The 65,027-nt window shown below is 38.2% G+C and overlaps 3 protein-coding genes and 1 pseudogene across 4 annotated transcripts; 2 read left to right on the forward strand and 2 right to left on the reverse strand.

Annotated features, from left to right (window-relative positions):
• Positions 1-21,734: 21,734 nt before the first annotated feature.
• Positions 21,735-22,731, forward strand: LOC120572557 (annotated as a pseudogene).
• A 7,624-nt stretch (positions 22,732-30,355) lies between these two features.
• LOC120573275 (myelin-oligodendrocyte glycoprotein-like) lies at positions 30,356-34,468 on the forward strand. Of its 2 annotated transcripts, XM_039822919.1 has the most exons (5): positions 30,356-30,404; positions 30,889-30,999; positions 31,384-31,722; positions 34,000-34,121; positions 34,316-34,468. In XM_039822919.1, the coding sequence occupies exons 2-5, from the start codon at positions 30,921-30,923 to the stop codon at positions 34,328-34,330; spliced, it is 555 nt and encodes a 184-aa protein (XP_039678853.1). In that variant the 5' UTR covers positions 30,356-30,404; positions 30,889-30,920; the 3' UTR covers positions 34,331-34,468. The 2 variants fall into 2 exon arrangements, with proteins under 2 accessions (XP_039678853.1, XP_039678852.1); XM_039822918.1 differs by lacking the exon at positions 34,316-34,468 and having other exon boundaries at positions 32,722-34,082.
• A 1,243-nt stretch (positions 34,469-35,711) lies between these two features.
• LOC120573278 (low affinity immunoglobulin gamma Fc region receptor II-like) lies at positions 35,712-38,790 on the reverse strand. Its single transcript, XM_039822925.1, has 5 exons — positions 38,527-38,790; positions 38,029-38,088; positions 37,454-37,717; positions 36,162-36,407; positions 35,712-35,851 (listed from the first exon to the last, which is right to left on the reverse strand). Exons 1-5 carry the CDS (start codon positions 38,555-38,557, stop codon positions 35,733-35,735), a joined length of 720 nt encoding a protein of 239 aa, XP_039678859.1. The 5' UTR covers positions 38,558-38,790; the 3' UTR covers positions 35,712-35,732.
• An 8,383-nt stretch (positions 38,791-47,173) lies between these two features.
• On the reverse strand, positions 47,174-57,299 carry LOC120572558. The gene is made up of 13 exons (XM_039821884.1): positions 57,253-57,299; positions 56,102-56,161; positions 55,545-55,808; positions 55,218-55,466; positions 52,127-52,288; positions 52,045-52,089; positions 51,823-51,888; positions 49,211-49,327; positions 48,427-48,504; positions 48,197-48,256; positions 47,966-48,040; positions 47,619-47,725; positions 47,174-47,265 (listed from the first exon to the last, which is right to left on the reverse strand). The coding sequence occupies exons 1-13, from the start codon at positions 57,281-57,283 to the stop codon at positions 47,239-47,241; spliced, it is 1,341 nt and encodes a 446-aa protein (XP_039677818.1). The 5' UTR covers positions 57,284-57,299; the 3' UTR covers positions 47,174-47,238.
• Positions 57,300-65,027: the final 7,728 nt, after the last annotated feature.

Consider the following 65,027-nt stretch of genomic DNA (forward strand, 5'->3'; position numbering starts at 1 on the left):
ATGTCAAAATAAATGCGCGAAAACGGTCGAAAATTCACCTCAGAGAAGACGAAAACAGTTGTTATCAGCAAGAAGACACAGGGGATTACACACTGAGAAAGCAGATGATGAAATACCTTCACGTAGTACGTCGATATGTCAACTATCGTTCAGAAAACAGGAGTTTTCGGACAGCGGAGGTAATCAGACCCTCTCTCTCTCAAAGCAGTTTACAGAAAGTCATATAGCCTACATGTCATATGTGTCACATATATACTAACTACACTGTACTGATCGCGATACAACACACTATATTACAAAACAATTACATTACACAACAGTTAAAATGGTTGTATAATATAATTACTATATAATAGGCTACTAAACAAATCTGTAATTTTGGGATCCTAAGTGGTTGTGAGTCCCTCAGATTGTGGCAGGCAGATCCATATTTAGCTGTCAGTAGAGCTGCTGTCCCCTCTCCTAGGAGAACTACCAGCTTCTCCTCTCCTAGGAGAACTACCTAAGCTTGCTTTCTGGTGGTAACTTTGCGAGAGTTTCATTTTTTTGGCTATTTTTCCAAGGTGTAATTCTCTTAGTGAAGATAGTTTTTCCCAGTGGAGGAGGAAGAGTATCTCTGTCTGCCCAGCTGGTGGTCACTGGGCGGCCTCTCTCTCTCTCACTGACCTGTCTGTCTGACCTAGTTGGTGGTCAAATAACAATTTAGTCTACTTAGTTTGCTTTCTCCAATGTTCTAAATATTGGTCTTTTGAATGATTCATAATAAGTTTGGTTCTGTTGTGTTGTTATGAACCAGTGCTGATGGGAGCCTGGTTAGTTAGCTTCTCCATCGGCTGACTGAGGGGACTGTTTTGTGGGGAAAGTAAGCTTGAGGCAGCAGCAAGTATGGCCATCTTCACCTTCAATGAAGGTGCCTCTGCCATGCTTTCTGTTAAGTATGGCCATCCCCACCTTGATGAAGGTGCCTCTGCCATGCTGTCTGTTATGGAGAAATTGTGGCTTCAGAGCACAGTTGTGATGGTCAATTCAACGAGAGAAACTGAAATGCTCAGGATCTCGAAGCTGCGGCTGTCACAACTGCCAGTGTAAAACATAGGCTCAAGAGTCTAAGCACAGCTAAACTAGCCTACATATGGTGCTGGAGTGGACAATTAGACTTTAGAAAGCTGTGACATCTACTGTTGGTCTTGTTCTGTCCATACAACTGTCTAGCGTGGGTTTTGTTGGCAACTTTGTGCATGATACGCAAATGTTAATTCAATGAGTTACTGCACTTGTAGGCCTTATATGCCTGCCATTTTATTAAATAATCAATTTTCATGAGCTTGAAATATTCTGTATTATTATTACTAAGGGCCTGGGCATTTATTCTGTTTTTGAGCAATTTTTCCAATAGAAATGTATTAAATTCCCCTATTTAAATCTTTAAATGCCGTTTTCTCAAAATGAGGTTTTTGTCATTCTCCAGTATAAACATCTCAGCCTATGTAGCACCTATGTACACCAAACTTTACAGTTATACACTTAGCAGTATTCTGAAGATATTTACAGAAGGTATTTGTTAATAAATCTTTCCTGGCCTGATTTATGTGACATTTTAAGCAAAAAATATAGCGAAAATCGATTTTTTAGAATATGGACAGTATATTTGGATTTTCTAGGTAATGAAAGCAGATATCCTGAAATCCCTCTGTAATTTTGTTTTCATCTTGTGTGTAAACAAAATGAAAAAATTATTTTGCACCTGGCTTTATCATATGTTCAGATCTATCTACCGAAAATATATGCAAAATCGCGCATATTTAATGAGATAATGCCTAATTTGCATAATTAAACACACATTTCAAAAACTTGTAATACATTTTTTTATATACTTATGTAAGTAATCAACTGAGGAAGTTTCATGGTGATATCTATTATTTTAAAATTTTACCCTATTCACCTGTAGTGTCTCGCTCTTAAGTAACGACGCAATGGGACTAACAATAGCCAATCAACGATATAGGCAGTACTAACAGCATTGTCAAGCGTTTACAGAGGTGCAAAATGCACAAAAGGGTAACGGCTCCAGACTGGCTTACATCTTACTTTGTTTTTTATCTTACTCTGCTCTTAAAACCCAGTCAAAACCAGTATGTTTGCATGGCTACGCATCGTCGTTCAATTAGACTTTAGATTCAGGCAGAAACGTTATTCGCTTAATGACTTTATAATCAGGCAGAAACGTAGTCTCTTAACTTAAGAAAAAATGAAATCCCCCTGCCATACATATACCATTGTAAATGGTTCGGTTTAATCCAACTATGATTAATTTGTTTTACTTTAGTGTTAACTTAATTTATCTATTGTTAGGTTGCAATCTATAGCAAAGCAGGTAAGAATTTCACCATTTGTACTGTGTATGATTGTGTATGCCAGGAAAAAGTAGATTTAAGATGAAACATGGCACGGCGGCCATGTTGTAGATAGAGAGACGTGGCACACGGGCCATGATCGAAAGATAGATTGATCAAAAACAAAGCGAAAGGTAGGCACGGCAGCCAACCAAAATCACAACTTTGTCTAAAATGAAATGAAAATGGCACTTACCATTCGTAGATCTTTCTGAAAAGGAAAAGATATTACACAGCTACTGATCCAAGCCTATTACATAGATATTCGGGCTCGGCGGCCATGATAGAGATATAATTCATCATTAATTCCCCTGCCATACATCAGTGTCATACTGATGTCAGCTATTCTACATAGACTATTGTGTACAGTTTATATTGACACCAATGTTGAACTCAATGGTTATATACCATTTATATTTTTTGAGAAATCATAACTCACTGAAAATAAATTTTATTAATTCTTTCACTAATTATCTTGTAAACCCAATTCATCTTACTACATTTAAGTTGCAATATAGAGGAAGCCACAAAATGTCACTATATCTTGTACTATGAATGAATGTGTATGTGAAAAATCTGTATTGGCTTGAAAAAGGGCATGGCACAGCAGCCGAGTTGTACTGACAGCTAAAAGTAACCAGCAGCCAAAATAAACGTGATATAGGTAGGCACGGCGGCCAACCAGGAACAACGTAGAATAAAAAAAATGAAGTCGCATCTTACCTTTGTAGATCCTCAGACTCCGCTCTCGGGTACAAATGCAATCGATTTAAGTAACTACGCAATGGGACTAACAAATAGCCAATCAACGATATAGGCAGTACTGACAGCATTGTCGAGGGTTGCAAAGAGGTGCAAAATGCACAAACGGTATGGCTCCAGACTGGCTTACATCTTACTTTGTTTTTTATCTTACTCCGCTCTTAAAACCCTGTCAAAACCAGTATGTTTGCATGGCTACGCCATCGTTCAATTAGACTTTAGATTCAGGCAGAAACGTTATTCGCTTAATGACTTTATAATCAGGCAGAAATGTAGTCTCTTAATAACTTAAGAAAAATGAAATCCCCTTGCCATACATATACCATTGTAAATGGTTCGGTTTAATCCAACTATGATTAATTTGTTTTACTTTAGTGTTTGTAAACTTAATTTATCTATTGTTAGGTTGCAATCTATAGCAAAGCAGGTAAGAATTTCACCATTTGTACTGCGTATGATTGTGTATGCCAGGAAAAAGTAGATTTAAGATGAAACATGGCACGGCGGCCATGTTGTAGCTAGAGAGACGTGACACGGGCCATGTTCGAGAATAGATTGATCAAAAACAAAGCGAAAGGTAGGCACGGCAGCCAACCAAAAACACAACTTTGTCTAAAATGAAATGAAAATGGCACTTACCATTCGTAGATCTTTCTGAAAAGGAAAAGATATTACACAGCTACTGATCCAAGCCTATTACATAGATATTCGGGGCTCGGCGGCCATGATAGAGATATAATTCATCATTAATTCCCCTGCCATACATCAGTGTCATACTGATGTCAGCTATTCTACATAGACTATTGTGTACAGTTTATATTGACACCAATGTTGAACTCAATGGTTATATACCATTTATATTTTTTGAGAAATCATAACTCACTGAAAATAAATTTTATTAATTCTTTCACTAATTATCTTGTAAACCCAATTCATCTTACTACATTTAAGTTGCAATATAGAGGAAGCCACAAAATGTCACTATATCTTGTACTATGAATGAATGTGTATGTGAAAAATCTGTATTGGCTTGAAAAAGGGCATGGCACAGCAGCCGAGTTGTACTGACAGCTAAAAGTAACCAGCAGCCAAAATAAACGTGATATAGGTAGGCACGGCGGCCAACCAGGAACAACGTAGAATAAAAAAAATGAAGTCGCATCTTACCTTTGTAGATCCTCCGACTCCGCTCTCGGGTACAAATGCAATCGATTTAAGTAACTACGCAATGGGACTAACAAATAGCCAATCAACGATATAGGCAGTACTGACAGCATTGTCGAGCGTTGCAAAGAGGTGCAAAATGCACAAACGGTATGGCTCCAGACTGGCTTACATCTTACTTTGTTTTTTATCTTACTCCGCTCTTAAAACCCTGTCAAAACCAGTATGTTTGCATGGCTACGCATCGTCGTTCAATTAGACTTTAGATTCAGGCAGAAACGTTATTCGCTTAATGACTTTATAATCAGGCAGAAACGTAGTCTCTTAATAACTTAAGAAAAAATGAAATCCCCCTGCCATACATATACCATTGTAAATGGTTCGGTTTAATCCAACTATGATTAATTTGTTTTACTTTAGTGTTAACTTAATTTATCTATGGTTAGGTTGCAATCTATAGCAAAGCAGGTAAGAATTTCACCATTTGTACTGTGTATGATTGTGTATGCCAGGAAAAAGTAGATTTAAGATGAAACATGGCACGGCGGCCATGTTGTAGATAGAGAGACGTGGCACACGGGCCATGATTGAGAGATAGATTGATCGAAAACAAAGCGAAAGGTAAGCACGGCAGCCAACCAAAAATACAACTTTGTTTTAAATGAAATGAAAATGGCACTTACCATTCGTAGATCTTTCTGAAAAGGAAAAAGGATATTACACAGCTACTGATCCAAGCCTATTAAATAGATATTCGGGGCTCGGCGGCCATGATAGAGATATAATTCATCATTAATTCCCCTGCCATACATCAGTGTCATACTGATGTCAGCTATTCTACATAGACTATTGTGTACAGTTTATATTGACACCAATGTTGAACTCAATGGTTATATACCATTTATATTTTTTGAGAAATCATAACTCACTGAAAATAAATTTGATTAATTCTTTCACTAATTATCTTGTAAACCCAATTCATCTTACTACATTTAGGTTGCAATATAGAGGAAGCCACAAAAATGTCACTATATCTTGTACTATGAATGAATGTGTATGTGAAAAATCTGTATTGGCTTGAAAAAGGGCATGGCACAGCAGCAGAGTTGTACTGACAGCTAAAAGTAACCAGCAGCCAAAATAACTGTGATATAGGTAGGCACGGCGGCCAACCAGAAACAACATAGAATAAAATAAAATGAAGTCGCATCTTACCTTTGTAGATCCTCCGACTCCGCTCTCTGGTACAAATGCAATCGATTTAAGTAACGACGCAATGGGACTAACGAATAGCCAATCAACGATATAGGCAGTACTGACAGCATTGTCAAGCGTTGCAAAGAGGTGCAAAATGCACAAACGGTACGGCTCCAGACTGGCTTACATCTTACTTTGTTTTTTATCTTACTCCGCTCCTTAAAACCCCGTCAAAACCAGTATGTTTGTATGGCTACGCATCGTCGTTCAATTAGACTTTAGATTCAGGTAGAAACGTTATTCGCTTAATGACTTTATAATCAGGCAGAAACGTAGTCTCTTAATAACTTAAGAAAAATGAAATCCCCTGCCATACATATACCATTGTAAATGGTTCGGTTTGATCCAACTATGATTAATTTGTTTTACTTTAGTGTTTGTAAACTTAATTTATCTATTGTTAGGTTGCAATCTATAGCAAAGCAGGTAAGAATTTCACCATTTGTACTGTGTATGATTGTGTATGCCAGGAAAAAGTAGATTTAAGATGAAACATGGCACGGCGGCCATGTTGTAGATAGAGAGACGTGGCACACGGGCCATGATCGAAAGATAGATTGATCAAAAACAAAGCGAAAGGTAGGCACGGCAGCCAACCAAAAACACAACTTTGTCTAAAATGAAATGAAAATGGCACTTACCATTCGTAGATCTTTCTGAAAAGGAAAAGATATTACACAGCTACTGATCCAAGCCTATTACATAGATATTCGGGGCTCGGCGGCCATGATAGAGATATAATTCATCATATTTTCGCGGCCATACATCAGTGTCATACTGATGTCAGCTATTCTACATAGACTATTGTGTACAGTTTATATTGACACCAATGTTGAACTCAATGGTTATATACCATTTATATTTTTTGAGAAATCATAATTCACTGAAAATAAATTTGATTAATTTCTTCACTAATTATCTTGTAAAACCAATTCATCTTAGTACATTTAGGTTGCAATATAGAGGAAGCCACAAAATGTCACTATATCTTGTACTATGAATGAATGTGTATGTGAAAAATCTGTATTGGCTTGAAAAGGGCATGGCACAGCAGCCGAGTTGTACTGACAGCTAAAAGTAACCCGCAGCCAAAATAACAGTGATATAGGTACGCGCCGTGGCCAACCAGAAACAACGTAGAATAAAATAAAGTCGCATCTTACCTTTGTAGATCCTCCGACCCGCTCTCGGCTACAAATGCAATCGATTTAAGTAACTACGCACGGGGACTAACAAATAGCCAATCAACGATATAGGCAGTACTAACAGCATTGTCAAGCGTTGCAAGGAGGTGCAAAATGCACAAACGGCACGGCTCCAGACTGGCTTACATCTTACTTTGTTTTTATCTTACTCCGCTCTTAAAACCCAGTCAAAACCAGTATGTTTGCATGGCGACTACGCATCGTCGTTCAATTAGACTTTAGATTCAGGCAGAAACGTTATTCGCTTAATGACTTTATAATCAGGCAGAAACGTAGTTCTATAACTTAAGAAAAATGAAATCCCCTGCCATACATATACCATTGTAAATGGTTCGGTTTAATCCAACTATGATTAATTTGTTTTACTTTAGTGTTAAATTTAATTTATCTATGGTTAGGTTGCAATCTATAGCAAAGCAGGTAAGAATTTCACCATTTGTACTGTGTATGATTGTGTATGCCAGGAAAAAGTAGATTTAAGATGAAACATGGCACGGCGGCCATGTTGTAGATAGAGAGACGTGGCACACGGGCCATGATCGAGAGATAGATTGACGAAAAACAGCGAAGAAGGTAGGGCACGGCAGCCAACCAAAAACACAACTTTGTTTTTAAATGAAATGAAAATGGCACTTACCATTCGTAGATCTTTCTGAAAAGGAAAAAGGATATTACACAGCTACTGATCCAAGCCTATTAAATAGATATTCGGGGCTCGGCGGCCATGATAGAGATATAATTCATCATTAATTCCCCTGCCATACATCAGTGTCATACTGATGTCAGCTATTCTACATAGACTATTGTGTACAGTTTATATTGACACCAATGTTGAACTCAATGGTTATATACCATTTATATTTTTTGAGAAATCATAACTCACTGAAAATAAATTTGATTAATTCTTTCACTAATTATCTTGTAAACCCAATTCATCTTACTACATTTAGGTTGCAATATATAGGAAGCGCCAAAATGTCACTATATCTTGTACTATGAATGAATGTGTATGTGAAAAATCTGTATTGGCTTGAAAAGGGCATGGCACAGCAGCCGAGTTGTACAGTTACAGCTAAAAGTAACCAGCAGCCAAAATAACGTGATATAGGTAGGCACGGGCGCCAACCAGAAACAACGTAGAATAAAAAAAATGAAGTCGCATCTTACCTTTGTAGATCCTCCGACGCTCTCCGGTACCAAATGCAATCGATTTAAGTAACTACGCAATGGGACTAACGAATAGCCAATCAACGATATAGGCAGTACTGACAGCATTGTCGAAGCGTTGCAAAGAGGTGCAAAATGCACAAACGGTATGCCTCCAGACTGGCTTACATCTTACTTTGTTTTTTATCTTACTCCGCTCTTAAAACCCCGTCAAAACCAGTATGTTTGCATGGCTACGCATCGTCGTTCAATTAGACTTTAGATTCAGGCAGAAACGTTATTCGCTTAATGACTTTATAATCAGGCAGAAACGTAGTCTCTTAATAACTTAAGAAAAAATGAAATCTTCCCTGCAAAAAAAAATTTTAAAAAATTTTTTTTTTAATAAAATATTTTTTATTTTTTTTACTTTAGTGTTTGTAAACTTAATTTATCTATTGTTAGGTTGCAATCTATAGCAAAGCAGGTAAGAATTTCACCATTTGTACTGTGTATGATTGTGTATGCCAGGAAAAAGTAGATTTAAGATGAAACATGGCACGGCGCCATGTTGTAGATAGAGAGACGTGGCACACGGGCCATGATCGAAAGATAGATTGATCAAAAAACAGCGAAAGGTTAGGCACGGCAGCCAACCAAAAACACAACTTTGTCTAAAATGAAATGAAAATGGCACTTACCATTCGTAAATCTTTCTGAAAAGGAAAAGATATTACACAGCTACTGATCCAAGCCTATTACATAGATATTCGGGCCCGGCGGCCATGATAGAGATATAATTCATCATTAATTCCCCTGCCATACATCAGTGTCATACTGATGTCAGCTATTCTACATAGACTATTGTGTACAGTTTATATTGACACCAATGTTGAACTCAATGGTTATATACCATTTATATTTTTGAGAAATCATAACTCACTGAAAATAAATTTGATTAATTCTTTCACTAATTATCTTGTAAACCCAATTCATCTTACTACATTTAGGTTGCAATATAGAGGAAGCCACAAAATGTCACTATATCTTGTACTATGAATGAATGTGTATGTAAAAATCTGTATTGGCTTGAAAAGGGCATGGCACAGCAGCCGAGTTGTACTGACAGCTAAAAGTAACCAGCAGCCAAAATAACAGTGATATAGGTAGCGCCGCGGTGCCAACCAGAAACAACGTAGAATAAAAATAAAGTCGCATCTTACCTTTGTAGATCCTCCGACTCCGCTCTCGGGTACAAAATGCAATCGATTTAAGTAACAATACGCCATGGGACTAACAAATAGCCAATCAACGATATAGGCAGTACTGACAGCATTGTCAAGCGTTGCAAGAGGTGCAAAATGCACAAACGGTCGGCTCCAGACTGGCTTACATCTTACTTTGTTTTTTATCTTACTCCGCTCTTAAAACCCCGTCAAAACCAGTATGTTTGCATGGCTACGCATCGTCGTTCAATTAGACTTTAGATTCAGGCAGAAACGTTATTCGCTTAATGACTTTATAATCAGGCAGAAACGTAGTCTCTTAATAACTTAAGAAAAAATGAAATCCCCCTGCCATACATATACCATTGTAAATGGTTCGGTTTGATCCAACTATGATTAATTTGTTTTACTTTAGTGTTTGTAAACTTAATTTATCTATTGTTAGGTTGCAATCTATAGCAAAGCAGGTAAGAATTTCACCATTTGTACTGTGTATGATTGTGTATGCCAGGAAAAAGTAGATTTAAGATGAAACATGGCACGGCGGCCATGTTGTAGATAGAGAGACGTGGCACACGGGCCATGATCGAGAGATAGATTGATCGAAAACAAAGCGAAAAGGTAGGCACGGCAGCCAACCAAAAACACAACTTTGTCTAAAATGAAATGAAAATGGCACTTACCATTCGTAGATCTTTCTGAAAAGGAAAAAGGATATTACACAGCTACTGATCCAAGCCTATTAAATAGATATGCGGGGCTCGGCGGCCATGATAGAGATATAATTCATCATTAATTCGCCTGCCATACATCAGTGTCATACTGATGTCAGCTATTCTACATAGACTATTGTGTACAGTTTATATTGACACCAATGTTGAACTCAATGGTTATATACCATTTATATTTTTTGAGAAATCATAACTCACTGAAAATAAATTTGATTAATTCTTTCACTAATTATCTTGTAAACCCAATTCATCTTACTACATTTAGGTTGCAATATAGAGGAAGCCACAAAAATGTCACTATATCTTGTACTATGAATGAATGTGTATGTGAAAAATCTGTATTGGCTTGAAAAGGGCGTGGCACAGCAGCCGAGTTGTACTGACAGCTAAAAGTAACCAGCAGCCAAAATAACTGTGATATAGGTAGGCGCGGCGCTCAACCAGAAACAACGTAGAATAAAATAAAGTCGCATCTTACCTTTGTAGATCCCCGACTCGCTCTCTGGTACAAATGCAATCGATTTAAGTAACGACGCAATGCGACTAACGAATAGCCAATCAACGATATAGCCAGTACTGACAGCATTGTCAAGCGTTGCAAAGAGGTGCAAAATGCACAAACGGTACGGCTCCAGACTGGCTTACATCTTACTTTGTTTTTTATCTTACTCCGCTCTTAAAACCCCGTCAAAACCAGTATGTTTGCATGGCTACGCATCGTCGTTCAATTAGACTTTAGATTCAGGCAGAAACGTTATTCGCTTAATGACTTTATAATCAGGCAGAAACGTAGTCTCTTAATAACTTAAGAAAAAATGAAATCCCCTGCCATACATATACCATTGTAAATGGTTCGGTTTAATCCAACTATGATTAATTTGTTTTACTTTAGTGTTTGTAAACTTAATTTATCTATTGTTAGGTTGCAATCTATAGCAAAGCAGGTAAGAATTTCACCATTTGTACCTGTATGATTGTGTATGCCAGGAAAAAGTAGATTTAAGATGAAACATGGCACGGCGCCATGTTGTAGATAGAGAGACGTGGCACACGGGCCATGATCGAGAGATAGATTGATCGAAAACAAAGCGAAAGGTAGGCACGGCAGCCAACCAAAAACACAACTTTGTTTAAAATGAAATGAAAATGGCACTTACCATTCGTAGATCTTTCTGAAAAGGAAAAGGATATTACACAGCTACTGATCCAAGCCTATTAAATAGATATTCGAGGGGCTCGTGACCGCAATAGAGATATAATTCATCATTAATTCCCCTGCCATACATCAGTGTCATACTGATGTCAGCTATTCTACATAGACTATTGTGTACAGTTTATATTGACACCAATGTTGAACTCAATGGTTATATACCATTTATATTTTTGAGAAATCATAACTCACTGAAAATAAATTTGATTAATTCTTTCACTAATTATCTTGTAAACCCAATTCATCTTACTACATTTAGGTTGCAATATAGAGGAAGCCACAAAATGTCACTATATCTTGTACTATGAATGAATGTGTATGTGAAAAATCTGTATTGGCGAAAAGAAGGGCATGGCACAGCAGCGAGTTGTACTGACAGCTAAAAGTAACCAGCAGCCAAAATAACCGTGATATAGGTAGGCGGGGCGGCAACCAGAAACAACGTAGAATAAAAAATAAAGTCGCATCTTACCTTTGTAGATCCTCCGACTCCGCTCTCGGGTACAAATGCAATCGATTTAAGTAACGCACGCAATGGGACTAACGAATAGCCAATCAACGATATAGCCAGTACTGACAGCATTGTCAAGCGTTGCAAAGAGGTGCAAAATGCACAAACGGTATGGCTCAGACTGCGTTACAGCTTACTTTGTTTTTATCTTACTCCGCTCTTAAAACCCCGTCAAAACCAGTATGTTTGCATGGCTACGCATCGTCGTTCAATTAGACTTTAGATTCAGGCAGAAACGTTATTCGCTAATGACTTTATAATCAGGCAGAAACGTAGTCTCTTAATAACTTAAGAAAAAATGAAATCCCCTGCCATACATATACCATTGTAAATGGTTCGGTTTAATCCAACTATGATTAATTTGTTTTACTTTAGTGTTAACTTAATTTATCTATGGTTAGGTTGCAATCTATAGCAAAGCAGGTAAGAATTTCACCATTTGTACTGTGTATGATTGTGTATGCCAGGAAAAAGTAGATTTAAGATGAAACATGGCCGGCCCGCCCATGTTGTAGATAGAGAAGGCGTGCACCACGGGCCATGATTGAGAGATAGATTGATCGAAACAAAAAAAAAACGAAAGGTAAGCGACGGGCCAACCAAAAAACAACTTTGTTTTAAAATGAAATGAAAATGGCACTTACCATTACGTAGATCTTTCTGAAAAGGAAAAAGATATTACACAGCTACTGATCCAAGCCTATTAAATAGATATTCGGGGCTCGGCGGCCATGATAGAGATATAATTCATCATTAATTCCCCTGCCATACATCAGTGTCATACTGATGTCAGCTATTCTACATAGACGATTGTGTACAGTTTATATTGACACCAATGTTGAACTCAATGGTTATATACCATTTATATTTTTTGAGAAATCATAACTCACTGAAAATAAATTTGATTAATTCTTTCACTAATTATCTTGTAAACCCAATTCATCTTACTACATTTAGGTTGCAATATAGAGGAAGCCACAAAAATGTCACTATATCTTGTACTATGAATGAATGTGTATGTGAAAAATCTGTATTGGCTTGAAAAAGGGCATGGCACAGCAGCAGAGTTGTACTGACAGCTAAAAGTAACCAGCAGCCAAAATAACTGTGATATAGGTAGGCACGGCGGCCAACCAGAAACAACATAGAATAAAATAAAGTCGCATCTTACCTTTGTAGATCCTCCGACTCCGCTCTCTGGTACAAATGCAATCGATTTAAGTAACGACGCAACGCGACTAACGAATAGCCAATCAACGATATAACCAGTACTGACAGCATTGTCAAGCGTTGCAAAGAGGTGCAAAATGCACAAACGGTATGGCTCCAGACTGGCTTACATCTTACTTTGTTTTTTATCTTACTCCGCTCTTAAAACCCCGTCAAAACCAGTATGTTTGCATGGCTACGCATCGTCGTTCAATTAGACTTTAGATTCAGGCAGAAACGTTATTCGCTTAATGACTTTATAATCAGGCAGAAACGTAGTCTCTTAATAACTTAAGAAAAATGAAATCCCCCTGCCATACATATACCATTGTAAATGGTTCGGTTTAATCCAACTATGATTAATTTGTTTTACTTTAGTGTTAACTTAATTTATCTATGGTTAGGTTGCAATCTATAGCAAAGCAGGTAAGAATTTCACCATTTGTACTGTGTATGATTGTGTATGCCAGGAAAAAGTAGATTTAAGATGAAACATGGCACGGCGGCCATGTTGTAGATAGAGAGACGTGGCACACGGGCCATGATTGAGAGATAGATTGATCGAAAACAAAGCGAAAGGTAAGCACGGCAGCCAACCAAAAATACAACTTTGTTTTAAATGAAATGAAAATGGCACTTACCATTCGTAGATCTTTCTGAAAAGGAAAAAGGATATTACACAGCTACTGATCCAAGCCTATTAAATAGATATTCGGGGCTCGGCGGCCATGATAGAGATATAATTCATCATTAATTCCCCTGCCATACATCAGTGTCATACTGATGTCAGCTATTCTACATAGACGATTGTGTACAGTTTATATTGACACCAATGTTGAACTCAATGGTTATATACCATTTATATTTTTTGAGAAATCATAACTCACTGAAAATAAATTTGATTCATTCTTTCACTAATTATCTTGTAAACCCAATTCATCTTACTACATTTAGGTTGCAATATAGAGGAAGCCACAAAAATGTCACTATATCTTGTACTATGAATGAATGTGTATGTGAAAAATCTGTATTGGCTTGAAAAAGGGCATGGCACAGCAGCAGAGTTGTACTGACAGCTAAAAGTAACCAGCAGCCAAAATAACTGTGATATAGGTAGGCACGGCGGCCAACCAGAAACAACATAGAATAAAATAAAGTCGCATCTTACCTTTGTAGATCCTCCGACTCCGCTCTCTGGTACAAATGCAATCGATTTAAGTAACGACGCAATGCGACTAACGAATAGCCAATCAACGATATAACCAGTACTGACAGCATTGTCAAGCGTTGCAAAGAGGTGCAAAATGCACAAACGGTACGGCTCCAGACTGGCTTACATCTTACTTTGTTTTTTATCTTACTCCGCTCTTAAAACCCCGTCAAAACCAGTATGTTTGCATGGCTACGCATCGTCGTTCAATTAGACTTTAGATTCAGGCAGAAACGTTATTCGCTTAATGACTTTATAATCAGGCAGAAACGTAGTCTCTTAATAACTTAAGAAAAAATGAAATCCCCCTGCCATACATATACCATTGTAAATGGTTCGGTTTAATCCAACTATGATTAATTTGTTTTACTTTAGTGTTTGTAAACTTAATTTATCTATTGTTAGGTTGCAATCTATAGCAAAGCAGGTAAGAATTTCACCATTTGTACTGTGTATGATTGTGTATGCCAGGAAAAAGTAGATTTAAGATGAAACATGGCACGGCGGCCATGTTGTAGATAGAGAGACGTGGCACACGGGCCATGATCGAAAGATAGATTGATCAAAAACAAAGCGAAAGGTAGGCACGGCAGCCAACCAAAAACACAACTTTGTCTAAAATGAAATGAAAATGGCACTTACCATTCGTAGATCTTTCTGAAAAGGAAAAGATATTACACAGCTACTGATCCAAGCCTATTACATAGATATTCGGGGCTCGGCGGCCATGATAGAGATATAATTCATCATTAATTCCCCTGCCATACATCAGTGTCATACTGATGTCAGCTATTCTACATAGACTATTGTGTACAGTTTATATTGACACCAATGTTGAACTCAATGGTTATATACCATTTATATTTTTTGAGAAATCATAACTCACTGAAAATAAATTTGATTAATTCTTTCACTAATTATTTTGTAAAACCAATTCATCTTAGTACATTTAGGTTGTAATATAGAGGAAGCCACAAAAATGTCACTATATCTTGTACTATGAATGAATGTGTATGTGAAAAATCTGTATTGGCTTGAAAAAGGGCATGGCACAGCAGCCGAGTTGTACTGACAGCTAAAAGTAACCCGCAGCCAAAATAACTCGTGATATAGGTAGACGGCGCCAACCAGAAACAACATAGAATAGAATAAAGTCGCATCTTACCTATGTAGATCCTCCGACTCATGCACAGTTTATATTGATTCATATTATCCATTTTAAACTCACTTGTTATGTACTTTTATTATTTTTTATGGAAATCATAACTACTTCTTGAAACTCATTTTCATTGTTATTCATAGTTTCTCTTTAATTCTTTTGTAAACCCAATTCATCTTTCTATTGTTAAGTTACATTCTGAAGGAAGTCACCCAAAAATGTCACTATATGATGTACTGTGAATGAATATGTGACAAAATTATTTTGATTTGAGCAGAACATGGCAGAGCAACCAAGTTTTACACACAGAAAGAAGTAACAAGCGGCTATAATAAGAGCGATAAAGGTAAGCACGATGGCCAACCAGAAACCCAACGTAGAATAAATCTTTTGTTGCATCACCCACATAGACGGACATCATTTTCAAACTTGACAATGATTATATAGTCGCTGTAAAGGTTACAGCTAATGCTTAATTCAACATGATCGAAATCAACGGATAGACATGTTTATTTAGAAATTATTTTGACTTTAAACAGTTGATTAGCTGAGCAATATAGATGCATAACTCATTAAATAACCATCAAGCATTTAGCCAATCCATAGTGTAAATAGAATAACTTTTTTTTTTTTACATGTATAAAGAAAATCTGGGGAATCCAGTTTGAATAGGCCTGATGCAGCTGATAAAACAAATAGTATTTTGTATTTATAATCTACAGGTGCTATGCTAAAGTTCATCTTTAGAGGAGATGCTAAAAGGGATACTTCACCGATTTAGCATTCAGCTTTGTATCAGTAGAAACCCGGTAGTATTTTTGAATGACCGCGCTTCCCTCCCTCATGTCCCCTCAGACAAGAGATCTCTGCATTGGGGGTCTAGAAAAAATCTTCCGATGACGTAAAATGACGATTTTTGCATAATCAGAGGATTGTTTGGCCAGAGGCAAAGGACTACAGCCAGTACTAGGAGCTACTTCCGCGTGTTTTCAACCCGCCCACAGGGTGTTGGACTGCAGAGTCTGGCCGAGGTATTCCAAATGAAAACGACTGTCAGCCATCTTGAAGCTTTACTAAACAGGCTCTCTGTTTTCAGCAGCAAAACAATTATGTGCATTCAAACTACCGCACGTGTGTACAACCGGGATACATTGGTACAGATTGGAGAATATGTAGGAAACGTTATTACAGACGGAATACTTGGCACACTCATAAAGAAGCGAAGCAGGTTTATTCTGAAATTTGATGTCTTTCATCCATATAAGCCAAAAACAAATTTTCTGGCTTTTCTCGGCCTAGAAGGCACCAATTTTTTTTCACATTTCTACTACACAAGTGACCCAATTTAAAGATAGTCAGCTTTCCAGCGGTGAAATATTCCTTGAAACATCAGCCTGTACAAGCATCTACTCAGTAGATCCACATCCAGCCTCAGCCATTACTAGCACAAACCCTATACAACTTCTTCACAGACCCAGGTGAAGTACAGGCAGCCTCAGCCAGTACTTGCACAACCAGAGTTGAACAGCCAACATCAGATACAAGCAGTCCAGGCCCTAAAAGGGACTCACTTAATGTTGTACGATTGTGCATGTGACAATAAAACCTGATTTAATTTGAGATTGACTGATATTGCACAGTGACCATGACAGAGACATAAGGAAATAGTTAAGTGGTCACAGTGGCCAATAAAAACGAATAAAAGAAGGCTGTCACTTTTGGTGTGTGTTAGTCAACAGGGAAATTATGCAGATAAGTTAAGATTTTAAATGAATATTTGATGACAACTTACAGGCAGGTACTGGTAGGCATGCAGCAAGCAGACTGGAACAGATGCAGGTACTGGTACATGTGGCATGACACAACATAGAATAGCAACTTGGACAAACAGAGTGAAATGAAGTGAACCGGTATATATATCCAGCTGGGCTCATTAGGGAAAATGGGAAGCAGGTGGGTGGGGAAGGCAGGCCGCTGTAGGGTTAATGACAGAAATTGGAAACAAGTGAGAAGGTGGGCGGGGAAGGTCTGTTAGAAATGGTTTGAGGAAGTGGGATGTGGCTAGAGGGAGGTACAGAGAAGCAGAATCTGAAAATGTACTAATTTGCTTACTCTGGCACACTTACATGAGAGTGAAAAATAAATAAAAATACAACTTTACAGGGTAATCTATTTCAGCACCATTCAGTGCCCCTATGTGTGTGTGTTTGTTGGTTTTGTGACAGGTGGTGAATTAAAGTATGTGAGCTTTATATGCCAAAGAAGATTTTTATCCATATTTGCAAGTTTACTCTGCAGATTTCTTTTAAATCCTTGCTAAATAACTTTGTGTGGTCCTCTATCTTATATATCAAAGAACACTATTCCCTATGCTATCATGATCACGCAAATAAAGTTACTTAGTTGGGGGAGGGAGAGGGGGGCGCATCACAGGTCAGAATCAAAACTGTGTAAAGGCCCAACCTGTTCTCATTCCGAACTCGTAAAATAAGTACGTTTGGTCAGTGTCCTTCAGCGTCTGATGCGACGAAAAAGGCACCCTTTGGCGTATTTGTGTAACGTACTGGGGAGAGCCGCAGTTGGATGAGACTTAGCGAGTGGTATGTAAGAGGAAATTGCTGGGTAAGGACGGTGGTTGGGGTGGCGGATGGGTAAAACAGGTTTGCGCCCCGCGTGTGGCATTTTGTTTCCCCGTCTCCGGCGTGTGTTTCCCGGCTTTTGAGGCGTCCTTTCCCCGTTGTTTTTCTTTTGTTTCCCCGGTCTATGGCGTTTTATTTCCCCGTCTACGGCGTGTGTTTCCCGGCTTTTGAGGCGTCCTTTCCCCGTTGTTTTTCTCCTAAACCTAACCTCCGCGATTGCGTTATTGTCGCGCTTCACCCGCAGTGTGTTTCCCGGCTTTTGAGGCGTCCTTTCCCCGTTGTTTTTCTCCTAAACCTAACCTCCGCGATTCTGTTATTGTCGCTTCCGCCGTTCGTGTTTCCCGGCTTTTGAGGCGTCCTTTCCCCGTTGTTTTTCTCCGAAAAAGGGACGGCAATAGTGGCGACCAAGCACGTTTACATGAGACGCTAAAGGAGACTTTTAACGTCAAATAAGAACGAGAAAGGCTCCTGACCGAACGTCCTTAATTTACGAGTTGGGTGTGAGAATGTGTTGAAAGGCCTTAGTACACGGGACACACACTCTACCTGGTGAGCTACCCAGGAACTTCCTTCTTTAGCGTTTGTCTTACTTGGCTGACCAACATTGGTACCTGGAACCTCCAGGGGTCTAGTGGAAGTTATGGTGGTATTGTAAAGGCCCACACACTGTGATTGTAATATGTGTTGCAACTGCAAAGTATTTCAGCAGTTTCTCTGGGAAGCAAATCAGTGTGAAGCAGTACTGAAGGAAATAAATAATATTATCTTTCTTAATGGTGATTATTCATTCAATTATCACACACTAGGGAGAGGTCAAAGGTCAGTTTTGTTCAATGCCCCATTCTTAGTATGACATCTAGATTGTAATTCCTTTTAAACAGAAAAAGATAAAACTTCTTTTAAAACATTATAGCTTAACCTATATTCCCTGTCTGCATCAAAGCAAAGGTTATGGGTCTACTGTGTGTATATCCAAAGGCAAGGTGAAATGTATGGTCATGGGTCAAATTATCTATTATATGTCTTTCTGGGACACCACAACATCACATTTGGATATTATTTTTAAGAATTTTCTACCTTACAGTGGAGAGCCTGAGAGCTCACTGCAAATTGAGGGAAAAGTTTACAAAAGTGTAAAAGTGATGCAGACATAATTGAAGTTAATAAATGCTTTTATTAGTTTTAGCACACTTGTTACACTGTAGATTTTACATTGACTGTTTTACAAAAAAAAATACAATATAGGATGCAAATCTGTCTATTGAAATACAAAACGTCATTATCACAATATAACAAATCTGATACACAAAAAACTAAAACAGATTGTACCACTGTACCACATATACTGCAAAATACTGCTTTAGTCACATGTGAGCAGAGAATACAAATTAAGTACTTGTTGCAATGTGAACAAAACAATCACACAATTGGACAGCCTGTTTTGCTGCTCTTTAAACAGTGATTTTTAATAGTAGATCAAGTTAAAAAAAGAATTATACCTCTTAAACCACAATTTTTTCTCTTGCCTTAAGTATTTTGTAAATGTAATCTCTCTATTTCTCCACCAGGTGGTCAATTGCTACTCATCCTCTAGTTTTTCCTTTTTTTCATTTTAGAGAGATTTGATTTTAAACTGAAGACACACTGGCTTGGTACTTTGGGACAGCACATGTATTTGACAGAATATGCTACTGTTCCACAGCATGTCATTTTCTTTCAGTCTCTGTATTAATGAGCTCCTTATAGTAAAATATCAAATTCATTTAAAATGTGTCACCAGTGGCAAAGTAACTGATTACCAGCAAGAATCATGCAAAAAAATCTACTTAGTTGTGGCACTAAAGAAAAGGTCTGGGAAAATTTGTTAAAAGAGAAGCTTGTGATGAAGTTGTGATAGGTGGCTGATTTACTGCAGAGGGCAGAGTGGGACTGATGACTGAGTTCAGTACAGTATGTTCAGTGCATGTATAGTAACCATTGAAAACTGTCATCAACCGCAAACATTAGAGAAGCTCAATGTATTTTTACTACAAAAGGCAGAAAGATTCAGGCCATACAGTATGATGTCCCAAAACTCACCTAGTGGTTGGAGAAAAATGTGAGTTTGTTTAGCTTAGCGGTTCCTCAAAGAGATTCCTGAACCTGCATTTAATCAAGGCTAAATAGTTCCCCAGATGATAACAGCATGGCCATGAATATTTAGCCCTCCTGTTGTCCTTGAGTCAAATTTGACCCTTTTTCAAAGTTTCTATTACAGAAATTTGGGCTTCTTTCAACCAAATTTCCCAAAAATAACTGCACGACGTTGGCTAGAGGTCTACATGTAACACAGAATTTTGTAATCATCCATACTTTATGCTTTACAAACAGGCAAACCAGAGGTGGACAGCAGGTAAGTATGTAGATATAAATGTAAATATTGTCCAAAAAATGCAGAAATTGTCAGTAAAAAGCATCAAAAGGAAAAGTCAAAAGTGACAAAAAAGTGACAATAAAGTGTCGAAATTGTCAAAATATATTTGTTGTAATATAAACAACAAATAACCAACCAGCTGTTGCCTCCATCATCAGAAATGCACAGTTAGAAAAAGTTCTGCTGTTATTCAGTCAGTCAGTCCGATTTCAGTCAGCAGCAAGAAAACATGGAGGTGACATCCCTCTGCATCAGACTGTGTGAGTACTGAGATTGTACTGTATAGTACTGTCGGATTGGAAAATAAAATAAAAAACAACGAATAATACAATTACGTGTTTAATGTTTATCATCAAGATCATTAGAAACGTTTTAATGATTATCTGTTAAGTCGCATAAATGATTATTGTCATGTTTAGGTAAATTAAAGCACTGGGTTAAGGTTAAGAAACAATCCCCATCTTGGTTTGTATATTTAATTTTACTTAAAGCACAAGCTGGTCGTTACCTTTTTTGACACCCAATCTAAAACCATAATTTTTCTCAACGACCTGTTTGAGGGTTCAGATTTGGTTATAAGGTTCAGGTTAGGAGCTAGGGGATGCATTATGTCAATGAGAGTCATCTCATGTTTTCTGTTCACCAGTTACTTCTTTGGCATTCCAGTTATAAGCTCTAAAAATCTGGTTCTCTGGGGTCAACTGTTGAGGTTGTACTTTTCTTTCTTGTTTTAAAGTGAGAGAAGCTCTGTCTGTCAGAAACCTCAAACCTGCTGTTTTCTCAGCAGCAAAGGAAAAAGGAAGAGGAAGGTCTAGCTTGCATGATATTTTAAATTCAGTCAATGTTATGACAGTCAGCAGCAAGACAACAAGGAGGTTACATCTCTCTGCATCAGACTGTGTAAGTATTGAGACTGTGTTATGTCCACAGAAATATACTGAGACAACGGCAAATATGAAGGGCTCTCTGGTCTCTGCAGTGATGACTGTTTTGTTGCTGCTGGTTGCACAAGTTGACTTCAATTATTCTCAAAACGCTGGTAAGTAGCAGTTTGATAGTCAGACAAACTCTAATATGTGATGTATATTTGGCTTCGTAACAACGTTACATCTTAAACTTTAAACTTCTATGCTGTAGTTTTCTAAATGTTTCTTATGTTACCTTATGAAATTAATACAGTTAATAAACCAAAGGATATATACATTTATTATTTCATGTTACAATTAACCATAAGTTAAAAGTTTCGTTTAAGGACTTCCAAATATTTTTTTAATACAATTAATCATGTAATGCTTGTTCATATTCAACTCTGTTAGAAAGAACTGTGTGCATGTTTAAGAAGTGTTTGTTTGTGTTATAAAAAATCTGTTTTAAAGTTGCTCTAAAATTTGCAATTAATTTGTAAATTCAGCAACATTTACAACTTTTGACAAAAAAATAAAGACCTATAATATGTAGGTCAGTTTTTTTATAACACACGTAAACTTTTTTGAAATCCAAATGATTTTGTCAGAATAAAAGACGTTTGCTTTAATAATCTCATTCTTTGTGTCTCTCTCTTAGATGCATCTTTTCCTCGGGTTGTTCCAAACAGACAGCAGCACTTTGAATATGAGTCCATAGTTGTCAGCTGTGAGGGACTGGAGGGACTGACTGAATGGAGAGTGATGAGGAAGATTAAAGGAGTTATTAAAACATGTTCTTCTACCTGGTTGACATCGACAATTATTAATGCCTTTCCAGCAATTAACAGTGGAGAATACTGGTGTGAAATGGGAGTACAGAAAAGCAACCCTCTCAACATCACAGTCACTGGTATGCAAATACATAAAACACTAAATACACAAATTCATAACATTTTAGTCTGATTAATTGATTTATTTGTTATGTATTGGCAAAGCTGACGTAATATACTCAATAATATATTAATTACTGGCCATCTTTGTGCCATGCATAGGTTTTCAAATTGTGTAATTAGCATATTTTTTCAAACACATGTTGTTTAGCTGGCTCTGTGATCCTGGAGAGTCCTGTCCTTCCTGGGATGGAGGGGGAAGCTGTGACTGAGCTGCAGACAGAAGCAGATGTCCACCAATTTCACCACACAATTCTTTAAAGATGGTCACTTCATGGAGAAGAGTTCTACAGGAATCATGGCCATCCACAGTGTTTCCAAGTCTTTCGAAGGACTCTACAAGTGCAGAATCTCTGGAGTTGGAGAATCACCAGAGAGCTGGCTGGCAGTCAGAGGTACCCTATGTCAAGTTCTATGTTTTTAGGCTTGATATAAGTATTACTTCTATCAAGTAACTGATTCCTGCTATGTGGCCTTGCTAAGAATGAGTTAAAAATGAGAATAGTTACAAAAAGCTTAAAGTCTCAAAACCTGAAAACTGTGGCCTCAGTATCTCATGTGGTTTAAACCAATTGGTTTTAAAAATTGTGTTTTGACTGATGTCTGAGGATTTCTTAAACTTTACATTTTTTAGAAAATTGGTAATCTAAGTAACTGACAAAATAATTGTATATAATATGTTTTAAGTATATAAATTTATATCAACAAGCATGTATTTCACAAGAATAGGATCATGTTTCATATGCAGCACATACTATTATCTCTCCAGCAGCTGATTCTACCCCTGAACCTTCCCCTCATCATGGCCCTCAGCTCTCGCTGCTGCTCTGCTTTGTTGTCTCTGTTTTCGTTGCTCTGCTGCCGTTCGTGGGATTACTGCGATGTTGGGAATGTCAAACAATTACCACAGGTATGAAAAATAGAATTAAAGACAAGACATAGTGTGATAAAATTTGGGTCTTCATTGTAAAATGAAGATGAATAAATACAGTCGTGTTCTGTAACTTAAATGTAGCATAAATGCCGATGGCCATCATACTGCTTCCTCATTTTATTTTGGTGTTTTTTTTTATTCAAACAAATACCACAATCCCTCCTTCCTCCAGCTGTTGAAACAGTTAAATATGTTAGAGAGTCCAAGGTCGCAAGAACCACAAACTCAAAACAAGTGTTAGCAATTAGCATAATGTGCATACATCTGCTGATTTATTATTTATAGGAATACATTTATAGAATGTATAAATGAGGTAATTTGCTTTGGAAGCAAATTAATTCATCACGGGCAAGGTTTTATTTGTTCATAAACTGTTTACCTGTATAACGTCCTGCTACTTATGTGTAGAGTGTTGTATTTTTATTGTTTCAGTGGCAACATATACTGTCGTCAGAACCCAGGAGGGAGAAAGGTAATCAACTGACACTGAGAAACACCGAATGAATGCCACATGTTAAAAAACCGCATGTAAGAAGATAAAATAAAAATATATATACAATCAAAGTGAGCAGCAGTGCTTGTACAGAAATGAGACACAGCCAGCGAATTACTAATATGACTTGTATAGTATATCAGATTCAGAAATTAGTTATGCAATAGACAGCTACATAGTCCAGTTTGTTTGAAATTGTTTTGATAGTTTGCTAATTTTCAAACTATATTAAACTGTTTCTGTTTCAGGAGCTTTAGGCTCTAGTGATAGTTAGAGCTTCGTCTTCTGACACATCTCAAAAAATGAAATAAAGTAAACCACACGAGAGACCCACAGAGAGAAACAGGTAGATGGGCCCCTCAGCTTACTGTGTAGCAGCTCTGGTCTGATCTTTAAAATATACCACCATGAAAATACTATGTGACAATGCATCTGTTTATATTAAGTCAACTTGCAGCCTTGTGTGTTGTGTGGGTAAGTAAATGGATGGACAGTATTTTATAAATAACGTGGTCAGTGATCAGAAGAAAGTTAATTTAAACCCTTATTCTCTCAGATGCATTGGATGTCTGTTCTTGGGTGTTTTCCAGGTTAGTGACAGCAGAGACACCTGACTGAAGAAGGGAGGAGTTTTGGTGTTACTCTAAACCAACAATTTCAAAATGTTGTGCATTTAAGAGTCAATGTGTCAATTTGGGAGTTTTGTACATTCATTAAAAGACTATGAGATGTTTTTGTGCTTAAAAGAAATATATTGGAAAACAGCTATAGATTTCGCATACACTGCAGGACCCTGGACATAACCTGGATTACGTCTCATCGTCATACAGCAGGGTAAGGACTGAGAGCAATTCTAAAAGTAAAAAGCTACAGGGAAAGCTAACGACTGGGCCCCAAACTCTGATTGTGGGTGACTCTGCTGTGAAAGATATAAAAAGCAGTAAAAACACCAAAATACTCTGTTTTCCCAAAGACATGGTGTCTGATTTGGCCCAAAGAATCCAGGATATCATAGCAGCACACCCAACTGTGAAGAACATTATACTGCATATAGGGTCAAATGATGTTGTAAAGCAAGAGTCTGAAGTGCTGAATCGTGACTTTATGAATCTGCTGAACGTAGTCAGCTCCCTAAACGCAAAGGTGTTTATCAGTGGCCCTATACCGCCAGTCAGAGGAGGAGCTGACTGTTGGCACTGAACAGATGGCTTTCAAATGCATGTACCAACCATTCTCTGCAGTTCATTGACAATTTTAACATTTACTGGGGCTGCAGACATCTTTTTAAAGCAGATGGACTATTCCTTAACAAGCCAGGAGTAAAGCTGTTCACCTCTAGCCTAGGGCTGGGCGATATGGACCAAAAGTCATATCCCGATATATTTTGGCTGAATATCTATATACGATATATATCCCGATATTTTTTCCGCGAAGTGAGAGCAAATGTTCAGTCAAAGCCCAAATCAAATATGACATGTCACAAGTAGTTTCATAGAAACAGTTGCAAAATCAAATAAATAATAAACCGGTTTCTTCACCTGGTTCATGATTAAATGCTCAGCTGTTCAAATAACAATAAAATGTAAACCTAAATACTGTATAATAGGAGTAACTTTTTTGAAATCAAAGCTCCATAGGCTATTTGTGATTCGTTCCAAAGGTCAATTAAGCTTTTGATATTAATATAATCTACTTTGTTCAAAATGTAATGCCTCATGCCTGTAAGCTTCTGAACTAAGAGTTTCTGCTTCAAGGTGAAGTTTAAACAGACTGAAATGTCCAGCCTCATTCCTCCACTATTTATTTCTGTATGTATTTAAGCGTTACATGTAATTTTAACGGGCACTGAGCTCCACATCCTGCAGCCGCAGACGGTCGCTGCCCCGCTGTAGCTTCTTTCCGTCCGCCTGCCGCCGGCAAACTTAGTGGAACTTTCCGCCGATATCGACATACAGTTCGACTTATTACGTGTAAGATCCTACCGGTCACAACTCTGTCTTTCGCTGGTCCGATCTGGATCAGCGGGGACCGCGCAGCAGCGAGGCGAAGCTGTGTTTTTGCCCGGGGAAGAGACGCTGCCGCGCCGCCACGGGGCTCTCCGCCTCGCGCGCCGGAGCTCAGATTGCTGGTCAAGGCGGCATATATAATCATAAAACACATTGTCACCTGTTAAATGTTATCCATGCTGTTTGTTCTTTTCATTTCCTCTATCGAACATAATTAAGCAGTACAAAAGTCCGGCATCTTTAGCGTTGATCTGAATGCTTCGGGACCCTGTTCCAAGATGGCGCGGGTTTTGACGTATGTTTAGAACCTCACGGCGACATATCTATGGGAGCAAGGATCACATTTGAACTATATTGATATATGCGATATGGTCTAATTCCATATCTCATTTAAAAATATATCGATATATTTGTTTATATCGATATATCGCCCAGCCCTACTCTAGCCTACTTTACTTTCTGCGCCACACATCTGCTCCCTTGGCCAAGGGCACGAGATAAGATGAACCAAAACAAGAGGAAGACACAACAAAGTGCGGCAGTGATCCACCACAGCCCCCACCTGAGCAAAGATTTGACCATGGGAGACCAAAGAGCGGAGATGAGGAATCCCAACCCCCCTTCTCACCCGTCCAACACTCCTCAAACCCCTTTGACAACCACGACAGCTTTGAGGACCTCTTTAAGGATACGTCGCTCTCCCCTCTTTCCCCCATCCCCAAGTTGGAGTTCACTGACCAGATGAAGCAACTGGTGAATGCTGGAACCAAGTATGCCCCCCTTCCTTCTCCCATCGTCAAACGCCAGGCACCTCTGCCCCCTCAAGGATGGCAGCTAACTCCTTCTCCCCAAACTGATAAGGATGCTTGTGTGCAAAATGCAGTAAGCATTAACTGATATGGGCCGGGTCCAGGCTGCATGCATAGTAGCACTCATGACTCTTTCCAAGACAAGCCTGGGCCCTGCGTATTAGATTCTTCCACAATTTATGTTGTGATAGGTAATAGAAAAAGAATGGCGAATAAGTACGTAACTGCAAACTTTGCAAATTTAGCATCCATTCCTCGTCAGCCACAGTCTGTCCCAAAAAATGAAAACGCACTAACACTAGCCCTACTAAACGTTAGATCTTTGACGGGAAAATCATTTTTAATCAATGATTTTATTATCAAGCACAATCTTGATTTTATGTTTTTAACTGAAACCTCGTTGGACCATAATAACAGTGCTGCTGTTCTCATTGAGTCAGCCCCCTTCTAACTTTAGTTTTATGAATGAGAATAGAGTGAATAAGAAAGGAGGTGGAGTCGCCATTTTGTTTAATGACTCATTCCACAGTACGCAAATATCTTACGGAAATCTTGCTTCTTTTGAATATGTGGCTCTTCAGCTAAGATCCTCCCCTCAAGCTCTACTTCTAAATATCTACAGGCCACCTAAATACTGTGCAAACTTCTTTGACGATTTTAATGAACTGCTGTCTATAATCTGTATTAACTTTGACCGTGTAGTTATTGCTGGTGATTTTAACATTCATGTTGACAACCCCCAGGACCGAGGGACAAAAGAACTGTGTTGTGTTTTTGAGAGCTATGGACTGACTCAGCATGTGACACAGCCCACGCACAATAAGGGGCACACTCTGGACTTGATTATCTCCAAGGGTCTGAACATTTCCAAGGTTGTGGTGACTGATGTTGCTCTCTCTGATCATTCCTGTGTTTTCTTTAACGGCACTATCTCTCTGCCCAAAAGTGTTCAAACTAAGTTAATCAGAAAACGATATATCACTGAAAACACCAGTGAATCATTCATTCAGCTTTTCTCTTCTACACCCACCCTCACTGGGGCCTCAGTCACTGAGCTGGTAGATAATTTCAACTGTAAAATTACGAATGTTATTGATGCTATTGCTCCCACTAAGATCAAAGCTGTCTCTGGTAAGAAAAAATCTCCATGGAGAAATTTTATAGGTGTGAGAATAGAAAAAAGAGTGTCGAAAAGCTGAACGCAGTTGGCGAAAATCTAATCTCCAGGTCCATTATAACACTTATAAAGAGAGACGCATTTATAATCTGGAACTAAGAAATGCAAGGCGGTCCTTTTTCTCTGACATTATCGCCAGAAACAATAATAATTCACGTGCTTTGTTTGCTACTGTTGATAGATTAACTAACCCTCCAGTACCGGTAGCATCTGAACTGTTGTCTACCAAGGCTTGCAATGACTTTGCCTCCGTCTTCACAGACAAAATTCAGAAAATTAGACAAACAGTCAGTGCCTCCATATCAAGTACAGGATATATGTTGTCACAGTGTGCACGCAAAACAAATTCCAACATGACACAATTTCATACGATCAACCTTAAAAACCTGGAGGACATTATACAACATCTGAAAACCTCCTCCTTTTGCCTTGATATTCTACCAACGGGTGTTTTCAAAAATGTTTTGAATTGTTTGGCTTCTGATCTTCAAAAGATTGTAAACACATCTCTGCTCTCAGGTCTCAGTCTTAGTATTACTTGATCTCAGTGCTGCATTTGATACAGTAGACCATGACATATTGCTTGACCAATTGGAAAACTGTGTTGGTCTTTCTGGCTCAGTACTAAAGTGGTTTGAATCCTATTTAAAGAATAGGGATTACTTTGTGTCTATAGGTAATTATACATCTGAGCATACAAATATGACATGCGGAGTTCCCCAAGGCTCTGTTCTGGGGCCTCTTCTGTTCAACATCTACATGCTTCCACTGGCTCAGATTATGGAAAACAACAAAATAAGTTACCATAGTTATGCAGATGACACACAAATTTACATAACCTTATCGCCAGGGAACTATAGCCCAATACAACAATTAAATATGTGCATTGAACAAATTAATGATTGGATGTGCCAGAACTTTCTTAAATTAAATGAAGAAAAACGCGAGGTGGTTGTTTTGGAGCAAAGAGGAGAAACGATTGAAAGTCAGAGCTCAGCTTCAAATGACAATGTTAAAAACAACAGACAAAGCCAGAAATCTTGGTGTAGTCATGGACTCAGAACTAAATTTTAACAGCCACATTAACATAATAAAAAAATCTGCCTATTATCACCTTAAAAACATATCAAGGGTTAGAGGACTTATGTCTCAGCAGGATCTGGAAAAACTTGTCCATGCTTTTATCTTCAGTAGACTTGACTACTGTAACGGTGTCTTTACAGGTCTCCCTAAAAAAATCAATCAGACAGCTGCAGCTGATTCAGAACGCTGCTGCTCAAGTCCTCACTAAAACCAGGAAAGTGGATCACATCACTCCAGTACTGAAGTTTCTACACTGGCTTCCAGTGCCTCAAAGAATTGATTTCAAAATACTTTTACTGGTTTATAAATGACTAAACAGTTTAGGGCCAAAATACATTTCTGATCTGCTACTACACTATGACCCACCCAGACCTCTCAGGTCGTCTGGGACAGGTCTACTTGTTGTCCCCAGAGTCAGAACTAAACAGGGGGAAGCAGCATTCAGTTTTTATGCTCCACATATCTGGAACAAACTCCCAGAAACCTGCAGGTCCGCTGCAACTCTCAGTTCTTTTAAATCTAAGCTAAAACCTATCTTTTTGATGTTGCTTTTCTTTAAATAATCTATTTTATTAACTTTAATTTCTTATACTGCACTGTAACTTTTATTCTTATACTGCACTATCAATTTTATTCTTGTTTTAATTTGTTTATTATTCTTGACTTTGATTGTTTTTAAATTGTTTTTAATTGTGTTCTAACTGCTCTTTAATGTTTTATGTAAAGCACTTTGAATTTCCTTGTTGCTGAAATGTGCTATATAAATAAAGCTGCCTTGCCTTGCCTTACACTGTAGATATTGCAGGTTATGTTTAGTATATTTGTGAAGAAAGTAAATGTTGTGATTGTTAATTAATGACAATGTTTGACTTGCTATGGAATTGTATCATCATCGTCGCTGCCATCATCTGAGATCTTCAGTTAACTCAAAGCATCAATGTCTATTTTAAGAGGCATCAGTCAGTTACAGCTAAACCACAATGTTCCATCTACTCTTTCTGTTTACAAGAACAGAGCTGCTGCAGCTTTTAATATGCTCACTGTGGTCACACTGCGTGACAAATGTCACTGTTATATGGACCTTAATGTTGTCAACATTCATTTTGTAAACCATCAACATCAACAATTTGCAAGTAATAATGTAACAATATTGTACAAATGCTGCATTTATGCATTATAACAATTGTGAACTTTCTGACTGTGCGAGCTTATTAGACATGCAGGTTTTTGTTGTAATGCTTGGGTTTTTCTTTTTCTTTAAGGAATAATCCCTGAAAATGTAAAACCTTATCCCAACTACTTTTAAAGTGTGAAACCCCTTAAAATGTACAACATAACATTACAGTTAAATATACCAGAATAGACAAATGAATGGGCTGATGGAAATATCAGTTTCTTATTTTATTTTGAGGTAATCTAACCTTCCCTTGCAAGGGTTTATTTATGAATTATAATAGTTTTTTGTTTTTTTTAAAGAAACAATACAATAAAATGTATCAAATAGTATTAAAGTCACCTCACAACTTTCACCTTAATTAAAAATGGTTTTGTTGTTTGCCTTAAATGCTGCAAAAGTCCCTCTTTCATGCCCCTATTGTAGGCCAAATGTGCAAGAAAATGTGTTAAAGTGCTCTCTTGAGTTCCCTGCCAGTGGAGAAAAGGGGCTGCAACCAACTTCCTCACTGCCAATGACAATGCTCATCTGAAATTCAGCACAGCATGAAAGATTGTATGGAAATATTTAGTGATACATGAACTGCGAGTTGATGGAGTCTACATCTAAGCTGAAAGACTCTTTTTGAGCTACAACAGGTATGTTGTACTAACTTATAGTACCCAGAACTCAGCTATAGTAGACATGCATCTTTCTATAACTGATCTAAACAAATATTCTTACAATATTCTGTAGGCTATTTAAAAGCTTATCACTGAACTGTAAACTGCTGTTGCTTATTACTGTTTGAGTCTACTGTTACGCATGAAAGAGACATGCAGAGAGTTGGTTATTACTCATTTAATGATGCATATATTTTTGCATTATTTTCCAAAATTAAGTTTATTTAACTAAGACAAAGTTTTCATTGTACCACAAAAGGGAATACTGTAGTTGTAAAAACTGCAGCTCTCTAAAGCTGCACATTGCATTAAAAGTTGAAAGTTAAACCTGAACATTACACATTCTTTTATCTTATTTTCTGAATGTGAAGTAAGGCTGAGTGACGTTTAATATTTCATAATTTTGTGATTCACACTGTTTTATTCCTATATGTACATTTACATTTTACAAATGATTTAGTTTTCAGAAGCCCAGGATGTCTCACCTGAAAGATGGACCATGTCTTAAATCTTCACATAGTTATTTTACTGGTGGTGTTTGTCCTCCTTCTCTCAGCACCCTGTTTTGAAGGTACAATGTACACACATTAGTAACAGCTAAATGAATGCAAAAGTACATGTAATAATTTCACTTTAAAATGTAACATGAGCTGAAACATACTGTAAGTTTACAATTCTGCGAGGAAAGATGTCACTGTTTTAGATTAACTTTGTCTGGAAAGCACAAGCTACCTGGTATTTGTATGAACACACTTAACTAACTGATGTCACATGCAAATTTTAACAGTAATCTTTAACGGCACATTATATTATTATCTACCCATCTTTTACTAAGCAGCAGTCTAACGTCCAAGGCCACTGAGCTTTTAGAGATCCTCAGAAAGGATTTTAGTCACAGAAATTGCAAAAACCACAACATATTGCTTGAGTTAAAACAGATTGGTATCTTCCTTAGGTCTGGTGCATGTAGTTGGTCCGTCTCAGCCAATATTGGCAACAGTTGGTGATGAAGTCATTTTACCGTGCCAGCTGGAACCTGCCAAAAAAGCTTCAGGCATGACCGTAGAGTGGGCAAGATCTGACCTGAACCCAAGATTTGTTTACGTGTGGCGTGACGGTGTGGAACTGGAAAGTAAAACACATCCGTCATACAAAAGAAGAACTAAAGTGTTCCCTGATGAACAGAAGATCGGAGACGTTTCCCTGAATCTCTCCAAAGTGAAACTTTCTGATGGGGGAACATATAAATGCTTCATTCCAGGACATGGTGACGCGTTAATTCAGCTTGTTGTTGGTAGGAACACGTTTTATATTTATCCATCAAATTATCAAAGTTATCTGTTTTTGTTTTAGTTCTTGCAGTACTAGTAAGATATATTTGAGTGTCTCAATGAAATGAGTCTTTATATACTGGTGGAATACTACCTTAAATAAATTGAATCTGAACCTGCTAAGTGAGGGAGACAAAAAAAGTGCTGCAACACATTAGCATGAATCAGATAACAGGAAAATTATTTCTGATGTAAAAGCATTTGCAAACGTGCAGCAGCTGTCTGTTTTATGAGTTCAATAAGCACTGGTTTGAATGTGCATCAATGACTATGTTTACATGCACATGTTTACATTACATTACCCTTATTCCAAAAAAGACAATATTCCGTGGCATATTAGATGGCTAATGAAAATTAATATTCAAATAATATTCCTTTTTACATGCAGCCGTAAAAACAAGGTTTTTCCACTGGTGGTGGACGTGCAAACACACCCTCCCTCGATTCCTTCAACCAGCTTCTTGAAAAGGTCGGCTTTGTGTCGTTTGAGCCTATTCAAAAACCTGTTGATATCCAAGTCTTTCATAATGTTTAAATGTAGCTATGTTTCACCTTTTTTTCTTTTAGCCATGCATCTGTACCGCAGCCTTGCAAAGTTATGGTTGGTTTGTGTACAACAACCATAGAAATGCACAGAGCTGGCCATAAGCTGTAAACAGGCAAGAGGCCACAAACTGTCACAAACTGTAGCAAACTGCAGTAAAAACCCTGACTGAGACGCATATTCTAAATGCACTGTATGCATGTCAAACGAAATCCTTCATGACTTGAAACTCGAATAATACCAGCATAGCCCACGTCTTAATCGGAAAATGTTAAATTCTCAAAAAGGTCTTATACGACATATCCAAACGTAATATGCTGTGATCATAGTGGTATATTTGTGAGAATATAAAGGTAGTCAATAATTCTGTATGTGTGTATGCTTGTTCCATTTACATTTTTTCCTCTCTATTTTTAAGGTGATGTTAACTCACCTTTCATAGTGAGTATTAACATATCCTCTAGTGGAGTTATTCTACAGTGTGAGTCTGAAGGCTGGTATACAGAACCTGAGGTGTTGTGGCTGGACAGTGAGGGAAACCTCCTCTCTGCTGGACCTACAGAGACAGTCAGAGGTCCTGATGATCTCTATACTGTCAGCAGCAGAGTGACTGTGGAGAAGAGACACAGCAACAGCTTCACCTGTAGAGTCCAACAGAAGAACATCAACCAGACCAGAGAAACACACATTCAGATTGCAGGTTCAAATATGAAAGGGCTGAAGCCCCCACTGCCAAATCCCTTTACAGAAAAAAAACATTTAGCTATACTTACACCTTTACGAGTTGTGGGTCTGTTAATGTAAAGTTTGTCCTTAGGTTGGTGCTAGAGGAAAGTATTAAGAGAAATTACGGTGCTCAAAGAGGGAGGCTCATTCATTACAATGTAAGTTGCTCACTGGAAGCCATTAACAAGAAAAGGTATCAGGCTTTCTCGAGAGTATTCTGATAATAATAAAGGACTTCAATTCTAACAGGCCGAAATTGGTGCAAAGCTCGGCCCTGTACCTTAGGGGACTTGTTCTTCCTAATTGGGGCATAAACATGCTCAATACATTTCATGGCAGTTTGCCTATTAGGTTATGAGATATAACAGCAGATGGTGACAAAAGAGAAAAGGTCAAAGGGTCACCAAAGTCACTGAGATTTATCCTCCTGGGGACCATGAATATCTACACCAGATTTTACAATATTTGTCAAGATTTTCTTACTTACCTTGCATGGCAGCTGGATGCTCTTGATTTCACAAGATCAAGCAAGAAACGCATATCACTCCACATCACACAAGAATCCATCTTGTCAAGTTTCAAGTAATGTGTTTGTGTCCAGCGAGGAGCTACTGGTAGATAGGACTATGGTTTACGTGTGTGAAGGCTACCACAGTTTGTTAAAAACAACAATGAAGTGATAGACAGATGATTTATCCTATCATCTGCCAGGTATTTTTTGAAAGTGCCTGCCCTTTGCAGTAACAGTTTCCAATAACTTAGATGGTTCTGTGAAACAAACCATCTCAGGTCAGGTTAGAGATATCCTGCTCTGGACGAAGGTATTGGACAGACAAACTAACAGGACTTTGTTAGCTGCTAATCACATAAATATTTTCTAATTTAATGAAATTCTCACTTTGATAGTTTGAAAGAACTGATGTGCAGTTTGACTTAAGTGACGATTGGTTCTGTGTTTTTATCATTTCAGCTGATTTCTTCACGGTGCCACCAAGTTCATCTGTTCGTTTCAACATTGGTGTTATTGCTTTGGTTATTTTCTTTTTGTGTAGACTGGCAGTTGCCTTTGCTTGGTGGAAATGGAAAACATCAGTAAGTCATTAATCCATTTATTTCACATTTGCAACCCTGCATTTTTTCATCTTTCATAGTAGTTTAGAGAAAATATGTCACAGTATTCCAAGTTTTCCAAGTTTAGTGAAAGGGCATGTAAGTACTGTTTAAGCTTTCTGAGCACACCATGAACTATAACTTTTAACTTAAATTTCTTTCCTGTGTGCACACAGAGAAAAACCCTGTAACTCAAGTCTGCAATGGCACCGTCAGGGAAAAGAGGCAATGAAGGACAAGAACAGTTTGTTAGTTACTAAAAAATGTAGAGGTCATTGTTCAAGCAAGTACTACATTGAGGTACTTGACCTTCCTGTGATTGTGACCTATCATCCCTTACAAAAAGGCCATACATTTAATTCAAACAGGTGTAGATATGCTGTGGTTATTCTGCAGAGGCTTTGTCATGGTTAAATGTAGAGACAGTCACAGGTAGTATCTTGTAGACACTCACGTTTGAATAAAAATTAGACTGTGTGGTTTCAAAACACAAAATTACTTCACATTTGAAAGCTGTCATATTTATATATTCCCAGTGCATTACATACCTGCTTATAGACCTGCTTATTCAAACGTAGTATCAAACAGCTTCATCTATAAATGAGGAACATAAAGTAGCTGTTTACTGAGTACGTAGTGCATGAAAATTTGCCGTCGGCAGTCCTCACTGTAAAAGTAACCTTATCTACAACTTTTGTCTGCTGTGGACAAAGTTAAGTGAAATGTATTGAAACATGAGAAATTATGGAATTTTGACATATAACAATACAAGGAGAGAACTTTTTTGGGCTCACAGAAATGTAGTAATACATCTCCAGTATGTTTATAACACTGTAACAAAAAATAAAGCAGTCATTAAACCTTTTTACTGAATGTCCGTTACTTTCTGACTGACTGTCTGTTACTTTCTCATGTGGTTTGTGTCTGAGACGCTCAAGTTACAAAACTGCATCTGTAGCATCTACTGAATAAAACCCAGTATATGTAAAGAGAAAACTCAAAGCACACCTTTTAAAAAAAGGTCTTATGTCTGTCCACCACTTCTGTGGTTTGTAACACGTATTGCTTGTCTGCTAGTCAGTGACCACAGCCTGCACATGCATAACTGTGAAGAACACCAATTCATTTATATTTACTTCTTTCTCTGATGCAACACATTACAAGTCATTGTTTGCTCATTTACAGTATATTGGGTACTTTAAAATCAACACACACATTACATTTCATTTTATTTAGCTATCGTTTTTATCGAAAGCGACTTCCAATCTGTCCAAAGTGCATTCAACCATTAAGGTACAAACTCTGAACAGCAATAATCACATAGAAGAAGTACATTAGCTTCAACAAGCCACATTACAAAGTGCAACATGTAAGTGCAATCTTTTATTTTTTTTCATCTTCTTAGCCAAGGTGCAGTCGGAAAAGATCTGTTTTTAACCTGCAGCGGATGATGTGTACACTTTCAGCTGTCCTGATGTCAATGGGGAGTTTGTTCCACCATTTAGGAGACAGGACAGTAAACACACACTCTCTACAAGTAAAAGTAAAACAACAGTATATTTGTGTCCCTCACTTACGCAAGTGGTTCCTTATTTATGTGGGACATGTGGTGTGACTGAGTTTCCCACCGTTCAGCAGTCCAACCAGCAGCAGCAGCAACAGAGCTACCATCACTGCGGTTAAAACAATCCTTAAAGTCTCTTTGTGAAGCGCTGCAAAGACAAAAGTTTCTTCTGTAACATGATTTCAATATTAGCAGTTTCCCCAGGACTAAGCTCAATTTCTAATAGTTGTTTGTCCTTTGCAGATAAACATAAAATATTCAGCACAACTCACAATGGTAACTGTAATGTGGCGAAACTGCTGCATTTTATAGCATGAAAGTGTAATTAAGTCAATGATCTGAATGATTCAGCTATTCTTAAATTTACAGTCTGGAGAAATGACTTCAAATCTTAAATTGACTTTATGCCAAGCATCAAAAGTAGGGGCTTTTATTTTTGAAACATGTTTGTGTCTCACCTCTGACAGCCAGCCAGCTTTCTGCTGATTCTCCAACTCCAGAGATGTTACACTTGTAAAGTCCTTCGTGAGACTTGTAGACACTGTGGATTGTTATTTTACCCACAGAGCTGCTCCCAATGAAGAGGCCATCTTTAGAGAAGACAGCTGGAAGGTTGGTGGACGACGTATTGTTCCTGCAGCGCAGAGTCACAGCGTCTCCCTCCATCACAGGGAGAGCAGGACTCTCCAGGATCACAGAACCAGCTGAACAACAAGACTTTTATAAATGTTAAGTTAACTTGACAGTTTTGCTGTATGCATAAATAAGGAAAACTAAACACATTTTGTACAAGTACATAAAGAATACCACACCAACACAATTAAAATATTTTTATTTTTAAACCAGGTAAGTGCAGTGCTTTGCATAGACATGAAGTGTCTGCGTCAACAGGAGAGGATGATCACCATTACTGAAAATATATCAACCCCTTTGGTGTGTTGTGATGTCTGTGACTGTGCCAAAATAAAAAATTAAAATTGGGCATCTTTGCCAATTTTACCGTCCATAGTCAAACCCTTATTTTACAGCAAGGCAGTTGTAGAGCTGCTATTGAATACACAAAAAGTGCAGCCCAGAGCTGTGACTGCTGTCTGTCCACACATGTCGGCAGGCAGCGCTGCCGTGATGGCATCAGTAATTGAGTTAAGACAGTTTCATAACCGGTTTAAAACATATGATAGTCACGTTAAATAGTAGTTCAATTCTATGTTTTGGTACAGTTGGTTTTAACACCTGATGCAAACCGCACGAGAATACGTATGAAAAGTGTTTCCACACTTTTGACCGCTTTTGTCGGCATTTCCCTAACTCCCGAACAAGCTCCAGAGGCGGCGTCATCCCGCTCCGTCTTTCTGCTGGGGCCCATTCACGAAACAGCGGCAGTTGAACTCCTACGCAATAATACTCTGCAGTGTAAGTGATAAAACTCTGCAATGAGGTGGTTCGTTTAAACTACTACTGTATATTCAACACCACAGTCGAGTTATTGTTCAATAGAATGTATTCCAAAATTGAAAACATTACACTTCATAACATTTAGTATTTATACGATTGTATGGTAGAAATTAGCTACAACAGGTTTCGGTACTGGGGAATTGGGGGACGATTGTTGTAGGTTGTGCCCATAAGTTGGAAAAATAGTGATGAAGACGCCCGGACACGGTTGCAACACGCTTATTGTTGCCATGTTACCATTTTTTCTGTCTCATTCAAATATGGTATGTGCCAAATTTGCTTAAAGTACACCTACCAGTGACAGTGATGTTGACAGTGTTGCTTCTCTCTCCTCCTTCAGCTTCACACCAGTATTCTCCACTGTCTGTTTCAAAGGCACTGGATATGGCGCAGGTTACCGTTGAGGTCACTGTGCTATTAGAACACGTCGGGATGTATTCCTTGATGTTCCTCACCCCTCTCCATTTAGCTGAGCCGGTAAACCCCTCACAGGTAAAAAAGAGCGACTCATATTCAAAGAACTGCAGTCTGGTTGGAATGATCGAAAGAAAAGCTGCATCTGAGACAGCAAAGAACAATGGAAAATAAATAAATGAAACTGTTTTAAATATTTATACAATAGGCTAAATTAAAGAAAAGGCACATACAAAAGGAAAAAGACCAATTGTTTTCAACTGGGAGAATCATAAAGCGGAGTTATTTTCTAGAACCAAATAATTGGTTATTGGAAGGGACTAAAATATAAAGATTTTTTTCCTCTGACTTTTCCCACCTTTAAATGTCTTTCTTATTCTTGTTAAAGGTAATAATAATTGTCATTATATTTTTTCAGAGAATGGGTAACATTTTTTGTAACTATTTGCCACTTACCGCCTTTCTTAGCATAACTGTGGTGACTATGTGCAGCCAGCAGCAACAACACATTCAACACTGGATGGACAGAGTAAGAGAACTGTTTATGCTTTGTTTTATAAAAACATTTTCTAATATTAATTATGATATAATGACTGGTATACAGAGATAAAAGTATTTTAGATGCTCTTGGATATTGATAGAGGTTATAAAATGGCTGAAAATCGGCGGAAGCCTAAAACCTTTATGTAATTTGATCAATTCATATAATCTCAAATGTCTAAAAAATTTCTTCACTAACTAGTTAATTAGTGAAACAGGACAAACAATGAAGTGAAAGTTACTTTCTACTCTAACTTAGCAAGAGGTTTCTCTAGGATGTACTATCTACACTCTACTTACTGCTACTTTAAAGTTTTATTTCGATATATCACATTCATTTGAAAAATTATTTTAATTGTGTCCCATTGCGGTTTTCTGATATATGACAAATTGACGGAAAAGTAGACTACTTACACAGTCTAATGCAGAGAGATGTGACCTCCATGATGCCTTTCTGCCGACTGTCTTAGCATCAGACGGAAATACAGATAAATACAATGTAGGTCGCGACCTCTTCCTGTGTCGTTTATTCTATTGTTCATGTAATGACAGGTTTGAGCCATCAGTGGTGGACTCAGGCTGTCCGAGGGCCGATCGTCGGTTTAAGGCAGACTACTGTATAATTCTGTGATATGCAGTTGAAGGTCACATGACCAGCTCCTCTATCACCTGCAGAGTGGTTAAAGAGCCTGCAGATAATGTAAAGGTGATAACAAAGTCAGCCAAAAGCCCGTCAAGCTAGCTGGCTTGCTTAGCTAGCTAGCTGGACACACTTGGGCTGACATGAACTTACCTTTTCTCTGTCCTCCGCTCATAGGTCGACGGTGGAATTTCAGAAATTTAGAAGATGAAATTGAAACAAAATCACAACAGTTGACATTTTTAGTGTTTGGCGCAGTGTCAAGGCTTAAGTTGTTGTTCAAGTTGAACGCAGCCTTCAAAGTTGAACCCAGAGTTGAAATATAAGCAAAATTGTGATTGAAAGTTTTTGTGTTTGTTGTTTGGAGCCAAGAAATGAAGTGACACACACATTAATCACACACACACACACACACACACACACACACCCTGGGTGACGTACCTCAGAGCATCCAAGTTCCCTTTCGATCCCATGTCTCCACGTCACTGGTCGGAGTCCTTCACCACTGGACCATCTTCAGGGCCGATCAACACCAACAACCAGAGGGAGAATGAAGTTCAGGCTGAAGCTGCAGAAACTTCACCTTCATCAACCTGCAGAGAAAAACAGTTTACAGTCTTGGATAAATATCATCTTCTCTATTTGCTAATTTTCTTCTAAACCAGGATTACAGCAACAAGTAATTCAGTACTCAATGAAAGTGTAACAAAAAAAATAAAAAACAGGAATACACAACATGAAATGTGCATCCCACTGCTACTACTGTGCTACTGCTTACATTGCCAGTGAACACATTTGTCTGTAAGGTGCCATCTTACATGAGAACAATAAAAAAAGCTAAAAGCTAAAGTAAGTTCATTGACTTAAAGCCATGCAGCTAACGTTAGCATGCATAATATGCCTAGAGTAGCAATTTAAGCTAGTTAGCTGACTCTCTAAATGACTCTCTAAACATAAAAAAACATGGCCCCACTAAATGAGAATAAACTAAACTGATATGCATATTGTGCTTTTATCAGCTGCAAACACAGCAAAAGAACAGTCTTTGATACATATTAGCTTCTATTTGCTGCTGTCTGGACTGCCTCATGCTCAGACCAGGCTAACGTTAAGCTTGAATCTCTCAGTGACGAAGACACACGGACACAGTTGCGACACGCTTATTGTTGCCATGTTATGATTTTAATTGTGTCCCATTCTGTGCGGTTTTCTAAAATATATGAAAAATTTAACTGACAGAAAAGAAGACTACTTACACAGTCTGATGCAGAGAGATGTGATCTCCATGATGCCTGTCGGACGACTGTCTGAGCGTCGGACGAAAAATACAGATGAATACAATGTAGGTGTGTGTCGTTTATTCTAGTGTTCATTGCTGCTGTCTGGACTGCCTCATGCTCAGACCGGGCTAACGTTAACCTTGAATCTCTTAGTGATGAAGACGCCCGGGACACGGGTTGCGACACGCTTATTGTTGCCATGTTACCATTTTTTCTGTCTCATTCAAATATGGTATGTGCCAAATTTGCTTAAAGTACACCTACCAGTGACAATGATGTTGACGGTGGCTTCTCTCTCCTCCTTCAGCTTCACACCAGTATTCTCCACTGTCTGTTTCAAAGGCACGGGATATGGTGCAGGTCACCGTTGAGGTCACTGTGCTATTAGAACACGTCGGGATGTATTCCTTGATGTTCCTCACCCCTCTCCATTTAGCTGAGCCGGTAAACCCCTCACAGGTAAAAGAAGAGCGACTCATATTCAAAGAACTGCAGTCTGGTTGGAATGATCGAAAGAAAAGCTGCATCTGAGACAGCAAAGAACAATAGAAATTAAAAAAACACTTTTAAATATTTATAAAATAGGCTAAATTAAAGACAAGGCACATACACAAAAAATTAAAAAGACAAACAAATCCTGTCTGAGCCGGGCGGGAAAAAATACAGATGAATACAATGTAGGTGTGTGTGTTTATTCTAGTGTTCATGAAATGACAGGTTTGAGCCATCAGTGGTGGACTCACGCTGTCCAACGGCCGATCGTCGGTTTAAGGAAGGACTGCTGTATAATTCTGTGATATATATCCCCTGCAGAGAGGTTAAACAGCCTGCAGATAATGTAAAATGATAACAAAATCAGCCAAGAGCCCGGCCAAGCTAGCTGTCTTGCTAAGCTAGCTAGCTGGACACACTTGGGGCTGACATGAACTTACCTTTTTCTCTCTGTCCCCTGCTCATAGGTCGACGGTGGAAATTCAGAAATTTAGAAGATGAAATGGACACAAAATCACAACAGTTGATATTTTTAGTGTTTACTATTTGTTAGCCTTTGTTTAACATAACTGTGGTAACCAGTGCAGCCAGCAGCAACGACACATTCAACACTGCAGCGGGGACAGAGAAAGAGTAACTGTGTTTTTGTTTGTTTTTGTAACTTTGTAATTTTAATTATGTTATAATCACTGGTATGAAGAGATAAAAGGATTTTAGATGCCCTTGGATATTGATAGAGATTATCCAATGTCTGAACGTCTGCAGAAGCCTAAAACCTTAATGTAATTTGATCAACTCATATAATCTCAAATGTTTTTTTTTTTTTTAAACAAAATAGTTAATTATTCAGATGTGAATCAGGACAACAAAAATATAAGTGGTGGACTGACGCTGTCTGAGGGCCGATCGTCAGTTTAAGGCAGACTACTGTATAATTCTGTGATATGCAGTTAAAGGTCACATGACCAGCTCCTCTATCCCCTGCAGAGTGGTTAAACAGCTTGCAGATAATGTAAAGTGATAACAAAATCAGCCAAAAGCCCGTCAAGCTAGCTGTCTTGCTAAGCTAGCTAGCTGGACACACCTGGGCTGACATGAACTTACCTTTTTCTCTGTCCCCTGCTCATAGGTCGACGGTGGAAATTCAGAAATTTAGAAGATGAAATTGACACGAAATCACAACAGTTGACATTTTTAGTGTTTGGCGCAGAGTCAGGGCTTAAGTTGTTGTTCAAGTTTAACCCAGCCTTCAAAATTGAACTCAGAGTTGAAATAGAAGCGAAATTGCGATAAAAAAAATGTTGTGTTTGTTGTTTGGAGCCAAGAAATGAAGCCACACACACATTCATCACACACACCTGAGTGACGTACCTCTGGGAATCCAAGCTGCGGTTTGATCCCACGTCTCCACGTCACTGGTCGGAGTCCTTCACCACTGCACCATCTTCAGGGCCGATCAACACAAAGAACCAGAGGGAGAATGAAGATCAGGCTGAAGCTGCAGAAACTTCACCTTCATCAACCTGCAGAGAAACACAGTTTACAGTCTTGGATAAATATCATCTTCTCTATTTGCTGCTGTCCTGACTGTTTTGTGCTCAGAACGGACTAATTTCAGTACTCAAAGTTATTCAGTACTCAAGAAAAAACTGTAACAAAAACAAAATTATTTAGGAAGACACAACATGAAATGTGCAGCCCACTACTACTACTGTACTACTGCTTATATCACCACTGAACACATTTGTCTGTAATAGAGATTCACCGATAGACCGGCCGGTGACCGGAATTGGCCGGTTTTCACATGCTCTGCAATGACCGGCGACCGAAAGGTCAGTCTGACATATGCCGATTTCATGCCGGTCAATGCTACAATTAACTGACAACATAAGTTATAACGAAGTTACAGTTCTCAAGGACGACGCACACACGGACACGACAGAACAGTCTCTTTTTCCTTTCTCTCAACTTTTCCGCCCGTGGTGTCGGGCTGCATTCGCTCACGCTATTCTCGCATGTAGGGAACCTCGTGAATTAACCTGCAACATGTCCGCTGTTTGGGGGATTCTTCAGCGTGTGTGCAGAAGATAACGAGTTTGCAATATGCAACACCTGCAAGGAAAAAGTAGGGCGTGGAGGGGGCACACACCAAAACCCAAATCAAATTTTTTTTGTTGGATATTGGATGTGAAAAGAAGGAATGGCTCTAACATTGCACTTTAGATGTGTGTGAATTTCCCACACCAGGAATAATTTATATAGTTATATTTTATAGTGATCCATTATCTGTTCAAAACATGTTCTACGTTCTGTGCAAACTGTTCTATTAAAGAAAAGATAGAAAATAAATATTTTGTGTGTGATGTAAAGTGGTTAGAAAAAATTTAAGCCGAGTCGGCTAAAATCGGTATGGGCTGGCCTAACTCAATGAAAATCGGAAATCGGACCCAGCCTAGGAAGCTGTAATCGTTGCACATCTAGTCTGTAACGTACCATCTTACATGAGAACAATAAAAAAGCTAAAGTAAGTTCATTGACTTAGGTAAAGCCATGCAGCTAGCATTAGCATGCAAAAGGTGCACAACATGCCTAGAGTAGCAATTTAAGCTAGATTTAGCTAGCTGCCTTATTTTCTTACATAAATGACTCTCTAAACATAAAAAACGTGGCCCCACTAAATGAGAATAAACTAAACTGAAATGCATATTGTGCTTTTCTCAGCTGCAAACACAGCAAAAGGACAGTCTTGGATAAATATTAGCTAACTCTGTTTGCTACTGTCTGGATGCCTCGTCCTCAGACCGGGCTAACGTTAACCTTAAATCTCTTTAGAGGAAGAATGTGCGCCAGTCGCTAACATAGCAAAGCCACTACTGCTATCTACTGACGAATGATATGCGTACGCTACTTAATGTAAGAGCAGGTGAGTTTTCTACTGTGTTTCAAGTTACATAATGCATTTTAATAATAATAACCAGAGCAGTAATGGCGGGGAGACAAAGGTACACAAACTAGCTAATACAATAGTAATTACGTTTTTATTTTTCTTAACCACTAAAATATCCAGTGTGCCACATTTTACTTTTTGTTGTGTAGTTAAAGCTTTTAGTAAAAACCAAACGGGTGTCATTTAAACTCAACATTTCACCTACTTACTTACCAATATGCTGCAGTTTCACAAGAAAAAGAAAGTTTTAAAAAACGGACTTCTGCACAGCACGTCTCATAAACTTCGCATCATTAAAAAAACTTTCTTGCACTTCAAAATAAAAGCATTTCCTGTTAACACTGCCCACAGTAATACTCAATAATTACCATTTGCAAGTTTATTATATTTCACACATTGACTCAAAATATGGTAAAAGTATGGTTTACAATTTTCTTTAAAATATGTTTAAACAAAACAATGTGAATTGGTTTATATTGAAAGCCAGTATGTATGTATGTATGTATGTATGTATGTATGTATGTATGTATGTATGTTGTATGTATGTATGTATGTATGTATTCATGTATGCATGTATGCAGTGTGTTGTGTTGAATTCTTTAAACAGCAGATATTGTTTGTTTGTCCAAGAAAAGTTTCCTTTGGAATAATAAAAAAAATCTATCTTATCTTATCTAATCTTACAACTTTCACCTTAAAAATGGATTCAAGTGTATTTTAATTGTAAAAGTAAAATAAAATGAAATAAAAATAAAACACTTTACGATACAATAACATGACAGATACTACCTACACTTCATTGTGTACCTTTTAATTCAGATGCAAATTTGAGGTACATTGTTGGAAAAATTAATGAATGGATTGATGTATATAGGGTTGTAATTGTTTATTGTATTTTTTTTTAACTGGACAGTCTCATACTGAGTCCACAACAGTTGCAGCAGTTACACTATAAAAGGACCTTTTATAGGACCTATTTCATTTAAGATGCAAATGCAGGGGTTGCTCTACATTTGCTGGGTTCACGCTTGATTTCAGGTTAACTAATGAGTAAATAAATGGATTAAAATATATAAAAGGGTTTGGAATGGGTAAGGCAAGGCAAGGTGGTTCAACTGTAAAATGGTACGATACAAAGTCTTGTCATTTTGGAGATGCTTCAAAAGCCATTTATTGTTTATAGTATCACATTCTGCAAAGAAGCATCATAAAGTCACAGGTTCCATGTAAATTATTTTGTAAAATGTACTTTAGTAATACAAAACACACCTCAGATATTAACATAACCATACATAACATTATAGGACAAAGTACAATTTTTTTTGAAGTGACAGGTGCTTTTTGTAATGCAGTCTATTGTTCCACATAGCTTAGTTTTCAAATACTTTGTTTTTCATTTCTTTACTGATCTTATTACTAAAAACTGACAATATTGTTACCAAGTTGCAGTTTGCTTTGCTTTAAGTTTTACAAATAGTGACAGATACAAAGTACAAATACAATGATATCAAAATGTTTGATCCAGCAGAGAGATTACAACACAAAGAACAAATAGTTTTCCTGACCGCAGACTCAACTAAATATATGTTGTTTTTAGAGAGAACCAACTGCACTACTAAATACAAAAAGTTAATTCAAGCAGTGTATTTGACGTCTCTAAACTTTCTTGTACATATAGCATGCTATAAGCCAGTGGTTCTCAAACTTTTTCGGTCATTCCCCACTTTGGACAAGGGGAATTTTCAAGCCCCACTTGCCCCCATCGCCCCCAACACAATGCTAATGAAATACGCAACAAGCTTAAAATGTTCCAATTTATTGAAGTAACAAGTTGTATCGAAATGCAACTAACTATCTACATCAAATAACAGCAAGTTCAAAAATAAAGAAAATAAAAGTGCAGCTGTGTCAAAATTTGTATCAAGTTCAAAAATAGAAAAGAAATAAAAGTGCCACTTTGCAATCTGTTAAAAAAAGGAACAGAAATCCATTTGGCAAGAAAGGTCTATTCTCCCTGTATTAGTGGCTGCAATGAGCCTGTTTTGCATTGCACAATTTCGGGGGTGATCGGTCTAATAAGCTATAAGGACGGTTTGCTCTCACACGCGCTGCATTTATAGTCACACACACACACACACACACACACACACACACACACACACACACACACACACAACACACACACACACACGCGGGTCACTCTCTAGTCTAGTGAAGGCGGGTATGGCTGCAGCCTGGAGCGTCCTAAGCTGTCCCGTATCATGCCTAGGCTTATTCAACGGTAAATTCAGAGGGTCAAAAATACGAAATCGAATTATTTTCCAGATTGAGTCACGGGTAAATCCATGGGGGCCAGCTTGGTTTGGAAATGTGCTGGGGACAGAGACGCATTTAGAAGTACATTTCCAGAAGTGCTGGGTACAATGAGGCATTCATTATTTTTTTTCTCTTTCGCGCAGGTCATGTTTGAAAGACGCTGTCCTGTAGCTTACTAATGAATAAAAACGTGGTTTAATGTACGTAAACAATGATCAGTGATTACCAAATTTCTCTCTCATATTGCTCCTCATAACCACTGAAAACTTTCAGAAAATCGAACCCAAAGTCCAATTATTATGGCCGTTATCTGACATCTGAGGCGTTTCTGCTTCACATTTTCAGCAGGGCAGTGGAGCGGCTGTGGGTTGACTCCCAACGGTTCTCATGGGCTTTATAACGTGGTTTAATGTACCAAAACAACGATCAATCAGCACATTTCTGGTTAGATTTTTTTGACAGTTTTCAGTGGTTATGTAGCCTGGATGCCAGCGGAACTTAGCCCGGCCCACAAAATTCGAGGTCGGAAGTTCGGTCTGGACTCGCCCGTTGAGAAGCAATTATTGCCCGAACAGGATCTGTTCGGACCAATCAGATTGTCGGACAGATGATCAACAGTAACAGAATCAATCACGCTCACCAAAGAACGCGTTTGGATTTGTTTACATCAGGTGGCTGCCGCTGGAGAACTGAGATGTGTAGATTCCTCCATCGGTCTGTTAGGCCTACAGACGATATCGACAGCGCAATTCATTTTAAAATCCTCATCGGAGGAGCCTCAACAACTGCCCGAAAGCATGGTGGCATATGGTGGAGAGAGATAGAGAGAGACTGGAGAGAGAGAGCGTTATATGGTGGAGAGACATAGAGAGAGACTGGAGAGAGAGAGCGTTATATGGTGGAGAGACATAGAGAGAGACTGAAGAGAGAGAGCGTTATATGGTGGAGAGACATAGAGAGAGACTGAAGAGAGAGAGCGTTATATGGTGGAGAGACATAGAGAGAGACTGGAGAGAGAGAGCGTTATATGGTGGAGAGACATAGAGAGAGACTGGAGAGAGAGAGCGTTATATGGTGGAGAGACATAGAGAGAGACTGGAGAGAGAGAGCGTTATATGGTGGAGAGACATAGAGAGAGACTGGAAAGAGGGAGGCCGCAGCGCTACGAACAAAGCCGTGAATCAGAGAAATAAAACGTGTTTTCGCCGATTCATCTGTAGAAACGTAACTGTAGCAAGCATGTCACTATCACTAACGTTATCCACATTTATATTTACACGCAACAAATGATATATCCAGCTTCTAAAAGTCGGAAGTTAGAACGAATGCATTGTGCAAAAAAAAAAGGAAAATTTCCTCCCCGTTTACGCCCACCTGTCACGTCTCTATTCCCCACCAGTGGGCGTCCCACACTTTGAGAACCGCTGCTATAAGCAGTGCCTCCATCTCCTTTAGCAAGGTGTTTCTTCCTCTGTGATCTGTAAGACACACATAAACCACAGAATTAAATGATGTTTACGCACAAGACAGTACATTAAAGAGTAAACTAAACCCAGGCTATAGGCTGCAGTGGCTACAGGCTATAGTGGCCAAACAGTGGAATCACAACTCCGCGTATGTTACGTGATGCCATGGCGAAGACGTCTGTAAATCAGTGGATAATTTTTTCGAGCGTCACCCCATGAAATGACTCATTTCAGATAGTTGCTTTAATTACACACTGAGCATGAAGTTACCTTCTCTGTCTTTCTTGGCCTTATGTGTTGGTAATACAAAGGTCTGGCGAATTGATTAAAAATACATATAAAGCCAGTGTTACTGTCAGTCCTACCTCCTCAGTCTCCTGGATGAAATCATATTCAGGCTCCTGATCTGTAAAAGTTGGGTCTGTTACTGCTGATGACGCTGCTGTCAATGTGAAGCTGAATACTCCTGGTTCTGGAAATATGGAAACAATTGAAATTGTCTTAGCCTTTGGTAAGATTTCTTCATCATAGTAACCAATATTTTAAAAACACTGAAATTTTTTGGTCATTGGCTCTGTCCCATTACTTGAATGTAACCCCTAAGGAAAGGTTATGGTGTGTCAGTGTTGTCCAAAACAACCCATGTAACTGTTACAATAATGACCAGACCCAAACAGAATCTGTGGATAAATAATTAAAATAAAATAGTAACCATTTTGGAGACCTGGCAATGTATCATCGCTGGTAAAAGTGGAGTGAAAAGACAGAGGCAAAGGTTCGTCCTTATCTGAAAAAAGAGACACAAAGTTAGTAAGACATATTGCATTAAACTGTAGCATGGTAAACTTTCAAATAAACACAGGTTAGTTTTGACCTAATGTCAGAATGCTACTTTGGGCCTGTGGAGGACTGCAGGCTGCAGGGGTTGAGGGGCCCCTCTTACCTTTTTCTGTCTGTGGTTTTTTTCTTCGGTTTGTGTGGAGGCTCAAATTATCAGCAGCATCTGCAGTGTCAAAACCATGACACATTTAGTCGATGTGACTTTGTGAAAAAGAGGTTCTCATACATTTCTTGTCACAACCTCAAAGTAACATCTATCAAGTTACTGTTACTAATCTTTAAATGCAGACGGATGAATAGTTGATCACTTTCCCTCAAAGTGCCTTTAATTACCTTTCTTTTTCTTCTTGTCTTTTTTGACGACGGCGTACAGGTCCTTGTTTGGATCACTCAACATTACCTCCAATAAGACTGAAACATGAAGGATGTTTATTATCATCCTTTGGGCTGTTTCAGCAGAATTATTTTGTAGAATCATTTAAGTGAGGTATGTAGGCAGACATATATACGCAGGTATTCACAGAAAAAAATAGGCATTGCATTCAACATATGAACACACATAGACATACAGTACAGACGGAGGTGGGGTGAGGTGTCCCAAACACCAGTAGGTATTCAGGAGTATGTAATAAGTGAGTTTTCCTTTTCCTGTGTTATAGTACATAGCCTACTATATACATAACTTCTTTATAAATAACTTCCAATTAGGGATGCCCTGATCCTGATCTAAGTTCTTTAATAACTGCAAATAGGCCAATGTGGTACTTACTTTTACTTAAATTCTACAGCTGTAGCCCTCTAAATTCGGCCCACAATATTTTTCACAAGCTAATTGATCTAAATCTTGAAGGTTCTCGGAACTGCAAAAACACTCCACTACAGAGTGGTGCGTCTTTTACATCATAAACAATTTGTGTCAGAGTACAGACACCGGCTGCAGAGAGCCTGAACACAAACCCGACAACAGCCAAGTTTTATTGTGGCCTGTTATTTATTCACAAAAAGTTATTCACAAAATGAACATTAATTAACCACATCTGATATGTCCAGCATAACCAAGTCAATCAACAGAATCACCAAACCTTTGATTTGTGTGTATTAAGTATACTTTTAGTACCAAGCTGTTTCTTCCAGTAAAGTAGTCCAATCACCAACAGCTGCAGGAACAATACGACAGCAACAACGGTCCAAAGTAGGATGTAGATATGGTGGGAAACCATCTCTTTGTCAGATGCTGGAAAGATGACAAAAAGGACTTTGTTTTTGTCAGACAATACAATATTGAATATAATGCAGTTTGTGTTGGAAACGTTCTGGTCACAACTTGCACATTGCAGCTTTATGCAATTAGTTTAAAAAAGGCATTCTTCTTAACCCCTTATCTTTTTACCTCTTAAGCATCTTTAAGACTGTTTAAATCGATGTATTCCACACTATTTAACAGTATCATATATATTCTGTACCATTTGATATAATGGAAATATTTTAAATGTCTTGTGCATCATTTTAAACACATTTCCCTAAAAATTGCCTGACATATTTAAGGTTTAGAGCAGGGTCGGCAACCTTAGGCACGCTGCGCCCATTACGGGCACGCGGGACCTTAACCAATGGCACGCTGGCAATATGTGTGCAAGAGAGTTATTGATGTGTTGAAATCATGGTTGAAATGCTGAAGCACTCTCTCATCCGCGATGCCAAATTACAACGTTCATAGGTGCCGATACCGGGGTGTTCGCCGAGCTTGAGCATCCACGAAAAATAATGAGCACCCCCGGTGCCAGACTGCCAGTTCATTTTTACATTCATTTAATATTAAACACTGCAGGTGGTGCTAAGTGGAGCGTCTGTCATGGTGTGATTGGTCATGTCGGTGGCTGATTAAACTTCTCATTTCCAACCTATCTGTGAGAAGTGGCGCTGTCCTGAGTTGAAAGATAGCTTACTTTATGGCTTTAGTATGGCGTGTGTGTTTGTGTCGGCCGCTGTCCATTTCCTAAGGTTCTGAAATGCAAACATTTTTGACTAGCCTACTTTTTTTTAAAGGGTGTGCGTGTGTGAGCACCCACGGAGGAAAATATAAATCGGCTCCCGGCCAACCTTATTTACGGTTGTTTGATTGACTCATATCTCTGACTGGGAACAATACAAAAAGGATTACCAACGGCCGCCGGGGCAGATGAACTAAGGCTAGTCTTGTTACTGTAAGGAGGCTACAATTAAACCTTCGTGAGTTAAAAGTCAATACTTATCAGTGCACTCACCTGTGTAGACCGGCATCAACATGTAGAAAGCGATATTTCAATCTGCTCTGTCTGCTCAGTCCACTCTTGTCTACCGCGTGTTTTACGCAAACACAGCTCTACTCTGCAAATAGCAAATTTTTACAAAACAAGCTAAAACAAAAGCTGTCGGTTTGTAGTCTGTTTATCTTAGTTTGCAGGGAATCTTGAAATTTGGACAAATTCTCATAAACTTAAGCTGTCTGAAGGAACCATCCTCCCGCTCGGAGCAGTAAATATGGATGCATTATAAGAACAAAACAAATACATGTGGCTATTTAATATGCACGTAAATTTACAATTGTTATGTGTGTTCTTCATTCTTGATAATGATGCTGGTTGTGTTATTATTATTTTGCCACAGCATCGTTTCATTGAAAATGAGGCATACAGGACCTGCTTATCAGTCAATTCATCATTAAAGCTGGGCTTTTCCACAACTTTCGCTTCAGGCTCTTTGACAGTGAAATTTTTGTCAGCCCATTTTCCACCAATCAGGACTGCATACTAAAACCATGTTTCTATAATAATAATAATAATAATAATAATAAATACACAATAATAATGATAATAATAATTACAAGGTCCTGATTATGAGAAATAAATGTTATCAAATGTTGCTATGGAATAAAACTACAGATTCCCTGGATATTACATTTTGATGTGATTATCATAAAAAATTAATGTTAACATGGCATACTAATAAACAAGACATTTTTAAAAGGGCACTTCATATCAAAAGGTTGCCGACCCCTGGTTTAGAGGAAAGATCTTCAACAGGGGGTCTGGGACCCCTAGGGGTTCTCAGATTCTCTGCAGGGGGACCTCCAATTATTGTCAATTTTTGAAAGTTTTTTCAAAAATGAAAATGTCTTAACATGAATCCTACACATTAGTAGCAAATATAAATCCCCACTGATGATAGGCTGACTGGCCTATAGGTAAGGTAGTCACTAAGGCCATCCATGGATACAGTTAATCCCTAAGGATTCACTGTGCCACTTGTACTATGTGTAAAATTAAAAGATGATCCACAAAATCCTGCCAACAATCATTATTTTAATAGCTTAGTATATTATGTAGCCAAAAAGGTATGTAAAGGCTGTAGGCCACCGTAATGTTATTGTAGGCCCAGTTTAATATGCAACTTCATTCTATACAATATATAACGGGGTCCCTGTTCCAACTCTCTTTCAGTTAAGTGGTCCTTGGCTTAAAAAACGTTGAAGACTTTTAGATTTTTTATTTTTTAGGTTTAGAGCTTACGATTAGTTGATCAATGGATTTTTGCAGCCCTAGTTCAACCGCTCTAAAGACAAAATTGTTCATACCAGATTCTTGCCTGCCTGCTTATGCACTTTGGGTTTTACGTTTCCTGCTCTGACTGTGTAGCTTTTGTCAAATACTATTATGATCAACAACCTGGTAAACTTTAGTTTTACCTTACCTGTTCTGTCTGCACGTTGTGTGTTTGAGTCCTCACTTTGTGTCACTGCGCCATCATACTTCTCTTCTAGAATTTAAAATACAGTTTTGTGAGTTCAGTGTTTGGCTGCGTTAGATAAATTTGTACTGACTCTACCACTTATGTAGAAATGCTGTTAAGACGAGCAGCTAGCTAACACCATAAGTGTTATCAGCCCGGGCTGCAGTAAAAATATACTCTCACTTCTGACAGTCAGCGTTCTCTGCTGATTCTCCAGCGCCAGAGATTCTGCACTTGTAGAGTCCTTCATCAGACTTGGAAACACTCTGGATGGTCATCTCTCCTGTAGAGCTGCTCCTGATGATAAGGCCATCTTTATAGAAATCAGCTGGGAGGTCAGAGCGAGAGCTTCCTTCGTTCGACGGCAGAGTCACAGCTTCTCTCTCAGTCACAGGAAGAGCAGGACTCTCCATGATCACATCAGCACCTAACCAACAGCATACAAACATTTTATAATACATTTTCATCCCGGAAGATTATATCTGAGCACATGGAACTGTTAATACGTCAACCTTTTATTACAACAGGTAGAGTAGGATTTATTAGGCTGAGCAGAGGGCAGCACTCTAGCTGAGACTGAACAGTTGTTTGTTTGATATATGGACTTTGACCGTGTGCAGCTCACTGACTGAGAAATACGTAAAAGGTAAGACCTTCTTTTAAATTAAACTCTTTCTGTTATGAATTGATTTTTAGTTTAGAGGAAATTGCAAGTTTTTTTATATGAAAGCAAGTTTGTTGTCAGATATGGTCCCCATTTATACGCAACTCTTTTTCTAAAGCCCGGGCAGGCAGACTCATGCACTCAAAATTGTACAGAAAAACTCTTTTAAACAATAGCTTCTTATTTTCAAAGGAATTAAATAAATAATTGATGTATAGGAAATACAGAATGGACCTAATCTCTGACTGTTTGAAAATATATCTTCATTTGATATTAAATGTTTATTTTGCCAGAAAATAAAAAAAAATTCCACATGATATTTTAGTGAATTTAATTTGTGGTTCATTTCAATTCCCAGCTCTGCATGATGCCTCACCAGATGGACAGACTGTCCTATAAATCTCCAGCCATTGTTCGCACCATGTTGATTCTCCATTACGCTGTTGCCCTTCTTCTCCTGGCACACTCAAATGAAGGTGAACGTACACATAAACATGATTATGAAAGGTCATTATTTTGGAATTGAGATGCAATACTCTGCACTACCCATGCATTACTAAATATGGTCGACAAACCATTAGAATTGTCCTCAATTAAATGTAGTCCAATATAAAACTGCCAGTAACTACGACCTCAGTAAAAAAAAAAACTGAAGATTAGATTGATTTATCAATTGATTTAAATTATTTTGAACATGTAAAAAAGATTATATAATATATATAATATAATAATATTACACAAAATAGATTTCCGAAGTGGACACTTAATTATTAAATTGTTGTTCCAAAAATACTTAATCAGAGGCCATTTTGGATGTTAATGGATACCAACACTGCCTTTTCTTTTTAAACAAATTGATACTTTCATTGTTGTAAATCAAATCCTTATTGTTGTTTCTGTCATTAAATATTGAATGCTTCAATACTTCAAACCCACCAGATTACTGGCTGTTTTCAAATTATTATTCACACGTTAAAGACTGCTGTTGAGTGATCTGTATTGTACTGTAAGCCAGAGGCATAGAATTAACTTAAACTGTTGGCAATATTAGTTGCTATCAGGTCTGTGGCGTTGTGTTTACAAACTAGTTTTGTTTTAGTTTTTAATGACTTTTATGGATACAACCAGTGCCTGAAATGGGTTAGTACTCACCAGTAGTAACAGCACTTCTAATAGTCCAAAGTACAGTACCCTGTATTACTTAATTACACACTAATTGTTATTAATAGTATTATTAATAGGCTGATATTTATTCCAAAATATGCTATATATCATGGTTTATTGGGAAGACGGCACTGGATACAACATTGCCTTTCTAAGGGGGCCGATACTTTGTGCCCACCAGATCACTGCGTCTTCCTAGGATTTACATTACATATATGCTGTTGTGCTCAGTACTGTGCACCATGCTCTGGGTGTAACTGGTGCACAATGTTTCAATTTCAGTGGCACAGCCAGACATTTCTCAGAAGCCAAAGTGTCAGCCACACACGGTCCCTGTGCAGATAAACGCAGTGGTCAAAGTGAAAGTGAAAATGTTTCTTGTTTGTTTGACTGATATGGTTTATTTGACTTTAGCAGGTCAGTTAGATAACGCGGTTATAATGGATAATGTCTGGGGTTATAGTAAGAGTTGATCATTAACTTGTGCCTGTGTGTCGCTGTGTCTGTTTTTAACCATGGCTTGAGGGATTGCAATCTCAGCGTGTTGGCCGGTTGGACTTACTCGCTTATGCCTGACACAACCTGAAGTATAGGCCGTCAATAAGGGATCTCCAGAGTTCTAAAAATCCTAATGCACTGTAATTTGATTTGGGGGGGATCCCGCTAACCATCCTATCCAGTTGCTCTTTTTATCTCCTTTTATAACACTTTTATTCCTGTAAAACGCTCTTTCAACACTAACCCTTTGGGTACTATTTAAGGGGACCAGTGGTTTAACCACGTTTAATATTTATTAAACGTGGTTTAATATTATTAATATTACTAAGTAATATTACTTGTTTAATATTATTAATATTACTAGTCTTTTTGATGTCTAAACTTAACTGTCGTCACTCTATGATGGTGTAACAGCTGCTATGCTGTCACGTGACCGTTAATTTAATAAGATATATAAGTTTTCACACAATATCATCTGAACCCAGTTAATGAGAATGTGTTGACCTTCTTAACATCATCAACATGTTAACATTGTTACCACAGTAGGAATTGTAAAAACAAAACATTTAATGTTTCTTTCTCAGGTCAGTCTCAGGCGAACTGGTCAAACTCAGTCAATAGTGGCATTGGTCGGCAATGACATCACTTTGCCATGCCATGTGAAACCTGCCATGGATGCCGGTAACCAGATGCTGGAGTGCGAGACCTGACCTGAAACCCAGATTTGTCCATGTGAGGCGCTCGGGGACGACCGGGCTTGATCAGAATCCTTCCTACAAGGGAAGAACATCGGTGTCCATCGTTTCATGTTAGATACTAGCACATATTTTGTGATTTATTTAATTTTTTATATCTGCTTACCCTGTTCAGGGTTGCCTATGCCATCATGCATAGATTGCACCAGTCTACCACATGGCTAACAATAGCCCAATGAATCATTGAACAATGTAGCAGTTTGTTCATGTGTGCAGTTAACTCAATGATATGTCTGAAAGGCTGAGAGTTATATAAATTTCTTTTTTACATTTACCTATGACAGCCAGCCGACTCTCTGGTGATTCTCCAGCTCCAGGGATGTTGCACTTGTAGTGGCCGTCATGAGACTTGAAAACACTTTCAATGGTCAGGTTTCCTGTAGGACTGCTCCCGATGAGGCGGCCATCTTTATAGAAATTGGTGCTGAGACTGGAGAAGGAAGTCAACTTGGTTCTACAGCTCAGAGTCACAGCGTCTCCCTCCATCACAGGAAGAGCAGGACTCTCCAGAATCACAGAACCAGCTGAACAGCATTACAGAATGTTTAGAAGCAGAATAAATGCTAAACTTTAGTGATGATATCTACACACAATCAACCTACCGGTGACAGTGATGTTGACAGTGTTGCTTCTCTTTCCTCCTCCAGCTTCACACCAGTATTCTCCACTGTCTGATTGAAAGACAAAGTCAATGGTGCAGGTCACTGTTGACGTTACTGTGTCATTTGAACATTTTGGAATGAATTCCTTGATGGTTCTCACTCTGCACCCAGCTGAGACATTAAAACCCTCACAGGTAAAATGGACAGACTCATATTCAAAGAGCTGCAGTCTGGTTGGAACGATACGAAAAGCTGCATCTGAAACTGAAAAATGGAGAACACAATTAAGGAAGAACTTGGTTCCCAGACAGATACAAGGTGCATTCTATAATAAGAGGGAAATCAAAAAACAATTGAAGAATCTATGGCTAAAGAAGACCTTGTCTATTCTATAGATGTATTATAAGAACTGGATACAGCATTAAAGGTGGAGCCCCGTTTATTTCTATCAGAGTTGCTCAGTAGCCCATGAAGCATTCATCGAGCCAAAAGTTACCCAGATGATCGGTGGGGTTAGGGCTTAGGGTTAGGGTTGGGAACAGTTAACTACTACTTACCAGGTGTCTGAGGATAACCATGCTGAATATGGGCAACCAGCAACATCAACGCATTAATCACTAGAGACACAAAAGAGAAGAGATATGTGAAAAAATGCTTTTACTGTAGGTAGAATTATTATTCAATCACTAAGTCATATAAAATCGTTATCTTGTTAAAATGTTTTTGCAGCTGCACAACACTTTAAATGCTAAATATAACGAATGGAATGTTCAGATATTTTAGAATGGATTTAATCAAATGCCTTAAATTATTCACATTGGCATATAGCTTCCATAAAAGACATCTGGCCAAAAATATAGAAATATAGATGTTATTGATGCAATCAATATCTTCATGGTTTGATTACTAGGGGTGGAGCTGATTTTGGTATTCAGCAGAGTACAAACAAGGGTTTAATAAATAATACCTATTTATTTTGTAAAAAAAGAAAAGAAAATATAACTCATAACTGTGCCTTCTTGTGTGCCAGGAAAACTTAGGAACCTGCAAAACATATTACATTGCACCAGTATTTAGTTTTGATTGGAGATTTTTACCTTAACTTGCTGAGGTAGTTGATTATGTTACGTGTCTTTACTTGCAATATGTGAAGAGGAGTTTGTGTGAGTTGTCCTACACTTTGTGCTCACTGCTCAGTCAGCCTGTGTCACACGGTTGCACATTGAAAAAATAGAACGCTATTTATAGCTATACTAGCAATGTTGCTGTGCCACATTTACACATAAACCAATATAATTCATTATGGTTCATTAATATTGTATTATTTTGTAATATTTTATTGAAGGATACTTATACTAACAAATCATATTCTAAAATAATAATTGTAATAAAAACAAAAGGATTATTACACCTATATCCACACTTATTTGACTACAAATACAGACAATGTTGGTGCCTCAACAAATACCGATCAAATACAAACACTAGGCTCTGTGTTCAAACCCAATTCCAAAAGAGGAACGTCTATAATTCTACATGTATAGATGGATTCAGACATCACACAAAAATAGAGATATGTTGAACTTTTTTCAACATTTATCTCTAACATGTTTGTGTTGCTATCCTTTCATTTCTATTTTGTGTACTGTTACTTGTAGAGCAACAAAAAATGGGAAAACCGACAAATGTAGTACTCAATGTGTATCACACAGTGGGATGCAGAAAGCTGTAACCTCCATGGTGTCTTGCTGCTGACTGTCTGAGCAACAGGCTGATAAAAGCTAAATACAGCATAATGCAGTTGAGAACTTCCTCTTCCTGTGCACATGATTTCTGGTGTTAAGCAGACTTCGGCTCTTGTTTTAAAACACTTTGCTGAGGCAGATGTCCTCTAGAATAATACATGATATTAGATTTGCACAAAAGGGGCATAACTACTCACCTGTAGTGCGTTATACTTCAGTTCCCTTTGAGTTCAGTAGCACCCTGCAGCTAAATCAAATGGAGACATTTAACCAGCCAAGCAGTGGAAAGTAGGGTATTTCAAATCCTAATCGTAGGCTTCTAGGTGCATCAAACAAATTTTTTTCCCCAACAAAATAAAATTGTGCCCTGGAAATAATTTGACAGATGATATAGTCACTTAAACGTGAATTCATTCTCATGAACAGGTTCCTATGAAATCATACAAAAAGTTAGGCAGAACAACTCGCATGATAACCTACAAAATGATGGGTCATGTGAAGACCGTTCACATGACAGTTTAGTCAAGTTTAGCAGCATTTACAGTTAAACTAAGCCGACAAAAGGTGACTGTGAGCCTGGTACAGAGTACCGTCTGTACATTTATTTTAGAAAAAGTGATTACAGCACATATTCATTCAATCCAATTCATTCAGTAGGTGTAAAGCTATCTCAGTCTGGACCAAAGTGGTAGGCCAGCAGACGTTTCCATCCTTAGAGCCTTACTGCAAAAAAGGAGTTCTGATTGGAAGGTTCACACCAAAGTAAAGAGGGAGGAGAGATTTAAGGACTTAGAGAGCAACTTTGCATATAAGTAGGTCAAGTTTCTTCCTGTTTGAACTTTTGCTGAACTCCATTTATCTGAGATAGATGTGTGAACATAAATAATAAGTCCTTTGCTGCCCCCTGCAGACATTATATCGGTCTCTCAGGTTGCCAAAACTACACAGAAACTGCCGTCATTGTTCCTGTTTCATTGACTTCAGATGTGTTTTCTGCTGTAGTATTTTATACAGTAATTATGGTTATAAGTTACCTGGCAACTGGATCAAAGTTCAGCCTCTTATTTATATGTAACATATTAACTAGGAGACACTGAATGCAAGTTTGAAATCAGCTAAAGGCTACAGCACAGAGGCAGTATGGTTATAAAACTTACTGGTTTGACAGGTGAATTTAGCAGATTGAAATGTTCTTGGTAGTGGGAAGTCATTTGTAATTATGCAGTAATTATTTCAAGAGAATATTCAACTGCTTCCGCGAAGAAACAGCATTGTTTTAGAGGCATTTTCATCCGGAAGATTATATCTGAGCACATGGAACTGTTATATACGTCAACCTTTTTATTACAACAGGTAGAGTAGGATTTATTAGGCTGAGCAGAGGGCAGCACTCTAGCTGAGACTGAACAGTTGTTTGTTTGATATATGGACTTTGACCGTGTGTGCGGCTCACTGACCGGAGAAAGTACGCAAAAGGTAAGACCTTCTTTTTAAATTAAACTCTTTCTGTTATGAATTGATTTTTAGTTTAGAGGAAATTGCAAGTTTTTTTATATGAAAGCAAGTTTGTTGTCAGATATGGTCCCCATTTATACGCTAACTCTTTTTCTAAAGCCGGGCAGGCAGACTCATGCACTCAAAATTGTACAGAAAAACTCTTTTAAACAATAGCTTCTTATTTTCAAAGGAATTAAATAAATAATTGATGTATAGGAAATACAGAATGGACCTAATCTCTGACTGTTTGAAAATATATCTTCATTTGATATTAAATGTTTATTTTGCCAGAAAATAAAAAAAAATTCCACATGATATTTTTAGTGAATTTAATTTGTGGTTCATTTCAATTCCCAGCTCTGCATGATGCCTCACCAGATGGACAGACTGTCCTATAAATCTCCAGCCATTGTTCGCACCATGTTGATTCTCCATTACGCTGTTGCCCTTCTTCTCCTGGCACACTCAAATGAAGGTAACGTACACATAAACATGATTATGAAAGGTCATTATTTTGGAATTGAGATGCAATACTCTGCACTACCCATACGTATCTAAATATGGTCGACAAACCATTAGAATTGTCCTCAATTAAATGTAGTCCAATATAAAACTGCCAGTAACTTACGACCTCAGTAAAAAAAAAACTGAAGATTAGATTGATTTATCAATTGATTTAAATTATTTTGAACATGTAAAAAAGATTATATAATATATATAATATAATAATATTACACAAAATAGATTTCCGAAGTGGACACTTAATTATTAAATTGTTGTTCCAAAAATACTTAATCAGAGGCCATTTGGATGTTAATGGATACCAACACTGCCTTTTCTTTTTAAAACAAATTGATACTTTCATTGTTGTAAATCAAATCCTTATTGTTGTTTCTGTCATTAAATATTGAATGCTTCAATACTTCAAACCCACCGGATTACTGGCTGTTTTCAAATTATTATTCACACGTTAAAGACTGCTGTTGAGTGATCTGTATTGTACTGTAAGCCAGAGGCATAGAATTAACTTAAACTGTTGGCAATATTAGTTGCTATCAGGTCTGTGGCGTTGTGTTTACAAACTAGTTTTGTTTTTAGTTTTTAATGACTTTTATGGATACAACCAGTGCCTGAAATGGGTTAGTACTCACCAGTAGTAACAGCACTTCTAATAGTCCAAAGTACAGTACCCTTACTTACTTAATTACTTACTAATTGTTATTAATAGTATTATTAATAGGCTGATATTTATTCCAAAATATGCTATATATCATGGTTTATTGGGAAGACGGCACTGGATACAACATTGCCTTTCTAAGGGCCGATACTTTGTGCCCACCAGATCACTGCGTCTTCCTAGGATTTACATTACATATATGCTGTTGTGCTCAGTACTGTGCACCATGCTCTGGGTGTAACTGGTGCACAATGTTTCAATTTCAGTGGCACAGCCAGACATTTCTCAGAAGCCAAAGTGTCAGCCACACAGTCCCTGTGCAGATAAACGCAGTGGTCAAAGTGAAAGTGAAAATGTTTCTTGTTTGTTTGACTGATATGGTTTATTTGACTTTAGCAGGTCAGTTAGATAACGCGGTTATAATGGATAATGTCTGGGGTTATAGTAAGAGTTGATCATTAACTTGTGCCTGTGTGTCGCTGTGTCTGTTTTTAACCATGGCTTGAGGGATTGCAATCTCAGCGTGTTGGCCGGTTGGACTTACTCGGCTTATGCCTGACAAAACCTTGGAAGTATAGGCCATTAATAAGGGATCTCCAGAGTTCTAAAAATCCTAATGCACTGTAATTTGATTTGGGGGGATCCCGCTAACCATCTATCCAGTTGCTCTTTTTATCTCCTTTTATAACACTTTTATTCCTGTAAAACGCTCTTTCAACACTAACCCTTTGGGTACTATTTAAGGGGACCAGTGGTTTAACCCCAAACCACGTTTAATATTTATTAAACGTGTGTTTAATATTATTAATATTACTAAGTAATATTACTTGTTTAATATTATTAATATTACTAGTCTTTTGATGTCTAAACTTAACTGTCGTCATCACTCTATGATGGTAAAAATACCTGCTATGCGATCCCGTTAATTTAATAAGATATATAAGTTTTCACACAATATCATCTGAACCCAGTTAATGAGAATGTGTTGACCTTCTTAACATCATCAACATGTTAACATTGTTACCACAGTAGGAATTGTAAAAAACAAAACATTTAATGTTTCTTTCTCAGGTCAGTCTCCGGCTGACTGGTCAAACTCAATCAATAGTGGCATTGGCATTCGGAAATGACATCACTTTGCCATGCCATGTGAAACCTGCCATGGATGCCGGTAACCAGATGCTGGAGTGGGGCGAGACCTGACCTGAAACCCAGATTTGTCCATGTGAGGCCGGTGGCGACCGGCTGCTGATCAGAATCCTTCCACAAGGGAAGAACATCGGTGTCCATCGATGGACTGAAACAGGGAGACGCTTCACTGACACTCTCAGAGTGGAACTCGCTGATCAATTGGAACAGGTACAGATGCTTCATTCCAGGGTTGAATACAGAATCCAGCATTCAGCTTGTTGGTAAGTGAACATACTTCTTGATGGGAGTTTCCTTAATTTAGAATTATGCATTCAGTTAATCATCTAGGTAAAGGTTTTTTAATTCTTTATTTTGAAGTTGTAGGGTATAGTACTTACAATTTAAGAAACCGAACAGAAAGGTCAGGCCACTGAGGATAATTAATTACAAAGAAGAAGACAAAAAGAAAAATATGAGTTATTTATTTATGATCCACACTTTTTTAAACAGCTGATGTCTAGTATAATTAAATACCATGCTGTTTGTGTTTTATCCCTCCAAATGATTCTTGATTCTGGTTCGACTGCTTATATCATCATTCGGTTTGGTAGTTGGCGTTCTGGTGATTCTCGGCGGTGCCCCTTGCTGTGTGGAAATGGAGACAAAACAAAAATCAGTAAGTCAGGAACTGCTGTTTACAACCCTGAGATAGTTATAGTGGTATAAAGGAAAGGTTTTACTACTGACTGTAAAAATAATGGAAGAAGCGTTCAGCTCTGAAAGTGAAGCCAATGTGAAAGCTGCATTCTATCTAATTCAAAGTCAGTTTCTTTGGAAGTGTATGAGAAAAATGACCCACTTTCCACTTGATTCATTACCTCAGTAAACATGTTCGTTTGGTAAATTATGGTCAATTTCCTTTTTAAAATAGACGATAAAGCAGGGGATGCTTTAGGACCTGTCAATCAGGAGAGAGGCTTAGCAATGCTAACCATGCTAACACTGTGGACATTAAAATTGCAGTAAACTGGCCAAATTGCCAAACTGCAGTCCACAAACCAATGAGTGATATCACAGATGCATCTGCGGATTTTTTTTAGTCCGTGAGTTTTACACCTTTGTTCATTTTACAGAATATTTGATATTTTTTTGTCTTGGTAAAATGTAAATATATGTATTTTATTTATACTTAATATCCCTCCTACAGCAGTGTTGGTTTCAGCCATTCTAAAAAAGCAAATGTATGTTGCAGCTTCTCATACCCTCTTTGTGCTTTGGCAGCAAATGTCTTTTCATATTAACATCCTTTCACTATCACACACAAATGTATATTTCTGTGTAACTATGGTTTACTGTTTCTACAGCCACAAGTCCAAGAAGCAGCAGGAGAGATGAAACACAGAGAGGAGGACAGAAGAACTTTACAAGTAATGATTCCCGGAACAGTGTATCTGATGGAAAGAGAAACAGACAGTGAACAATAAAAAAGAAAGACAGACAATTAATAATCAGAACCACGATGGAAGACAAAAAACCTTGACGTTCAGGTGAAGGAACAAAATGTTCATATCAAACAGAGCAGGAAACTCACCAGGAGAAGACAGAAGGGGAAAACTAGCAATATTCTAAGCCAGGGACAGAAACTATGGAAAAGTGCAGAGGAAGAGAGCAAATCACTATGAAACAGCAACTCCAGGTACAGCAGAGGTATGAAACACAGAAAGAGAAAGAAAGGACAAAGTCTGTAAATTCAGAAACAGCAACTCAGAGTCTGAGTGGATGGACATGGACAACAACAGCAGGTCAGGGGGAGCAGCAGAAGCAAATAATGATACTGAAAGGGAAGAAAAAGAAGAGGACATCAAATCTCCTAAAAGACAAAGCATCAAGTCAGGGTCACTTATCGACAAAAGACAACACATGATCCAACAGCAGGAGGAGGTTCGACGAATGACTCGGACCAGACAGGAGGACCGACAGGGAGAAGTGACGACCCTCAGTTCCAGCAGAGAGAAAACAACCTCAGGTCAGAGCAGCAGGAGAACCAAGTAATGATACTAACACGGTTGAAAATAAAGACCAAACTCAAACTACAGAAAATGAAGCAGCAGCTCAGAGTCAACTGATGACAAAACACACCCAGTGATCCAACAGCAGGAGGAGGGATGCAGAATGATTCCTGAATTGAATCTTGGACAAAGACACTCCATGCACAGCAGAGAGCGGACACAAAGTAGAGAATGGAGACAGGAGAGATGTGAGAACAACCCTTCTTCCTCCTGTTAAACCAGATCGGCTCTCCTAAATTAGAACAACAGAAGAGTTTGAACACACTGGTCGGACAAGAAGCAAGTACTGATACTAAAACGGTCGAAATTAAAATAGAAACCCAAACTAACGATGACAAAGCAGCAGCTAAGGGTCCAACTGATAACACGACACAACCCGGTGATCCACCAGCAGGAGGAGAGACAAATGAAACTGAAGGAAAAGACACCCCATGCCCAGCAGAGAAGACAAATAGTAAAGAATGGAGACAGGAAAGACGGAGAGGGGAACGAACCCTTCCCTCCTGTTAAAACCAGATCGGCTCTCTAAAGCAGAACAACAGAAGGATTTGAACAAAAAAAAATGAAGTCAACAAAAACAGAATCACAAATACTTGAAGAAACAGGTCCAAATGAGGGGAAACACAACAAAATGATGGACCAGCAGTAGGGACAATGAATGACTTGAACCAGACAGGAGGAACGACAGGGAAGAATAAAGACCAAACTCAGACTACAGAAAACGAAGCAGCAGCTCAGGGGCCAACTGATGACAAAACACAACACGGTGATCCAAACAGCAGGGAGGAGAGATGCAGAATGATTCTGAATTGTTAACTGTGTCCGGGCTCCATGCCCAGCAGAGAAGACAAGGTAGTAAAAAAGAGAATGTAGGTGGGAAAGATGGAGAGGTGGAACTCAACACTTCTGTCTTCAGTTAAACCAGATCTGCTCCATAACACAGAAGAACAGAGAAAATTAGATCAGCCCCAAGCAGAAGTAGAGAGTGATGTGAGGTGAAAAAAAGAAAAAGAGACAGATTAAGAAACAGGACTTCTCCATCAGACAGAGGGGAGAAAACGTGAAAAAGCGGTCTGTTAAAGATCAGTCAGAGAAGCTGGAGAAGGGAGAGGGAGATGGAGAGGAAGGCAACATCATCTGCCAATAGCAAGGAGAACATCTTCCAGACGTTAATATGGCTCAAGCTAGAAGAGACACAAAACGGTGTGAATAAAGGAAAGAGAAGAAGAAACAGGAAGCAAAGCAAGGAGTGATCAAGATAGCAAAAGATTCACTTAGAAAAAACCATTTTAAATCAAAATACCACAGGAGTAGAAGGAGAAAAATGATCTGGCAAGTAAAGAGATGGGTTCTAATTCTTCTTCTCAAGAAGATCCTCAGTATATGTGATGAAGGGACAAACAGACCAAGATTGAAGACGAGGAGCCATTAAGAGTAGAATCATTTTAAAAAGCAATTCGAAAGCTGCAGAAAGGAGACAGCACTGAAGCAAAATCCTGGAGAAAGAGATGAAAAAACCCTGAGAAGAGAGAAACAAAATTTTTCAAAATGAAATGTAAAGAAAGAGATAGAAGATCGAATTTAAACTGCAGCTGGGGAGGTATGTGAGATAACATGACAGGAAGCTTCAGTTAGAAGACATGGGTAGAAAAGATAGACCCTGAGACAGAGAAGCAGAGAAATAAATGACTTTTTCTGGATTCTTATATCTAAAAATGAGAAAACAGACCTTTAGGACACAAGAAGAAGCAGCAGGGGAGAGAAGCCAAGGCTGCAAAAAGAGAGAAACGCTAAAAGATCGTCTAAAAATAAAGAGAGAGCTTTTACTTGAGTTAACAGCAATGCGTAAAAAAAAAAAAAAAGA

This window comes from Perca fluviatilis, chromosome 14 (assembly GCF_010015445.1).
Source record: "Perca fluviatilis chromosome 14, GENO_Pfluv_1.0, whole genome shotgun sequence".
NCBI lineage: Eukaryota > Metazoa > Chordata > Actinopteri > Perciformes > Percidae > Perca > Perca fluviatilis.

What these genes read in the sequence shown, in the direction of transcription:
- LOC120573275 (XM_039822918.1), top strand. Translation starts at nt 30,921, where the DNA reads ATGGACCATGTCTTAAATCTTCACATAGTTATTTTACTGGTGGTGTTT. An exon ending in CTCAGCACCCTGTTTTGAAG is followed by an intron (nt 31,000 to 31,383) that starts GTACAATGTACA and finishes TATCTTCCTTAG; the next exon opens with GTCTGGTGCATGTAGTTGGT. An exon ending in GTTAATTCAGCTTGTTGTTG is followed by an intron (nt 31,723 to 32,721) that starts GTAGGAACACGT and finishes TCTATTTTTAAG; the next exon opens with GTGATGTTAACTCACCTTTC.
- LOC120573278 (XM_039822925.1), bottom strand. Translation starts at nt 38,557, where the DNA reads ATGGAGGTCACATCTCTCTGCATTAGACTGT. An exon ending in ATCTCTCTGCATTAGACTGT is followed by an intron (nt 38,089 to 38,526) that starts GTAAGTAGTCTA and finishes CTGTCCATCCAG; the next exon opens with TGTTGAATGTGTTGTTGCTG. An exon ending in AAGCTGGCTGGCTGTCAGAG is followed by an intron (nt 35,852 to 36,161) that starts GTGAGACACAAA and finishes TTGTCTTTGCAG; the next exon opens with CGCTTCACAAAGAGACTTTA.
- LOC120572558 (XM_039821884.1), bottom strand. Translation starts at nt 57,283, where the DNA reads ATGGAGGTTACAGCTTTCTGCATCCCACTGT. An exon ending in AGCTTTCTGCATCCCACTGT is followed by an intron (nt 56,162 to 57,252) that starts GTGATACACATT and finishes TTGTGTCTCTAG; the next exon opens with TGATTAATGCGTTGATGTTG. An exon ending in TGTCAACATCACTGTCACCG is followed by an intron (nt 55,467 to 55,544) that starts GTAGGTTGATTG and finishes AATGCTGTTCAG; the next exon opens with CTGGTTCTGTGATTCTGGAG.